Raw genomic sequence first — 72,089 nt, 5'->3', positions numbered from 1 at the left:
CTGAGAAAAAATCAAATATAGAAGAAACAGAAAAATCATTGACCTCTACATTAGATGGACAGATCATAACGAAAAGAGAAATAGTACCAATTACAAAACAGAAAGTAAATGATCCACGTTTAATTACTTCTACGAAACCTGTCAATGACATCTCTGAATACAACACAATGATGGTGAAGGGATCGGAGAAACCCGTTTTCTCAGGTGGTACCAGTTCAATGTGTGCAGAATCTAAAGATGACCAGAAAAGGTACAGCAACAAAGGTGTTGAAATTGTTTCTCATCCGATTGTTGAAAAAATAACCGATAGCGACAATCAATGCCAAACTTCTACTAAGCAAATAACTGGTGCGGAAGAAAAAGAAACTGGAATTAAAGAAAGAAAAATAGAATATACCTCCACGCAAGACAGAATAATACTAACGGAAAAAGATATGGTACAAACAGATGAGAAGAAAGCAAGGGATTCAGGTTTGGTAACCTCTAAGAAGGCTGTCGATAATACTGATCAATATGACACACAAATATTGGATATACCCATTATAAGTGATACCAGTTCACTTCATGAAGATTATAAAGATCCAGATGCAAAAGTTATTCTGTGTGATACTGAAGAACCCAACCAACAAGTCAGCACAGCAAAAGTAAATATCGAACCTCGTTCTTCATCTGGCCAAATAAACGATAGTGACAACCAATTCCAAACTTCTACTGAGCAAATGAATGGTATCAAAGACAGAAAAATACCACAGTCCTTTAAATCAGACAGAGATACATTTACAAAACCAGATATTCTTCACAAAGATGCAAAGAAAGAAAGAAGTGACTCAGAACACAATAAATTCATGGACAATAAATCGAATAGACCTGTTATATCTAGTGATACCAGTCCACTTCACAAAGATAATAAAGATGAAGATGCAAAAGTCATTCTGAGTGATACTGGAGGTGCCAAACAACAAGTCAGCACAACAAAAGTAAATATTGAACCTTGTTCTTCACCTGGCCAAATAAACGATAGTGACAATCAATTACAAACATTGACTGAACAAATAACTAGTATGGAAGAAAAAGAAATGCCACATACCTCCAGTTTAGACAGAGATATATTTCAAAAACCAGATATGGTACAAATAAATGCCAAAACAGCAAGAAAAACCACCCAATACAATAAAATAACAGACAATATATCGGATGAATCCAGTATGTCAAGTGATACCATTTTACTTAATGAAGATTATAAAGATGAAGATGCAAAAGGCATTCCGAGTGTTACTGAACGTGCCAAACAAATATTCAGCGAAAAACATGTAGATATTAAACCTCGTGCTTTTGTTGATAAAATCAACGGAAGCGAAATTCAATCTAAAACAACTTCTGAGCAAAAAACTGACATTAAAGAAGGAGAAAAAGCATATTCATCAACAAAAGACAAAAAGATATTAACGAACAGAGATATCATACTAACGTCTGGAAAGAAATCAAGAGATTCAGGTTTGATAACCTCCAAGCAACCTGTTGATGACACTGATGAATACGATACAATTATAGACAATCTGACGGATATACCTGTTATATCAAGAGATACCAGTTCACTCTTTGCAGAATATAAAGACGAAGATGACAACAACCACGTCAGCGAAGACAATGTTGATTTCAGACCTCATACTATTGCGGAAAAAAGTACCGATAGCGACAACCAACCTCAAACTTCTACTGAACAAATAACTGGTACTCAAGAGAGAGAAATAGCACCAACCTCAACATCAGACAAGGAGATATTATCGAAAAGAGAAAACGTTCCAATCGATGAAAAGAAAGCAAGAGATTCAGGTTTTATAACCTTTAAGCAAGCGGTCGATGACACCGCTGAATTTGACACCAAAATAAACAATCAAGCGGACGAACCCGTTATATCAAGTGATAACAGCTCACTTCTGGAACTTTATAAAACTGAACATGCAACAGTAATTTTGGATGATATTGAAGGTGCAAAACAACTACGGAGCGAAGAAAATGTAGTTAATGAACCTCATACTTTTGCTGACAAAATTACCGAAAGCGAAATACAATCTCAAACTTATACTGAGCAAAAACCTGATATCAAAGAAAGAGAAACAGCCCATTCCTCCACACAAGACAGAAAAATACTAACGAAAAGAGATATGGTATCAAAATATAAAAAGAAATCAAGAGATTCAGTTTTAATAACCTCCGAGCAAGCTGTATATGACACCGCTGAAAACGACACAAAAATTGACAATCTGACAGATCAACCCATTATATCAAGTGATACCAGTCCACTACACGCAGAGTATAAAGATGAAGATTCAAAAGTCAATCTGAGAGATACTGAAAAAGCCAATCAACAATTTAGCAACGAAAATGTAGATATTAAACCTATTACTTTTGCTGATCAAATCACTGAAAGCGAAATTCAATCGCAAACCTCTACTGAGCAAAAAACTAGACTTAAAGTCAAAGCACAGTCCTCAATACAAGACAAAAAGGTTCTATCGAAAAAAGAAATCATACCAACAGATGAACAGAGATCAAGAGATCCAGGTTTAAGAACCTACAAGCAAGCTGTCGATAACACTAATGAATACGACCCAATAATGGACCATATATCGGATGAACCTGTTAAATCAAGTGCTACCAGTTCACTTCATGAAAATTGTAAACCTGAGGATGCAACAGTCATTCTTAGTGATACTGTAGGTGCCAACCAACAATTCAGCGAAAAAAAACCTCATACTTTTGCTGAGAAAATTACAGAAAGCGACAACCAATCGCAAACTTCTTCTGAGCAAATATCTAGTACTCAAGAAAGAAATATAACACAAACGTCAAAATCAGACAGAGAGATATTATCCAAAAGAGGTCAAGTTCCAAACGATGAAAAGAAAGCAAGATACTCAGATTTGATAACCTCCCAACAAGCTGTCGATGAAACTGATAAACACGACACAATAATGCAAAGTATATCAGATATATCTGTTATATCAAGTGATACCAGTCCACTTCATGACGTTTATAAAGATGAAGATTCAACAATTATTCTGAGTGATAAAGCAGTTGCCAACCAACAAGTCAGCGAAAACAACGAAGAGTTTGAACCTCATACTTTTGCTGACAAAATTATTGAAAGCGAAGTTCAATCTCAATCCTCTACTGAGCAAAAAACTGGAACTGAAGGAAAAGAAAGAGCCCATTCCTCCACACAAGACAGAACAGCGATAACGAAAAGAGATATCATACCAATAGATCAACAGAAATTAAGAGATCACAGTTCATTAATCTCCAAGCAAGCTGTCGATGACAAATACGACACAATAACAGACAATATATCAGATACACCTGTTATATCAAGAGATTCCGGTTCACTTCATGAAGAGTTAACATACGTAGATACAAAAGTCATTCTGAGTGATACTGAACGTGACAACAAACCATTCAGGGAGGAACATGTAGATATTACATCTCATTCTACTGCTGACAAAATCACTGAAAGCGAAATTCAATCTCAAACTTCGGCTGAGCAAAAAACTAGTCTTAAAGAAAGGAAAAGACCACATTCCTTCGCAAAAGACAGTAAAACGCCAACGAAAAGTAATATTTTACCAATAAATGAACAGAATTCAAGAGATCAAGTTTTAATAACCTCCAATCAAGCTTTCGATGACACCACTGAATACGACACAAAAATAGACAATCTGACGGATGAACCTGTTATATCAAAAGATGCCAGTTCACTTCATGAATATTATCAAGGTGAAGATACAAAAGTCATTCTTTGTGATCCTGAAGGTGCCAACAAACCATTTTGCGAGGAAAATGTAGATATTGAACCTCATAGTTTAGCTGATAAAATTACTGAAGGCGAAATTCAATCTCAAATTTATACTGAGCAAAAAACTGGTACTCAACAGAATAAAATAACACATACCTCAACTTCAGACAGAGAGATATTGTCGAAAACAGGTATAGTACCTATAGAAGAAAGTAAAGCAAGCGATTCAGGTGTGATAACCTCCAAGCTAGCTGTCGATGAAACCGCTGAATACCACACAAAAATAGACAATATGACGGATCAACCTGTTTTATCAAGTGATACCAGTCCACCACAAGAAGAGTATAAAGATAAAGATTCAAAAGTCATTCTGAGTGATAATGAAGTTGTCAACAAACAAGTCAGCGAAAAAAACCTAGATATTGAACCTCATACTTTTGCTGACAAAATCGTTGAAAACGACATTCAATCTCAAAATTTTACTGAGCAAAAAACTGGTACTGAAGAAAAAGAAGGAGCACATTCCTCCACACAAGACAGAAAGCCGATAGCGAAAAGATATAGCATACCAATAGATGAAAAGAAACCGAAAGATCCAGGTTTAATAACTTCTCAGCAGATTGTCAAAGACACTGATGAATACGACACAAAAATACACAATATATCAAATACACCTGTTATATCAAGAGATACCAGTTCACTTCATGAAGAGTTTACAGACGTAGATACAAAATTCATTCTGAGTGATACTGAACGTGACAACAAACATTTCAGCGAGGAAAATCTAGCAATAAAACCTCATACTTTTGCTGAAAAAACTACAGATAGCGACAACCTACCAAAAACTTCTCTTGAGCAAATATCTAGTACTCGAGAAAGTAAAATAACACAATCCTCAAAATTAGATAGAGAAATATTATCCAAAAGAGATCAAGTTCCAAACGAAGAAAAGAAAGCAAGATACTCAGGTTTGATAACCTCCCAGCAAGCTGTCGATGAAACTGATAAACACGACACAATAATGCAAAGTATATCAGATATACCTGTTATATCAAGTGATACCAGCCCACTTCATGAAGTTTATAAAGATGAAGATTCAAATGTTATTCTGAGCGATACTGAAGTTGTCAAACAACAATTTAGAGACGAAAATGTAGATATTAAACCAATTGCTTTTGCTGATCCAGTGACTGAAAGCGAAATTCAATCTCAAACGTCCACTGAACAAAAAACTGGTACTGAAGGGAAAAAAAGAGCCCATTCCGCCACACAAGACAGAAAAGCGATACCGAAAAGAGATATCATATCAATAGATGAACAGAAAGCAAGAGATCAAGGTTTAAGAACCTCCAAGCAAGATGTCATTGACACTGACGAAAACTACACAAAAATAGACAAAATATCAGATACACCTGTTATATCAAGAGATACTAGTTCACTTCATGAAGAGTTTACAGACGTAGATACAAAATTCATTCTGAGTGATACTGAACGTGACAACAAACATTTCAGCGAGGAAAATCTAGCAATAAAACCTCATACTTTTGCTGAAAAAACTACAGATAGCGACAACCTACCAAAAACTTCTCTTGAACAAATATCTAGTACTCGAGAAAGTAAAATAACACAATCCTCAAAATTAGATAGAGAAATATTATCCAAAAGAGATCAAGTTCCAAACGAAGAAAAGAAAGCAAGATACTCAGGTTTGATAACCTCCCAGCAAGCTGTCGATGAAACTGATAAACACGACACAATAATGCAAAGTATATCAGATATACCTGTTATATCAAGTGATACCAGCCCACTTCATGAAGTTTATAAAGATGAAGATTCAAATGTTATTCTGAGTGATACTGAAGTTGTCAAACAACAATTTAGAGACGAAAATGTAGATATTAAACCAATTGCTTTTGCTGATCCAGTGACTGAAAGCGAAATTCAATCTCAAACGTCCACTGAACAAAAAACTGGTACTGAAGGGAAAAAAAGAGCCCATTCCGCCACACAAGACAGAAAAGCGATACCGAAAAGAGATATCATATCAATAGATGAACAGAAAGCAAGAGATCAAGGTTTAAGAACCTCCAAGCAAGATGTCATTGACACTGACGAAAACTACACAAAAATAGACAATATATCAGATACACCTGTTATATCAAGAGATACTAGTTCACTTCATGAAGAGTTTACAGACGTAGATACAAAATTCATTCTGAGGGATACTGAAAGTGCAAACAAACAATTCAGTGAGGAACATGTAGATATTACATCTCATACTTTTTCTGACAAATTCATTGAAAGCGAAATTCAATCTCAAACTGCTAATGAACAAGAAACTGATGATAAAGCAGGAGAAAGATCACATTCCTTCTCACAAGACAGAAAGACACTAAAGAAAAGAGATACCATACCAATAGATAAACAGAAATCAAGAGATCACAGTTTAATAACCTTTCAGCAAGCTGTCGATGACACTGACAAATACGACGTATCAATAAACAATATATCAGATACGCCTGTTTTATCAAGAGATACTAGTTCACTTCAAGAAGAGTTTACAGACGTAGATACAAAAGTCATTCTGAGTGATACTGAAAGTGCCAACAAACAATTCAGAGAGGAACATGAAGATATTACATCTCATAGTTTTGCTGACAAAATCACTGAAAGCGAAATTCAATCTCAAACTTCGGCTGAGCAAAAAACTAGTCTTCAAGAAAGGAAAAGACCACATTCCTTCGAAAAAGACAGTAAAACGCCAACGAAAAGTGATATTTTACCAATGGATGAACAGAAATCAAGAGATCCAGGTATGATAACATCCAAGCAAGCTATCGATGACACCACTGAATACGACATTAAAAAAGACAATCTGACGGATGAACCTGTTATATCAAAAGATGCCAGTTCACTTCATGCATATTATGAAGGTGAAGATACAAAATTCGTTCTGAGTGATCATGAAGGTGCCAATAAGCCATTTTGCGAGGAAAATGTAGAACATATTGAACATCGTACTTTAGCTGACAAAATTACTGAAGGCGAAATTCATTCTCAAGTTTGTACTGAGCAAAAGACTGGTACTCAACAGAAAGAAATAACTCATACCTCAACTTTAGACAGAGAGATACTATCGAAAACAGATATAGTACCTAGAGAAGAAAATAAAGCAGGCGATTCAAGTTTGATAACCTCCACACAAGCTGTCGATGGCACTGCTGAATACGATACAACAAAAGACAATCTGACGGATCAACCTGTTATATCCAGTGATACCAGTCCACTACAAGAAGAGTATAAAGATGAAGAAGCAAAAGTAATTCTGAGAGATACTGAAGTTGTCAACCAACAAGTCAGGGAAGACAACGTAGATATTGAACCTCATACTTTTGCTGACAAAATTATTGAAAGCGAAATTCAATCTCAATCCTCTACTGAGCAAACAAATGTTAAAGAAGAAAAAGAAAGAGTCCATTCTTCCACACAAGACAGAAATACGATAACGAAAAGAGATATCATACCAAAAGATAAACAGAAAGCAAGAGGTCCAGGTTTATTAACCTCCAATCAAGATGTCATTGGCACTGACAAATACGACACAAAAATAGACAATATATTAGATACACCTCTTACATCAAGAGATACAAGTTCACTTCTTGAATATTTTCAAGTTGTAGATACAAAAGTCATTCTGAGTGATAATGAAGTTGTCAACCAACAAGTCATCGAAGAAAACGTAGATATTGAACCTCATACATTTGCTGACAAAATTACTGAAAGCAAAATACAATCTCAAACTTCGGCTGAGCAAAAAACTGGTACTCAACAAAAAGAAATAACTCATACCTCATCTACAGACAGAGAGATGTTATCGCAAATAGATATAGTACATGTAGAAGAAAATAAAACAAGTGATCCAGGTTTGATAACCGTCAAGCAAGCTGTCGATGACACTGCTGAATACGACACAAAAATAGACAATCTGGCAGATCAACCTGTTTTATCAAGTGATACCAGTCCACTTCATAAAGAGTATCAAGATGAAGATGCAAATATCACTCTGAGTGAAATTGAAGGCATCAATCAACAATTCAACGAAGAAAAATTCAAAATTGAACCTCGTACTTCTTACTGCACAAGAGACGATAGCGACTACCAACCTCAATTTTCCCCTAAGCAAAAAACTTGTTCTCAACCAAAAGAAATAACACATACCTCAACTTCGGACAAAGAGTTGAAATTGAAAATTGATACGGTACAAATGCATGAAATAAAAACAAAAGATTCACGTTTGATAACATCCAGGCAAGCTGTCGATGACACTGCTGAATACGACACAAAATTGGACCATCTGTCGATTCAACCCGTTATCGCAAATGATACCAGTTCATTGTGTGACCACTATCAAGCTGACCAAAACATATGCAGCCAAGAAAACATAAATATTGTACCTCTTAATATTTCTTATCAAATCTCTGAAGGCGACAAACAATCTGAAACTTACACTGAGCATGTGTCAGGAATAAAAGAAAGAACAAAAACACATACCGCCACAAAAGACAGAGAGGTGTTAAAGAAAAGAGAAATAGTAGCAATCGAGGAGAAAAGAAGAAGAGATGATCGTTTGATAACCTCTAAGCATACTGTCGACGACACCGCTGAATACGACTCTATAACGGACAATCTGTCTGATCAAACTGATATAGCAAGGGACACCAGTTCATTGCATGAAACCTATCAAGTTGAAATGAACATAAACAGCCAAGAAAATATTATTCTTGACCAAATCACCGATAAGGACACCCAATATGAAACGTCCACTGAGCATGTGTCAAGCATTAAAGAAAGAGAAAAAGAACACATCGCTAAAAAAGACAAAATAATTTTTAGGAAAAGTGATATGGTTTCAACAGATGTAAAAAGAGCAAAAGATTCAGGTTTGATTTCCTTAAAGCAAGCCTTCGATGACACCGCTCAATATGACCCAAGAATGGAATATCAGACGGATCAACCTGTTTTATCACTTGATACCAGTTCAAGCCATGAAGAGTATGAAGATAAAGATACAAAAACCATTTTAAGCGATACTCAAGATGTCCACCAACAATTCAACAAAGAAAATGAAACTATTGAGCCACATTTATCTGCTGGTCAAATAACCGATAGCGAAAATCTTTCCCGAACTGCTACTGAGCAAATAACAAGTATCAAAGACAAAGAAGAAATTGATATTACAACCTCAGAAAGTATGTCGTCATTGAAAAGATATGTGCAATCGATTGACGATATCCGGGCAAGGACTGAACGTTTGATGACCCCTACTCATTCACTAGATACTACCACGGAATACAAAACTACAACAGTCATTGTTTCGGATGAACCCGTTAAATCAAGTTATTCCAGTTTATTTGAATTCGATTTAAACGCTGGTATTCAAAAGTTCGTTCTAACCGATTCTAAGGATGACATGCACATGGACAGGGATGAAAATATAGCCATAAAACCGCAAACCATTGTCGATAAAATTTCCGGAAGCGGCAACCAGTCTCAAACTTCTACTGCAAAAAGAACAAGTACAGGAGAAAAAGATCAAGCTCATTCTTCCAAAACAGACAGAAAGATATTAATGAAAAGTGATACGGTACCAAGAGATGAAAAGAAAGCTAGAGATTCAGGATTGATAACCTCCAGCCAAGCTGTCGATGACACTGCTGAAACAGAGACGAGAGTTGACCATCTGTCGGTTAAACCCGTTATAGCAAGTGAAACCAGTTCATTGCATGAACACTATCAAGTTGACCAGAACATTTACAGCCAAGAAAATATGAATGTTGTACTTCTTAATATTTCTGAAGATATCATTGAAAGCGGCAAACAAACGGATACTTCCTCTGAGCCTGTGTCAAGGAGAAAAGAAAGAGAAAGAACACATACCGCCACACGAGACAGAGAGGTTCTAAAGAAAAGAGAAATAGTAGCAACTGATGAGAAAAGAACACGAGATGATCCTTTGATAATCTCTAAGCATACTGTCGACGACACCGCTGAGTACGACTATAAAACGGACAATCTGTCGAATCAGACTGCTATAGCAAGGAATGCAAGTTCATTGCATGAAACCTATCATGTTGACAAGAACATATACAGCCAAGCAAATATTATTCCTGACCAAATCACCGAGAAGCACACCCAGTCTGAAACGACCACTGAGCATGTGTCAAGTATTAAAGAAAGAGAAAAGGGACACATCGCTAAAAAAGACGAAAGAATGTTTAGAAAAACCGATATGATTTCAACAGATGTTAAAGGTAAAAGAGCTGGAGACTCAGGTTTGATTTCCTCAAAGCAAGCTTTCGAGGACACAGCTCAATATGACCCAAAATTGGAATATCAGACGGATCATCCTGTTGTATCACGTGATACCAGTTCACGTCATGGAGAGTACGAAGAGAAAGATGCAAAAATCATTTTAAGCGATACTCAAGATGTCAACCAACCATTCAACAAAGAAAATGAAACTTTTGAGCCTCATTTTTCATCTGGACAAATAACCGATAGCGAAAATCTTTCCCGAACTGCTCCTGAGAAAATAACAAGTATCAAAGACAAAGAAGAAACTGATATTACGACCTCAGATAGTATCACTTCATTGAAAAGATATGTGCAATCGATTGACGAGATCCTGGCAAGGACTGAACGTTTGATGACCCCTACGCGATCTGTAGATACTACCACAGAATGCCAATCTACAACAGTCAATGTGTCAGATGAACCCATTAAATCAAGTTATTCCAGTTTATTTGATTTCGATTTAAACGCTGGTATTCAAAAGTTCGTTTTAAGTGATACTAAAAATGACATGGAAATGGACAGGGATAAAAATATAACCGTTACACCTCATACCATTGCCGATAAAATAACCGAAAGCGGCAAGCAGTCTCAAACTTCTACTGCGAAAAGAAAAGGCACAGGAGCAAAAGATCAAGAACATTCTACCAAAACAGACAGAAAGATATCAATAAAAAGTGATATGGTACCAAGAGATGAAGAGAAAGCTAGAGATTCAGGTTTAATAACCTCCAGGCAAGTTGTCCATGACATTGCCGAAACCGACACAAAAGTGGACCATCTGTCGGTTCAACCCGTTATAGCAAGTGAAACCAATTCATTGCATGAACACTATCAAGCTGACCAAACCATATACAGCCAAGAAAATATAAATATTGTTCCTCTGAATAATTCTGACCAAATCACTGAAAGCGACAAACAATCTGAAACTTCCACTGAACATGTGTCAAGGAGAAAAGAAAGAGAAAGTACACATACCGTCACAAAAGATAGAGAGGTATTAAGGAAAAGAGAAATAGTGGCAACTGATGAGAAAAAAACAAGAGATGATCGTTTGATAACCTCTAAGTATGCTGTCGACGAAATAGCTGAATACGACTCTAAAACGGATAATATGTCGGTTCAAACTGCTATAGCTAGGGATACTAGTTCATTGCATGAAACCTATCAAGTTGACCAGAACATATACAGCCAAGAAAATATTATTTCTGACCAAATCACCGAAAAGGACAGCCAATCTGAAAAGACAACTGAGCATGTGTCAAGTATTAAAGAAAGAGAAAAGGAACACATCGCTAAAAAAGACGAAAGAATATTTACAAAAAGTGATGTGGTTTCAACAGATGTAATAGGTAAAAGAGCTGGAGACTCAGGTTTGATTTCCTCAAAGCAAGCATTCGAGGACACAGCTCAATATGACCCAAAATTGGAATATCAGACGGATCAACCTGTTGTATCACGTGATACCAGTTCACGTTATGGAGAGTATGAAGATAAAGATACAAAAACCATTTTAAGCGATACTCAAGATCTCCACCAACAATTCAACAAAGAAAATGAAACTATTGAGCCTCATTTATCTGCTGGTCAAATAACCGATAGCGAAAATCTTTCCCGAACTGCTACTGAGCAAATAACAAGTATCAAAGACAAAGAAGAAATTGATATTACGACCTCAGAAAGTATGTCGTCATTGAAAAGATATGTGCAATCGATTGACGATATCCGGGCAAGGACTGAACGTTTGATGACCCCTACGCATTCACTAGAGACTACCACGGAATATAAAACTACAACAGTCAGTGTTTCGGATGAACCCGTTAAATCAAGTTATTCCAGTTTATTTGATTTCGATTTAAACGCTGGTATTCAAAAGTTCGTTCTAACCGATTCTAAGGATGACATGCACATGGACAGGGATGAAAATATAGCCATAAAACCGCAAACCATTATTGATAAAATTTCCGGAAGCGGCAACCAATCTCAAACTTCTACTGCGAAAAGAACAAGTACAGGAGAAAAAGATCAAGCTCATTCTTCCAAAACAGACAGAAAGATATTAATGAAAAGTGATACGGTACCAAGAGATGAAAAGAAAGCTCGAGATTCAGGTTTGATAACCTCCAGCCAAGCTGTCGATGACACTGCTGAAACAGAGACGAGAGTTGACCATCTGTCGGTTAAACCCGTTATAGCAAGTGAAACCAGTTCATTGCATGAACACTATCAAGTTGACCAGAACATATACAGCCAAGAAAATATGAATGTTGTACCTCTTAATATTTCTGAAGAAATCACTGAAAGCGGCAAACAAACGGAAACTTCCACTGAGCCTGTGTCAAGGAGAAAAGAAAGAGAAAGAACACATACCGCCACAAGAGACAGAGAGGTTCTAAAGAAAGGAGAAATAGTAGCAACTGATGAGAAAAGAACAAGAGATGATCCTTTGATGATCTCTAAGCATACTGTCGACGACACCGCTGAATACGACTATAAAACGGACAATCTGTCGAATCAGACTGCTATAGCAAGGAATGCAAGTTCATTGCATGAAACCTATCATGTTGACAAGAACATATACAGCCAAGCAAATATTATTCCTGACCAAATCACCGATAAGGACACCCAGTCTGAAACGACCACTGAGCATGTGTCAAGTATTGAAGAAAGAGAAAAGGAACACATCGCTAAAAAAGACGAAAGAATGTTTAGAAAAACCGATATGATTTCAACAGATGTAATAGGTAAAAGAGCTGGAGACTCAGGTTTGATTTCCTCAAAGCAAGCATTCGAGGACACAGCTCAATATGACCCAAAATTGGAATATCAGACGGATCAACCTGTTGTATCACGTGATACCAGTTCACGTTATGGAGAGTATGAAGATAAAGATACAAAAACCATTTTAAGCGATACTCAAGATCTCCACCAACAATTCAACAAAGAAAATGAAACTATTGAGCCTCATTTATCTGCTGGTCAAATAATCGATAGCGAAAATCTTTCCCGAACTGCTACTGAGCAAATAACAAGTATCAAAGACAAAGAAGAAATTGATATTACGACCTCAGAAAGTATGTCTTCATTGAAAAGATATGTGCAATCGATTGACGATATCCGGGCAAGGACTGAACGTTTGATGACCCCTACGCATTCACTAGATACTACCACGGAATATAAAACTACAACAGTCAGTGTTTCGGATGAACCCGTTAAATCAAGTTATTCCAGTTTATTTGATTTTGATTTAAACGCTGGTATTCAAAAGTTCGTTCTAACCGATTCTAAGGATGACATGCACATGGACAGGGATGAAAATATAGCCATAAAACCGCAAACCATTGTTGATAAAATTTCCGGAAGCGGCAACCAATCTCAAACTTCTACTGCGAAAAGAACAAGTACAGGAGAAAAAGATCAAGCTCATTCTTCCAAAACAGACAGAAAGATATTAATGAAAACTGATACGGTACCAAGAGATGAAAAGAAAGCTAGAGATTCAGGTTTGATAACCTCCAGCCAAGCTGTCGATGACACTGCTGAAACAGAGACGAGAGTTGACCATCTGTCGGTTAAACCCGTTATAGCAAGTGAAACCAATTCATTGCATGAACACTATCAAGTTGACCAGAACATATACAGCCAAGAAAATATGAATGTTGTACCTCTTAATATTTCTGAAGAAATCACTGAAAGCGGCAAACAAACGGAAACTTCCACTGAGCCTGTGTCAAGGAGAAAAGAAAGAGAAAGAACACATACCGCCACAAGAGACAGAGAGGTTCTAAAGAAAAGAGAAATAGTAGCAACTGATGAGAAAAGAACAAGAGATGATCCTTTGATGATCTCTAAGCATACTGATGACACCGCTGAATACGACTATAAAACGGACAATCTGTCGAATCAGACTGCTATAGCAAGGAATGCAAGTTCATTGCATGAAACCTATCATGTTGACAAGAACATATACAGCCAAGCAAATATTATTCCTGACCAAATCACCGATAAGGACACCCAGTCTGAAACGACCACTGAGCATGTGTCAAGTATTGAAGAAAGAGAAAAGGAACACATCGCTAAAAAAGACGAAAGAATGTTTAGAAAAACCGATATGATTTCAACAGATGTTAAAGGTAAAAGAGCTGGAGACTCAGGTTTGATTTCCTCAAAGCAAGCCTTCGAGGACACAGCTCAATATGACCCAAAATTGGAATATCAGACAGATCAACCTGTTTTATCACGTGATACCAGTTCACGTTATGGAGAGTATGAAGATAAAGATACAAAAACCATTTTAAGCGATACTCAAGATGTCCACCAACAATTCAACAAAGAAAATGAAACTATTGAGCCTCATTTATCTGCTGGTCAAATAACCGATAGCGAAAATCTTTCCCGAACTGCTACTGAGCAAATAACAAGTATCAAAGACAAAGAAGAAATTGATATTACGACCTCAGAAAGTATGTCGTCATTGAAAAGATATGTGCAATCGATTGACGATATCCGGGCAAGGACTGAACGTTTGATGACCCCTACGCATTCACTAGATACTACCACGGAATACAAAACTACAACAGTCAGTGTTTCGGATGAACCCGTTAAATCAAGTTATTCCAGTTTATTTGATTTCGATTTAAACGCTGGTATTCAAAAGTTCGTTCTAACCGATTCTAAGGATGACATGCACATGGACAGGGATGAAAATATAGCCATAAAACCGCAAACCATTGTCGATAAAATTTCCGGAAGCGGCAACCAATCTCAAACTTCTACTGCGAAAAGAACAAGTACAGGAGAAAAAGATCAAGCTCATTCTTCCAAAACAGACAGAAAGATATTAATGAAAACGGATACGGTACCAAGAGATGAAAAGATAGCTCGAGATTCAGGATTGATAACCTCCAGCCAAGCTGTCGATGACACTGCTGAAACAGAGACGAGAGTTGACCATCTGTCGGTTAAACCCGTTATAGCAAGTGAAACCAGTTCATTGCATGAACACTATCAAGTTGACCAGAACATATACAGCCAAGAAAATATGAATGTTTTACCTCTTAATATTTCTGAAGAAATCACTGAAAGCGGCAAACAAACGGAAACTTCCACTGAGCCTGTGTCAAGGAGAAAAGAAAGAGAAAGAACACATACCGCCACACGAGACAGAGATGTTCTAAAGAAAAGAGAAGTAGTAGCAACTGATGAGAAAAGAACAAGAGATGATCCTTTGATGATCTCTAAGCATACTATCGACGACACCGCTGAATACGACTATAAAACGGACAATCTGTCGAATCAGACTGCTATAGCAAGGAATGAAAGTTCATTGCATGAAACCTATCATGTTGACCAGAACATATACAGCCAAGCAAATATCATTTCTGACCAAATCACCGAGAAGGACACCCATGTGTCAAGTATTAAAGAAAGAGAAAAGGAACACACCGCTAATAAAGACGAAAGAATATTTACAAAAAGTGATATAGTTTCAACAGATGTTAAAAGTGAAAGAGCTGGAGATTCAGGTTTGATTTCCTCAAAGCAAGCCTTCGAGGACAAAGCTCAATATGACCCAAAATTGGAATATCAGACGGATCAACCTGTTGTATCACGTGATACCAGTTCACGTCATGACCACTATGAAGAGAAAGATGCAAAAATCATTTTAAGCGTTACTCAAGATGTCAACCAACAATTCAACAAAGAAAATGAAACTATTGAGCCTCATTTTTCTGCTGGACAAATAACCGATAGCGAAAATCTGTCACGAACTCCTACTGAGAAAATAACAAGTATCAAGCACAAAGAAGAAACTGATATGACCCCTACGCGATCTGTAGATACTACCACAGAATGCCAATCTACAACAGTCAATGTGTCAGATGAACCCATTAAATCAAGTTATTCCAGTCTATTTGATTTCGATTTAAACGCTGGTATTCAAAAGTTCGTTTTAAGTGATACTAAAAATGACATGAAAATGGACAGGGATAAAAATATAACCATTACACCTCATACCATTGCCGATAACATAACCGAAAGCGGCAAGCAGTCTCAAACTTCTACTGCGAAAAGAAAAGGCACAAGAGCAAAAGATCAAGAACATTCTTCCAAAACAGTCAGAAAGATATCAATAAAAAGTGATATGGTACCAAGAGATAAAGAGAAAGCTAGAGATTCAGGTTTAATAACCTCCAGGCAAGTTGTCCATGACACTGCTGAATCCGACACAAAAGCGGACCATCTGTCGGTTCAACCCGTTATAGCAAGTGAAACCAATTCATTGCATGAACACTATCAAGCTGACCGAACCATTTACAGCCAAGAAAATACAAATATTGTTCCTCTGGATAATTCTGACGAAATCACTGAAAGCGACAAACAATCTGAAACTTCCACTGAACATGTGTCAAGGAGAAAAGAAAGAGAAAGAACACATACCGTCACAAAAGATAGAGCGGTATTAAGGAAAAGAGAAATAGTGGCAACTGATGAGAAAAAAACAAGAGATGATCGTTTGATAACCTCTAAGCATGCTGTCGACGAAACAGCTGATTACGACTCTAAAACGGATAATATGTCGGATCAAACTGCTTTAGCTAGCAATACTAGTTCATTGCATGAAACCTATCAAGTTGACCAGGACATATACAGCCAAGACAATATTATTTCTGACCAAATCACCGAAAAGGACAGCCAATCTGAAAAGACAACTGAGCATGTGTCAAGTATTAAAGAAAGAGAAAAGGAACACACCGCTAATAAAGACGAAAGAATATTTACAAAAAGTGATATAGTTTCAACAGATGTTAAAAGTGAAAGAGCAAGAGATTCGGGTTTGATCACCTCAAAGCAAGCCTTTGGGGACACAGCTCAATATGACCCAAAATTGGAATATCAGACGGATCAACCTGTTGTATCACGTGATACCAGTTCACGTCATGCAGAGTATGAAGATAAAGATGCAAAAATCATTTTAAGTGATACTCAAGATGTCAACCAACAATTCAACAAAGAAAATGAAACTATTGAGTCTCATTTTTCTGCTGGACAAATAACCGATAGCGAAAATCTGTCACGAACTCCTACTGAGCAAATAAAAAGTATCAAACACAAAGAAGAAACTGATATTACGATCTCAGATAGTATCACTTCAATGAAAAGATATGTGCAATCGATTGACGAGATCCGGGCAAGGACTGAACGTTTGATGACCCCTACGCATTTAGTAGATACTACCAAGGAATACAAAACTACAACAGTCAGTGTGTTGGATGAACCCGTTAAATCAAGTTATTCCAGTTTATTTGATTTTGATTTAAATGCTGGTATTCAAAATGTCATTCTAAGTGATTCCAAAGATGACCTAAAAATAGACAGGGATAGAAATATGAATATTCAACCTCATACGATTGCCGTTAACATTACCGGAAGTGGCAAGCAATCTCAACCTTCTACTGCGAAAAGAACAAGTACAGGAGAAAATGATCAAGCACATTCTTCCAAAACAGACAAAAAGATATTAATTAAAAGTGATATGGTACCAAGAAATGAAAAGAAAGCTAAAGATTCTGGTTTGATAACCTCCAGACAAGCTGTTCATGACACTGCTGAATCCGACACAAAAGCGGACAATCTGTCAGTTCAACCCGTAATCGCAAGCGATACCAGTTCATTGGATGACAAATATCAAGTTGACCAGAACATATTCAACCAAGAATATATAAATAGTGTACCTCTTGATATTTCTGACGAAATCATTGAAAGCGACAAACAATCTGAAACTTCCACTGCTCATATGTCAAGAAGAAAAGAAAGAGAAAGGACATATATCGCCACAAGAGACCGTGAGAAATTAAGGAAAAGAGATATAGTATCAACCGATCAGAAAAGAACAAGAGATGATCGTTTGATAACCTCTAAGCATACTGTCGACGACATCGCTGAATACGACTCTAAACTTGACAATTTGTCGGATCAAACTGCTATAGCAAGGGATACCAGTTCATTGTATGAACACTATCAAGTTGACCAGAACATATACAGCCAAGAAAATATTATTTCTGACCAAATCACCGTAAATGACACCCAGTCTGAAACGTCCACTGAGCATGTGTCAAGTATTAAAGAACGAGAAAAGGAATACACCGCTACAAAACACAAAGGACTATCTAGGAAAAGAGATATGGTTACAAGAGATGTGAAAAGAGCAAAAGATTCAGGTTTGGTGACCTCAAAGCAAGCCTTTGAGGACACCACTCAATATGACGCAAAGATGGAATATCAGAAAGATCAACCTTTTGCATCACATGATACCAGTTCACATCATGAAGGGTATGAATATAAAGATGCAAAATTCATTTTAAGTGATACTCAAGATGTCCACCAACAATTCAACAACAAAAATAAAACTATTGAGTCTCATTTCTCTACTGGACAAATACCCGATAGCGAAGATCTGTCACGAACTCCTACTGAGAAAATAAAAAGTATCAAAGACAAAGAAGAAACTGATATTACGACCTCAGATAGTATCACTTCAATGAAAAGATATGTGCAATCGATTGACGAGATCCGGGCAAGGACTGAACGTTTGATGACCCCTACGCATTCACTAGATACGACCAAGCAATACGAAACTACAACAGTTAGTGTGTCGGATGAACCCGTTAAATCAAGTTATTCCAGTCTATTTGATTTCGATTTAAATGCTGGTATTCAAAAGGTCATTGTAAGAGATTCTAAAGATGATCTGAAAATGGACAGGGATACAAATTTAACTATTAAACCTCATACTATTGCCGATAACATTACCGGAAGTGGCAAGCAATCTCAACCTTCTACTGCGAAAAGAACAAGTACAGGAGAAAATGATCAAGCACATTGTCCCAAAACAGACAAAAAGATATTAATTAAAAGTGATTTGGTACCAAGAAATGAAAAGAAAGCTAAAGAATCTGGTTTGATATCCTCCCGGCAAGCTGTGCATGACACTGCTGAAACCAACACAAAATCGGACCATCTGTCGGTTCAACCCGTTATAGCAAGTGATACCAGTTCATTGGATGACCACTATCAAGTTGACCAAAACATATTCAACCAAGAAAATATATATAGTGTACCTCTTAGTATTTCTGACGAAATCATTGAAAGCGACAAACAATCTGAAACTTCCACTGATCATATGTCAAGAAGAAAAGAAAGAGAAAGGACACATATCGCCACAAGAGACCGTGAGAAATTAAGGAAAAGAGATATGGTATCAACCGTTCAGAAAAAAACAAGAGATGATCGCTTGATAACCTCTAAACATACTGTCGACGACATCGCTGAATACGACTCTAAAATTGACAATTTGTCGGATCAAACTACTACAGCAAGGGATACCAGTTCATTGCATGAACACTATCAAGTTGACCAGAACATATACAGCCAAGTAAATAGTATTTCTGATCAAATCACCGAACATGACACCCAGTCTGAAACGTCCACTGAGCATGTGTCAAGTATTAAAGAACGAGAAAAGGAATACACCGCTACAAAACATAAAGGACTATCTAGGAAAAGGGAAATTGTAACAACAGATGTGAAAAGTGCAAGAGATTCAGGTTTGGTTACCTCAAAGCAAGCCTTTGAGGACACCACTAAATATGACACAAAGATGGAATATCAGACAGAGCAACCTTTTGCATCACATGATACCAGTTCACATCATGAAGGGTATGAAGATAAAGATGCGAAATTCATTTTAAGTGATACTCAAGATGTCCACCAACAATTCAACAACAAAAATGAAACTTTTGAGCCTCATTTATCTGCTGGACAAATAACCGATAGCGAAAATCTGTCACGAACTCCTACTGAGCAAATAAAAAGTATCAAACACAAAGAAGAAACTGATATTACGACCTCAGATAGTATCACTTCAATGAAAAGATATGTGCAATCGATTGACGAGATCCGGGCAAGGACTGAACGTTTGATTACCCCTACGCATTCACTAGATACGACCAAGCAATACGAAACTACAACAGTTAGTGTGTCGGATGAACCCGTTAAATCAAGTTATTCCAGTCTATTTGATTTCGATTTAAATGCTGGTATTCAAAAGGTCATTGTAAGAGATTCTAAAGATGATCTGAAAATGGACAGGGATAAAAATTTAACTATTAAACCTCATACTATTGCCGATAACATTACCGGAAGTGGCAAGCAATCTCAACCTTCTACTGCGAAAAGAACAAGTACAGGAGAAAATGACCAAGCACATTCTTCCAAAACAGACAAAAAGATATTAAATAAAAGTGATATGGTACCAAGAAATGAAAAGAAAGCTAAAGATTCTGGTTTGATAACCTCCAGGCAAGCTGTTCATGACACTGCTGAAACCAACACAAAAGCGGACCATCTGTCGGTTCAACCCGTTATAGCAAGTGATACCAGTTCATTGGATGACCACTATCAAATTGACCAAAACATATTCAACCAAGAAAATATAAATAGTGTACCTCTTAATATTTCTAAAGAAATCATTGAAAGCGACAAACAATCTGAAACTTCCACTGATCATATGTCAAGAAGAAAAGAAAGAGAAAGGACACTTATCGCCACAAGAGACCGTGAGAAATTAAGGAAAAGAGATATAGTATCAACCGATCAGAAAAAAACAAGAGATGATCGTTTGATAACCTCTAAGCATACTGTCCACGACATCGCTGAATACGACTCTAAAATTGACAATTTGTCGGATCAAACTGCTACAGCAAGGGATACCAGTTCATTGTATGAACACTATCAAGTTGACCAGAACATATACAGCCAAGTAAATATTAATTCTGACCAAATCACCGTAAATGACACCCAGTCTGAAACGTCCACTGAGCATGTGTCAAGTATTAAAAAACGAGAAAAGGAATACACCGCTACAAAACACAAAGGACTATCTAGGAAAAGGGATGTGGTTACAACAGATGTGAAAAGTGCAAGAGATTCAGGTTTGGTTACCTCTAAGCAAGCCTTTGAGGACACCACTCAATATGACACAAAGAGGGAATATCAGACAGAGCAACCTTTTGTATCACATGATACCAGTTTACGTCATGAAGAGTATAAAGATAAAGATGCAAAATTCATTTTAAGTGATACTCAAGATGTCCATAAACCATTAAACAAAGAAAATGAAACTAATGAACCTCATTTTTCTGCTGGACCAATAACCGATAGCGAAGATCTGTCACGAACTCTTACTGAGCAAATAAAAAGTATCAAACACAAAGAAGAAACTGATATTACGACCTCAGATAGTATCACTTCAATGAAAAGATATGTGCAATCGATTGACGAGATCCGGGCAAGAACTGAACGTTTGATGACCCCTACGCATTCACTAGATAAGACCAAGCAATACAAAACTACAACAGTCAGTGTGTCGGATGAACCCGTAAAATCAAGTTATTCCAGTTTATTTGATTTCGATTTAAATGCTGGTATCCAAAAGGTCATTCTAAATGATTCCAAAGATGACCTGAAAATGGACAGGGATATCAATATGACCATTAAACGTCATACGATTGCCGATAACATTACCGGAAGTGGCAAGCAATCTCAACCTTCTACTGCGAAAAGAACAAGTACAGGAGAAAATGATCAAGCACATTCTTCCAAAACAGACAAAAAGATATTAATAAAAAGTGATATGGTACCAAGAAATGAAAAGAAAGCTAAAGATTCTGGTTTGATAACCTCCAGACAAGCTGTTCATGACACTGCTGAATCCTACATAAAAGCGGACTATCTGTCGGTCCAACCCGCAATCGCAAGCGATACCAGTTCATTGGATGACCAATATCAAGTTGACCAGAACATATTCAACCAAGAATATATAAATAGTGTACCTCTTGATATTTCTGACGAAATCATTGAAAGCGACAAACAATCTGAAACTTCCACTGATCATATGTCAAGAAGAAAAGAAATAGAAAGGACACATATCGCCACAAGAGACCGTGAGAAATTAAGGAAAAGAGATATAGTATCAACCAATCAGAAAAGAACAAGAGATGATCGTTTGATAACCTCTAAGCATACTGTCGACGACATCGCTGAATACGACTCTAAAATTTACAATTTGTCGGATCAAACTGCTATAGAAAGGGATACCAGTTCATTGTATGAACACTATCAAGTTGACCAGAACATATACAGTCAAGAAAATATTATTTCTGGCCAAATCACCGTAAATGACACCCAATCTGAAACGTCCACTGAGCATGTGTCAAGTATTAAAGAACGAGAAAAGGAATACACCGCTACAAAACACAAAGGACTATCTAGGAAAAGGGATATGGTTACAAGAGATGTGAAAGGAGCAACAGATTCAGGTTTGGTTACCTTAAAGCAAGCCTTTGAGGACACAGCCCAATATGACGCAAAGATGGAATATCAGACAGAGCAACCTTTTGCATCACATGATACCAGTTCACATCATGATAGGTATGAAGATAAAGATGCAAAATTCATTTTAAGTGATACTCAAGATGTCCACCAACAATTCAACAACAAAAATAAAACTATTGAGTCTCATTTCTCTGCTAGACAAATACCCGATAGCGAAGATCTGTCACGAACTCCTACTGAGCAAATAAAAAGTATCAAACACAAAGAAGAAACTGATATTACGACCTCAGATAGTATCACTTCAATGAAAAGATATGTGCAATCGATTGACGAGATCCGGGCAAGGACTGAACGTTTGATTACCGCTACGCATTCACTAGATACGACCAAGCAATACGAAACTACACCAGTTAGTGTGTCGGATGAACCCGTTAAATCAAGTTATTCCAGTCTATTTGATTTTGATTTAAATGCTGGTATTCAAAAGGTCATTGAAAGAGATTCTAAAGATGATCTGAAAATGGACAGGGATAAAAATATAACTATTAAACTTCATACTATTGCCGATAACATTACCGGAAATGGCAAGCAATCTCAACCTTCTACTGCGAAAAGAACAAGTACAGGAGAAAATGATCAAGCACATTCTTCCAAAACAGACAAAAAGATATTAATTAAAAGTGATATGGTACCAAGAAATGAAAAGAAAGCTAAAGATTCTGGTTTGATAACCTCCAGGCAAGCTGTTCATGACACTGCTGAAACCAACACAAAAGCGGACCATATGTCGGTTCAACCCGTTATAGCAAGTGATACCAGTTCATTGGATGACCACTATCAAGTTGACCAAAACATATTCAACCAAGAAAATATAAATAGTGTACCTCTTAATATTTCTGACGAAATCATTGAAAGCGACAAACAATCTGAAACTCCCACTGATCATATGTCAAGAAGAAAAGAAAGAGAAAGGACACATATCGCCACAAGAGACCGTGACAAATTAAGGAAAAGAGATATAGTATCAACCGATCAGAAAAGAACAAGAGATGATCGTTTGATAACCTCTAAGCATACTGTCGACGATACTACTGAATACGATTTTAAAATTGACTATCTGTCGGATCAAACTGCTATAGCAAGGAATACCAGAATATTGCATGAAACCTCTGAAGTTGACCAGAACATATACAGCCAAGAAAATATAAATAATGAACCTCATACTATTCCTTACGAAATCACAGAAAGCGACATCAAATCTGAAACTTCCACTGAGCATGTGTCAAGTAGACAAGAAAGAGAAAGAGCACATCCCGCCACAAAAGACAGGAATATATCAAGGAAAAGAGATATGGTTTCAACAGATGAGGAAGGAGCAATAGATCCAGGTTTGATAACATCCAAGCATGCTGTCGACGACACCGCTGAATACCACAATAAAATGGAAAATCTGTCGGATCAACCCGTAATATCAAGTGATACTAGTTCATTTAATGAACATTATGAAATTGACCAGCAAAAAAATAGCAAAGAACATATAGACATTGATTATCATTGTATTCCTGACAAAATCACAAACAACGACATTCAATCTAAAACTTCCTCTGAGCATGTTTCAAGTCAACAAGAAAGAAAAAAGGCACATACCGCCACAAAAGACAAAAACATATTGAAGAAAAAAGTTATGGTATCAACAGATGAAAAAGGAAGAAGATATACAAGTCGTGTAACCTCCAAGCAAGAAGAAGATAAAACCCGTAAATATGACACAAACATTGACAATCTGACTGTATCAAGTGATACCAGTTCAATTCATTTAGAGTATGAAGATGAAGATGCAAAAATTATTTTGAGTGATACTCAAGATGTCCAACAACAATTCAGCAGAGAAAATGTAACTATTGAACCTCATTTTTCAGCTGGACAAATAACCGATAGCGAAAATCAATCCCGAACTGCTACTGAGCAAATAACAAGTATCAAAGACAAAGAAGAAACTGATATTACAACCTCAGACAGTATGACCTCAATAAAAAAATATATGCTATCGATGGACGACAGGATAGCAATAGCTGAACGTTCGATGACCCAATCTTCTACTGCGAAAAACACAAGTAAGGGAGAAAGGGAAGATACACGTTCTTCCAAAATAGACAGAAAGTTATGGATGAAAAACGATTTGGTACCAAACGATGAAAAGAAAACACGAAACATGTTATCAACAGATGAAAAAAGAGCAAGATATTCAGGTTTGATAACATCCAAACCAGCTGTCGATGATACCGCTGAATACGACACAAAAATGAACAATCTGTCGAATCAGCCCGTGATGTCAAGTTCAATTTACGGAGATTATAAAGATGAATTCGCAAAGGTAATTTCAAGTGACACTAAAGATGTCCACCAAAAAGTCAGTGAGAAAAATGTAAATACTGAACATCATACTGTTGATGGCCAAATTTCCGATACCGACAATCAATCTCAAATTTCTACAGAGCAAGTTTCAAGTATTGCAGAAAGAGACAAAGCATATACGTCCATAATCAACAGAAAAATATTACCGAAACGAGATAATGAACCAATAGATAAAAGAAAGGCTAGATATTCAGTTATGGTAACCTCTAATCAAGCTGTCGATGACAAGGCTGAACTCAATACAATATTGGACAATATTTCAGATGAAGACGTTATATTAGGTGATGCCAGTTCATTACATGAAGATAATAAAGATGACATGAAAATATACAGTGAAGAAAATCGAAAGATTGCATCAAGCACTAAATTAAATGCTGACAAAATTGCCAATAGTGACAATCAATTTCAAACTTCTACTAAGCAAATGAAAAGTGTTGAAGAAAACCAAATAGCACATGCCTCAACAATACACAGTAATACATTAAAGAAAAGAGATATGGTGCAATTATATGAAAAGCAAGCAAAAGATTCAGGTTCGATAACCTCTATGCAAGCTGAAGCTGACATTGCTGAACACAAGACTATAATGAACAAGATATTGGATGAACCCCTTATATCAGGTGATTCCAGTTTAGTTGATCAAGAATATGAAGAAGACCAGAAAACGTATAGCAAAGAAAAGGTAAATATTGAGCAGCATTCAATTACTGGCAAAATTTCCGATACCGACAATCATTTTCATAGTTTTCCTGAGAAAATATCAAGTCAAAAAGAAAGTGAAATGAAACAAACCGCCACTTCAGACAGAAAGATATTAACGAAGAGCGATGGGTTATCAAAAGATAAAAAGAAACCAAAATATTCCGATTTGATAATCTCTAAGCAAGCTGTCGACGACACTTCTGAATATAACAAAAGAATTGACAATTCATCGAATGAATCCGTTATATCAGGTGATACCAGTTCACGGCATAAGGATTATGACCAAAAAAGTTCCTACGAAAACAGTGTGAATATTGAACCTCATACTATTGCTGGACAAATGTCCGATAGCCACAATCAATTACAAGCTACCACTGAGCATACAAGTATTAAAGAAAAGGGGAAAACACAGATCTCCATAAAAGACAGAAAGATATTAACAAAAAAAGAAATGATACCAAATGATGAAAATAAAGCAAGATATTCAACATATAAACAAGATGTGGTTGACACTGCTCAATACAACACTATAGTGGACAATGTATCGGGTGAACCAGTTACAACAAGTGATAACAGTTCACTTCATGAATATTATAAAGAAGATCAGGAAAGGTTCAGCGATGAAAATGTAAATATTGAACGTCAAACTATTGCTGGGAAAATTCTCGATACCGACGATCGATCTCAAACTTCTACTGAGCAAATATCAGATATAAAAGAAAGAGAAATGCCACAATACTTTACCACAGATATCGAGAAAATCACGAAAAGAGATATGGTACCGATAGATGAAAGGAAAAGAAGAGATTCAGGTTTGACAACGTCCAAGCTAGCTGTCGACGAAACCGCTGAGTACAACAAAATAAGGAACATTTCATCGGATGAACCCACTATATCAAGTGTTATCAGTTCACTTAAGCAGGAGTATGAACATGATAATGAAAGGAACATCAAAGCAAATGAGAATATTGAAACTCATACTATTGCAGTCCACATTTCCGAACGCGAGAATCAATCTCAGCTTTCTCCTGATCAAACAACAAGTATTCAGAAGAGAAAAATAATGCATACCTCCACAAATGACAGGAAGATATTAACGAAAAGGGATATGGTACCAAAAGATGTGAAGAAAGCGAGAGATCCAGGTTTGGTAACTTCAAAGCAAGATTTGGATGACACTGCTGAGTTCAACACAATAATGGACAAAGGTACGAATGAACCCGTTATATCAAGTGCCACTTTGCCTAATGTGCAATATAAAGTTGACCACAAAAGGTACAGCGATGAAAAAAGAGATATAAATGAAAAGGAATCAAAAGATTCACGCTTGATTACAACAACGAAAACTGTTGATAACATCAATGAACACAAAATCATACTGATCAATAAGTCGGATCAACCCGTGTTACAAGGCGATTATAAAGGCAAAAATGATGAAGTCAACGTAAGTGATACTAGAGCTGACCATAAAAGGCACACCGTAGTAAATGCCAATTATCAATACCATACTTCAGCTGGCCAAATAACTGATACTGATAGCGACAGTCAATCCCACGCTTTCAATGAGCAAAAGATAAATATTAAAGAAAGACAAAAAACATATACCTCCACTGTAGACATGCAGATATCAACGAAAGGAAATAAAGTATCAATAGACGAAATGAATGCAAGATCTCCTAGTTTGATTACACGCAGAGAAGATGTAGATAAAACTGATGACTATAGTGCAACAATGGTCAATATATCCGAGAAACCAGTTTTATCTACGGATAAGAGCTCACTCCGTGCAAAGTTTACAGGTAAAAATGCCGATGTCATTGTGGCAAGTGATACTAAAAGTGTCCAACAATATAACACCGAAAATAATATCATTTCTAAATCTCACACGTCTGCTGGCTATGTAACCGATACTGGCTATCAATCTCAAATTTCCGCTGGGAGAATAACAAGCATTAAAGAAAGAATTAAAGCTTTTACCTCCACTGCAGACATACGGACATTATCGAAAAGAGATAGTGTAGACGAAAACAAAACAAAAACTCCAGAGCAACCTGACGATAACACCACTAAATACAGTACTGCAATAGTCAATATATCTGATGAACCATTGATACTGAGTGATAATAGTTCAATCTATGAAAACTTTAAAGATGCAAATGCAAAAGTACTAGTAGAAGATACTAAAAATGACCGAAAATACTACAACGAAGGAAGCGTCAATCTTGAAACACTTACTTTTGCCAATGAAATTACCGATAGCGACAATCAATCGCAAAAGAGTACTGGCCAATTAACAAGCATTAAAGAAAGAATAAAAGCTCTTAATTCAACTGCAGACAGAAAGTCTGTAATCAAAAAAGATATGGTCATCTTAGACAAAAAGACGGCAAAACCTCTCAATTGGATGATAGGAAAGCAAGTTGTAAACAAGGAATACAAAAGTGCAATGGTCAACATATCAGATAAACCCGTTACCTCAAGTGATAACAAGTCATTTCATGACGATTTTAAAATTGAAAATATATACGACATTGTAGATGATAATAAAGGTGACAAGGAATACCATAGTAAAGATAATACAAATGCTGAACCTCATTCTTCTTATTTTCAAATTACCGATAGCGACGATCAATCTCAGCCTTTTACTGAAAGAAGTACTAGCACAGGAGACAGAAATAAGGCTCGAACATCAGCTGAAGATCAATCTCAACCTATTACCGAAAGAATTACTAGCACAGAAGAAAGAAATAAGGCTCGAACATCAGCTGAAGATATAAGCACATTAACGAAAAGGGATGTGTTATCAATAGATGGAATGAAGACAGCAGCTCCACGTGTGATGACCTTAAAGCAGCCAATCGATGATATCAATGAGTACAACACTAAAATGGTCAATAAACCTGCTGAACAAATCATAGCAAATGATGAAGGTTTCCTCAATATAAAGTTAAAACAAGTAAGGCTGCCAGAGTATGTCACGCACTCTCCTAGAGATATAAACAAAAGAAATTTTAAAACGTGCTTGAAGTCCACAGTAGCAATTGAAGGACCGGAGCAAAAACGAGTATCTTTTGTTAACGTTCCAAACGTTCACATAACGGAGGGAGATAAAGTGTTTTGTAGTGATGGTGTACAAATATCTAACGGTAAATCGGAACTTAATTCAAAATACAAAAACGCACGGGAGGCAATGAAACGAGACGAAGAATCATTCATGAATTTGGAAAAGGACATTACATCTTTACATAACCGTTTTACATCTGGTACTGATAAGGGTATGATCAAAGCACACAGAAGTGCGGTTGGTGAAAAAAGATATGACACCGTGGTTAATAAGAACGTACCAAGTGAAACGCCTGGAAAAACTGGAAATAAATATGAACGATGTCTGAAACCAGAAACAGATAACATTGTTTCAGCTAAAATCGCGTCAAAATTTCTAGGTATGAACGTTCAAACGGATTCTGAGAAATGTGAAATTAATAAAGAAAACGATAATGATGTGGCCCCAAAAGAAATTTTGGAATTGAATTTAGGAAAAGATAATGATTCGTCGTATGAAAAGTTAAATGAAAAACCTTTTACAAAAATTGGCACCAGTAATTTTGAAAACGACATTGAAACTGGTAAAATCGATTCTGTGACCTCGACCTACAAAGGAAAAACGAAAGCAACCAACCAGATGTCTAAAAATAACGATGATGTTGCAAACGACCCTGTGCCCTTTAACCAGGTGTTCAAACCACTTACGAGAGCCAAGAAAACAGACGAACCTGCAGTCAATGATGTTACTAATACAGGGATAAAGTCTAATACAAGAAATAGACATGAGTTGGTTGAGGACGACTCGTTTCACAATCTTGCCGTGAAGCTTGGTTTTAGATCAGAATCAAACTATCATTCAAGAGGTCAATTACAGGACGATCCCTCGTTTGAACAGCTTGTTCGAAATATAGAAACATACTGGGACAAATATGGGGTTCCAGTGGAACCGGTCAATAGAGCAAAAGATTCTCTTCACAAAAGCGATTCTCATGAAGCTTTGATTGATACAATTGTTACCGATTTTCAAAATCTGGTATCTAATACACATGAAATTTGTAGTGACCGATCGTTTGAAAAACTTGTAGAAAATGTCGACGACAAAGCAGTCATTAGTGATAGATCATTCGATAGACTAGTTCCGAAGGCACAAGTTCCAACAGAAACATTAAAAAGAACAATGAAATTTAAGAAACCTACTTTTTTGTGTGATTTGAATGAAGATAATAAATATCCATTTCAATTCATCGACAGAAGAAGAGAACCTGCCTATATTCATAAATTTCGCGCTTCTTTGGAAAACATTTTGCCTCTAGTGAATAGACTGGCAGCATTGAATGCTACACAGATTCAATCAAAGAAATTAAACAAGCCGTCTTATGATAAACTACAAACAACAGTTGATAATCTAGCTAAGAGATTTGCAGAGTATACTGAAAAAGAGACAGAAAGTATACAGATTCAACCAAAGAAATTAAACAAGCCATCTTATGATAAACTACAAACAACAGTTGATAATCTAGCTAAGAGATTTGCAGAGTATACTGAAAAAGAGACAGAAAGTATACAGATTCAACCAAAGAAATTAAACAAGCCATCTTATGATAAACTACAAACAACAGTTGATAATCTAGCTAAGAGATTTACAGAGTATACTGAAAAAGAGACAGACAGTACACAGATTCAATCAAAGAAATTAAACAAGCCATCATATGATAAACTTCAAACAACAGTTGATAATCTGGCAAAGAAATTTGCAGAGTTTACTGAAAAAGAGACAGACAGTACACAGATTCAATCAAAGAAATTATACAAGCCATCTTATGATAAACTTCAAACAACAGTTGAAAATCTGTCAAAGAGATATTCAGAGTATACTGAAAAAGAGACGGAGGATACACAGATGCAATCAAAGAAATTATACAAGCCATCTTATGATAAACTTCAAACAACAGTTAATGGGTCAAAGAAATTTCCAGGGTATACTGAAAAAGAGACGGAGAGTACACAGAAGAAATCCTACCAGTGTTTAGATGTCAATGTTGAATCTTTATCCAACCGATTTAAAGAAAAGGACGACAATACTGGATACCTTTCAAACTATCAAAGGCAACAATACCTAATCACAAAACAGAAGAACCCGGTGGTAAGTCCAAAACATGTAAACCTTAACTTGGAAAGCCCACAAAGGAATGAAAATGATAAGGATTTAAATCTGCTATCAGAAACAGAAAGAAGAAAACCAAGTCACTTGGTCAAAAGAAATATACCAATTAAAAGGAGCAATGTGAACCAAGAAGCTGGTTTGAATCCAAATGAATATTTTGAACTGAATGTTGTAGATCGTGCCCGAAATTTTGAAACTGGTAAATTCATTTCATCTGCCGTAAATGATCAAGAAAATCTGCAAAAATCTTTTGAACATATCGATATTAAAGTTGATTCCATAGCGAAAGCTTTCACACAGGAGAATAATGAGTTAGCCGACAAACCACTGAAAATTATTCATAGCTTGAAAGATTTGGAGATTGGAGTGCCTGCGTTGGTAGAGACATACGATGCCAATAAGGATGAGACTGTGAAAATTCTGCCAGATCCCTATCATAAGGATACCAGATTGAAGAACATTATTACAAGCCCTAGAGGTTTTTCCGCTTAATCATGTAGTAATTTTATGTAAATATTATTGAATAAAAATATATTTAACTGCATCAGATGTAATTGTAATACATGTATAAAGGCCCCAATAAATTAATGATTATTTTATTCTTGTTTGAAAATGAAATGTGGACAAATCAAAATCCCAAGTAAAAGACGCGATGAAATGTAGTCCAATATTATCATTTTCTTTCAATAGTGTAGCCCAAAATAACTCATTTTGTTTCAAGAGGACACGGAGCTACAGGCTTCCGATAAATGACAAATTCAAGTATTTCTTATTTCTATGCTTATTTCACTTCAATTTATTTACATCGAGATGAATATTGTTCGCCCTACTATAACTCGGTAGTTGATTATATAGAATTTTATTTATTAAGATAGCTTTCTTACTTTACTGGCATTCAAACTCGTTCCACAAAAGTACCAAGAACGAGCGACCGCCTATTAACTTACACCCAGTTATCTTTTATCTACAAAAAAAACCCAACAGAATTCACGAAAATAAACATTCAGAGGTCACTATACGGTTATTGTTATGGTCAAGCAGCCACACCATATATATGTTCTATCGTCCAAATTTATACAATTTGGGAACAAATACTATTGATTCATTTATAAATTTACATGGGTACTAATTGTCGTAGATGAAGGAAAATTGTATTTTCGTAGATATCAGATTTCATGGTTTTGCCAAAGGCTGAATATAAGCCTATATATATAAGGTGTAGTTCGTTGAAAATTTGTTGTTGTTGAAATATATCCACAGTATCCACACAAAATTGGTATCTTACGAATAATGAATCTTCATTAACAGAGACAATAAATATGTTTGATATGTTCAATTATTGAAAAGAAGGTTTTGAAGTTGAATACAATATGTATTTTGCTAAAACTTGTGTGTACTTAATCGTCCCGTTAGTAGAAGCATTGGTGGAACAAAAAACAAAACAATCTGAAAATTTGAATACTATTTTTTTGGAAGATATGGCATATGTGAATGTCAATAAGACTACCAGAGTCAATTGAAGTGGATATAAGCAGTTAAAGGGTAATGTACGATTTTTTGTTTTTGAGAAAACAGCATAACGAAAAATCGGTTCAGTATAAAAAGGCTCCGACGTAAAAAAAATAATTGGAAGAAGTTCAAACCAGAAAACCAACTGCCTAATTTATAAAAAAAAGAGCAAGTGTTTCAAAATGAATATGGCAGACATGAACAAAATGACTTGGGGCTGAACTTCCTGACTTGGGACAGACACATAACGTATGTGACGGAATAAATATGATTTAATACCGCACGACCTTCCTTCTAATATGGGACAATGGTGTAACAGTACAAACTGTAAAACATTGTTTTTTCCGTTTCAATAGTTTCACACTAGATATTTTGAGTCCCTTTATAGCTTGCTGTTCGGTGTGAGCCAATGTTCCGGGTTGAAGAATGTACGTTGACCTATAATGGTTTACTTTTACAAATTGTGACTTGGATGAAGAGTTGTCTCATAGGGACTCATACCACATCTTCTTGTATATATAATCTTGTGATTTTTTTGATTTTTTTTTGCTGTTTTTTTTTTGTTGCTGGTTTTTTTTTTTGTTATTGCCTTTGTTAGTCTTGTAAGTTTTTTTTATAACTTTAGTTCATTTATATGTTTCGGCGTTTGAAATCCATTTTTAATAAACTAAATTAACATTTTGTTGGGGGGCCAGCTGATGCCCTCTTCCGGATGTAGAATTTCCTGGCTGTGTTGAAGACCCACGGTTTTGTTCTGCTCTTTGATCTAGTGGTTGTTATTTGACACATTCCCCCGTTGCCTTGTCTAGTCTTGTCTTGTGTTATGATCCTGCCTTTCAAAAACACACCTCTGATTACATAAAATGAATGTTGTATGTAAAACCCACTAAAAGTTTATTACACTTTTAAAATCTAAAACAAATTAAATTAAAGATAATTCAGATTTTTAATATTCTTGCCTTTGATGCCTTTGACTGAGTAGTTGCAAGAAATCCTTTCTTTTTTATCCACCAGTAATGTTAATAATATTGTATTACATCTAAATGTACAAAGCAAAGCAGGGTTTTCTTCTGATGAATTCTCAATACAAGATTAAGAAAGACTGAACATCCACATTTACAATGACAGTAGCAGAGTAAGGCACTGGCTTCCAATATTAGATGTTAACTGGTTTCTAGTTTTTCTGATGTTCTACATTTTCATTTTCAATTTTATAAAAATAATGAAAGGCAAAACTTTCACAAAAAAAATCTACAAAATTTGTCAAGTTATCGCTTATAAGAGTAAGATGGTTATAGAAATAAGATAGATGTACAATGAGGAATTACATTTCTATTGGTTTGTGATTTTTGTCGATCCTGCAACTTCTGTTGCAGAAAGTTCGACATATGAATATTGATCCGGCAGCGGCGTTAGCTTATTACTTAAAAGCTTAATATTTCAGCATGTAGAAGACCTGGGTCCTTCATACTTAGTATATAGATGCCTTATGTTATGCCTATTCCGTCTGTCATATGCGATTGTCCTTTGTCTCATTTTCATGGTTCAGTGACTACTTGAAAAAAAAAGTAAAGGTTTTGAGTATTCTTAATTTCTCTTTTATTATGACTAAAAGGATACCTATATTTGGTATATATGCGTACCTTGCAAGGTCCTCATGCATGTCAGACAGTTTTCCCTTGACCTCAAGCTCATTTCATGGATCAGCGAACATGGTTAAGTTTTCGTGGTCAAGTTCATATATCACATACTATAAGCAATAGGTCTACTATACTTGGTGTATTGAATGATTGTAATGTGTACATGTCCAGGTGGCAGGTGTCATCTTACCTTGACTACATTTCCAGGTATTAAGTTTTTATGTCAGTCTGGCAATTATCATCTGACCATGACCTCATTTTCATGGTTTGATGGTCAATCATAAATTTTCCAGGTTTAGTTTGTTCGTTGAATATTTTTCTCTATTTGAATTCTTTGATTTATAGTTATTCTATAAATATCACATACCCAATATAAAAATTATTTACATGAGTGAATATAAAGAATAGCCATAGTCTAAGGAGCTTGGAATTCTTTTTCAAAGCCACATGTATTCTGAGAACACTAGCAATCTGATTATTCTCCAAATAAGTGTGTTTTCTTCACCCAAGTCATGATATTTCTTTTAAAGTGTTTGAATTAGCTTGGTCAAAACATACTGATACATATATTTTCAATAATTGATGCTCAAGTTATATCACCTTCAAATAAACTTGACTGAAAAAGAGTAATTTGCATTTACTGAGTGCATTACTTTGTTTGTAATGCCTGTAGATATTGAGTTGATTTTCTGGTTATCAGATGTAAAAATGCTGATTTACAAATCTAATTTGTGCTCCCCTCCAATGACATAATTTTCATGGAATTATAGATTTCTTCATGAAAATAATACTTGTCCAGGTCTCTTTTTTTTTTTATTTCTGATTTATTTGAACTAATTGTTGTTTATGTCAGTGTATAGTGTAAGATAGAATTACAAATAAAGTTTATATTTCACTCCAGATGAACCATTTTTCACTATTATGGACTCCTTCCGTTATTCAGCAGAAATGAATTACCATGTCATTAATCACATTTCATTTGAATTTGCAATTAATAAAACACTGACAAAAATAACATAAAAATTATGTTAATAAATAACATTACAAAATGCATGTTTTATTGGAAAAAATACACGGTATTTTCATGATTAACGAAAGAGGCATAAATATAATGTTATAATGGATTGTCACTTATAGTGAAACCTTTAATTGTGATGACAGTATATGTTACATAACTGAAAAGGCTACATCTTAATTGCATAGGAAAAAAGGTATATAATGCCCTTCTGTTAGAATCTATGACAAAAAACAAAGGTGATAAGCTCATAGTAGATATAGGAAGATGTGGTATGTTTTTAAATTGATATTTGAAAGGGTTGACATGTTTTCCTGCAAATTGTTTCTTGAGCTATTATATTGAAAAGCAAACACAGCATGTAAGTCTATTCACATTATCATAACATTATTCACTGGGTGCAATGAAATACCATAATTTTGCGGTAAAATAAAAGCTTTTTTTTTCACATTGTAAATAAATTCTGCATTTTCATTCCTATAGGTGTTGTAAAGATGTAAACAAACTTTCAACCAAACAAGATAAGAGTTGTAGAAAAAGATATATAAGTCGTTGCATTTTTCAATATAACATTAAGAGACAATATAATAAATAGAAAAACTGATTGAAGAATTCAAATGGTAAAATAATGCAATGAGTGATAGAACAACACTGGTATTTATATTCTGATTTAATGTGTTGTTCTGTCACTTGATGTTTTTTTTTCAACATTTGAAATCATGGATTAATTATTCTATAAATGTTCTCCCTCATATGTTCTAAAAAAAAATTCTACTTTCCATCTTTTCACATTATCTCAGCCACACTTTTAAAATGGTAAGAATATACTCATATAATGCTAGAAGTGGAAGACCATTATCAATTTTGAGGTTAAAAGTCAATCCTTGCAAATGTTAATGAACTCTATCCAATAGAAAAGGTTTTATTGTGGAGAAGGATTAAAGTATGTTTAATTTTTCTAATTTTTCTATGCTAAATCCAAAAAAAAACCACAAAATTCACAAAAACAAACACCTCTTAACAATAAAAGAAATCATATTTCAATAATTGGTAAGGCAATTTTCCTTAAATAATACAGGCACAATAACATCATATTGTAAAATAACACTCCACAGTTTCAGTGTACTTGTTAATGAGATTTTGTGGATGAAAAAAAAATGATTAAACAAATATGACAAAACACAGGTTTTCTAAAGAGATGAACTTGAAAAGTATCATTCAAATGAAAAATTAATTAGAAAGTGGATAATTTAATAAGGTTTTAAAGGAAAGATAATTATTTTATAGTATTTTTTTTTGACTGGTTATGGAGAAATTGCAGATGTAAAATGTCTACTCAAGTATGTACAAATGCAATTTAAAAGTCATTGATTAACTTGAGAAAAAAAATCAACAAAAATCAAATATATGTATATATGAAAGTCATAATGCCAATATTGTGTGAAATTCCCTGAAAATCTCAATTAAAAACAGGCTAAGCATATTGGTCTAGTACATCACATATTCAACTTTGTATTAAGTAGCTAGTTGTCATCCTGTATACATTTGAAATCAGTCTATAAAGACTTGTTTAAAATAAGCTCTAACCTCATGTTATCTATAAAATTTTCAATATTCCCTTCTTTTTAGAATTATGCCTTTGACGTGTTTACATAATTTGCATAATTTAGTTAGCAGATATCAGTAAACTCAAGAACCTGTATGGCTCACCTAGAGTAATGCCTTTTTTTTTAAAGTCACTCTTAAACCCAATTAACCTGTTCAGTTACCTCAGTCCTATACATGGTTCTCATACAAATTTTCAGTGCATTTCAAAATAAATCTAGAATTTAGAATTGTTGATCATGATGGAGTTGCCATGCTTTTCAGCTGACTTGAATCTTTTAAAAGGTACTTTCGATAATTTTTGTTTCATCATTTGTCAAGTCTTAACAAGAACATGCCCCACTCACACTATCATTTTCTATGTTCAGTGGACCTTGAAATTGGGGTCAAAAGTCTAATAGTACATTAAAATTAGAAATGTCATTTCATAGGAAACATGTGTATGAAGTTTCAAGTTCATTGAACTTAAATTTCATCCAAAACTACCTTCACCAAAAACTTTAAACTTAAGCGGGACAGACCGACTGATAGATAAATAAACAAATGGACAGACTCACAGACTGAAACATAAAATGCCCTTATATGGGCCATAAAAATATAACGAGCACCAGACAATGGACACCAAGTTTTGGCAAATGCTCAAATTGCCCTTTTGGTCCACCATAATTAATAAAATTGACACACAGCCATAATTATGATTCTGTGTACCATTCCCTACTCCTTTGTACTGCACGTTCCCACTGACTAAATGTATGTTTATATTTTGGCCATGTCTCTTCATTTGGTTCAAAAATTCTCTCTGATTGTCTAATATCATATAATTCATCTTTACTTTTCCATACACCTGAAATAAACAAATCTTTAAGATATAGAAATTGTGTTAGGAAAACATTCCCTCTGGTTTTATATTTTACAAACATATATTTGTTATAAGTTTAAATGAAGTTATTTTCATATAATAAACTAAATAAGAATGTGTCCATATTACACGGATGCCCCACTCGCACTATAATTTTCTATGTTTAGTGGACTGTGAAATTGGGGTCAAAACTTTAATTTGGAATTAAAATTAGACATATCATATCATAGGGAACATGTGTACTAAGTTTCAAGTTGATGTAACTTTAACTTCATCAAAAACTAGCTTGACCAAAAACTTTAACCTGAATTTCGCACTATTATTTTCTATGTTCAGTGGACCATGAAATTGGGGTCAAAACTATAATTTTGCATTAAAATTAGAAAGATCTTATCATGGGGAACATGTGTACTAAGTTTCAAGTTGATTGCACTACAACTTCATCAAAAACTACCTTGACCAAAAACTTTAACCTGAAGCAAACGGACGCACAGACGGACGCACAGACGGGCGAACGAACGGAGGCACAGACCAGAAAACATTATGCCCCTCTACTATTGTAGGTGGGGCATAAAAAGAGGAAATTGTTTTGGACCTTAATACTGGGTACTTTAAAACCATATTTGAAATAAGCATACTCTAGACAAACTGAAAATGTGTTAAAAAATGCCTTTAAAAAGAAAAAGGCATTTTTAATAACACATTTTCACTTTTTTACTATGCTATATTGCTTTCATTGTTCTTAGTTAGTTTTCTTGTTTGAATTATATTTTTTTTCATGTCAGGGACTTTTATAGATGACTATACAGAATGTTTTTTTCTCATTGTTGGGTAGAGAAGTGGCCTATGATTGCTTACATCCATTTCATTTGAAATCTGACAGTTAATTTTCTCATTGGCAATAATATCACATCTCCTTATTTTTGATTAGTCTTGCAATGTCCTCTTTGTATATGCCTCAATGTTTCATATTCCATCCTAAATAAATTCTACAAGAAAGACATTAGGTTCCTAGATTTGCAATGTCTGGAGTTCGTAATTTGGAATATACTTCTAGGAATACTGTATCAAAAATTGATATTTCAGTTATTTCAAGGTGTTTTATTTGACATATGGCTAACTCTTCTTGGAATATGTTACCTATACTTGACATTTCAGATATTTGTGTGTTTCATTTTACCTTTGACTAATCCTTCTTGGAAAACTGTACCAACATAACGTTTCTTAATACTGGTTAATGCATCCCCCCCCCCCCCCCCCAATAAAATTAAAAAAGTTCTGTAAATTACTAGTTCACCTGTTTTTATACAGAATAATGTCTCCAGTGTGTTCTTACCTATTGCTAAGCCTGCTAAGAAAGCTGTTCCTAGACTTGTCATGTCACCTCTTTGTTTGGCACGGTCTATAGGTTGGTGGGTTAGATCAGACATTAGCTGCATCAGAAAGTCATTATTACATACACCTCCATCAGCTCTGAATAACAAACAAATGTGTATGAGTATATTGAAGTGTTCTGAAGATGTTTGGCATCATATCTATTAACATAAATTAATTGGGATTTACTCATTTCCCTTGCAGCTGAACTTGTATATATTGAGAGATAACAGTTAATAGAATAACTTAAAACAAAAAAAGTATATATAAGTTCTTAAATTCACATCATGTTAACCAACTTATTTTCACAAATACTTCATTTTGCGTTTAGTCATATCTAGCCCATCTTGTGGCGATTTAACTTCATGATTCTCATTTTTACTTGATTAAGTAAGGAAAACTCCAAGTCTAAAATATTCCCAACGATTTATATTGGTGATTTTTTCCTACTTGCAAAAATCATGAAAAATAAACTGCTAGCAAAAATGAGTTGGTTTACAGTATAATAACATCTGAATGCACTATAGTCTGTATCGTATCTGTTCTATTAACTGGATACAGGACTGTAAAATCTTTTGATATAATGTACAAATAGAACTGTTTGTGAAAAAAAATTGGCCCATTGATTCTTTGATGGAGAACTGTTACTTCTTTTACTTACCTAATATAAGATAATGGTATCCTGGTTTCTGTGAGAATTGTTTCATACAAAATTTTAAACCTAAAAGCTAATGATTCTAGAACTGATCGCACTATATGAGCTTTTGTTGTGGATGGTTTCATCCCCATCAGCAATGATGATGCTTTATCATCATTTATTGGAGCCTACAATTAAAATGGTAAATATTTATTCTTGTAGTTTTTTTTCTTTGATTTATCATTTCTTCACTCCATATTTGCCTGTTTAACTATAATTTAAATTACCGGTAAATGAAAATCTAATGTCAAAACAAATGTCAAGCCTTATCTCACTAAATATCAAGCCTGAATATAAATATTATTCTTTCAAATTAGCAAATTTTTAATGAATGACACCAACATGCATGGTCACCATTTCCATAGCTGTAAATTAATGGATTAAAAAACTACTTTAAACACTTAAGGACTCTTGAGGGTATAAAAATTTCGAAAAAAAATACAAATTCTATTTATCACTTTATTAGTTATTACTTCATCATATGGTACAAAAATCATTTAAATAAATCAATTCATTTTGGCCAAAGCTGACTTTTAAAATGTATGCATCATTGAAAAAGCTCCAAATTATCTCCCTTTGGTGTAAAAATGCCATTTTTTTACATTTACAATCAAATATCTTTTTGAAATCATTGGTGACCTATATCTTTTATTATTGTTTTCCAATAAGCTGTACCTAAACTAAACTATTATAAAATTTTAGCAATTTCTGTAATTCACTTCTTTTCTTATTTCCATATTACCTCTTTTTCTCCTATTAGTTCAACAGAAAAAAAGATACTTTCACAAAAACGTATGCTTCTTTCAAAGGCAGATTGTGAGTGTAAATGAACGGTGAGCCCATTTTTTTTATTTCATTTTTCTATTAGGTATAAGATAAAGTTCGTATATAGAAAAAATATAGCGAAATACTATATTAAGAAAAAAAATTGGTTTAGACTCGCAAGCCCCCTTAATGCATGAAATTAAAAATGATTAATATTCTGGTGATATATAACCACTGTAACTCCTTATAATAGTAAAACAATCCTATTCCATTGGAAGTAAGAAACATGTAAGATTATTTTTCTTTTTATTGAACAGCAATGAAAAACCATTCTTTCCAACAGCAATCACTTAATTCATTACAGTAAAGGAATTAGGTTTTTGATAAGTGTTCAGTTTATTTTCGTGATGAAAAACTTACTTGCAGACCACTGAATGCAGAAACAAAGTAAACACCATCACTACCTGTATAAAGAAAATAATAGGTATATTTAATGGCATTTAATATAGGCTACATATCTATAATAATATAATACTAGTTTCATATTGATGACTGAAGTTTTACCTATACAAGTGTCAATATCAAGTTTTATATAGTTTGTTCTTTTTTCCCTATTGGTATCAAAAAACTGTTTCCACAGTTGAAATTCATTGATTCACCTTTTTCATCCTTAGTTGAACTGCTGTAGAAATGTGTTCATATCTTGGCCATAAAAAAATGCATGACAGTCTTTGGTAAAAAATGCATAATTCATAATGTAGGTGGGGAAATCAACTGCCATAAGCAAGATTCTGATTTTCAGTTTTTAAAGTTCTGATCATTTTCCACAGCTTAAAAGTCAGATCATGGTTCATGATCAGTCTAAAGGTCAAACTGATACATAGTTTCAAACAGTCAATCAAAACCTCTAGTTTGACTCTAATATAAGATACAACAGCTAGACGACTTATCACTTGTTTCATACTAAACTATAGTCATTTATAACAAACTTTATGTAAATAATTAAAGTATTACTTGGTACTGATTCTGCTATTTTGTGTGTCTCTGATACATCTTCATATAAATCTAAAAAAAAAATTAATTCATTAACATATTTACATATTTTCAAACTGTATACATGTACTTAAAAAAAACATCAATTTGGTGTGTTATTGTATTATTTTATGTATAGGGGTGTGCTTTTAATTTACTACAAACTTTTAAAATCCATCAGATCAGAGACTTGGCAGTTGCTTTCTGCTATATACAAAAATTCCAAGTATCAATAGTCTCATCATTATATTAATCATTATTCAAAATCTCACCAAAATCAGAAAATATATGAAGTATATATATATTCTACGATCACTAATGATTGTAAGAGATTCAAGGCTTACATGTGTACCACATTCACACTTTTCTAGGTGTATTAAAATCCAGGTTGGAACCAAACAACTTAATAGAGATAATATAGGAAGTGTAAATGTTGCTGCTTCACTTCTTGCATTTATAAAATTACTCTTATTTAATGGGAAATTAATATCTTTATTTGTAATATAAGTAACATTATACGTGTGACATAATATTAATAAAGAATGAATCTTGTTCAATTAACTAATTCTCTATGTATGATCCATGAAGTATGAAAGGTTACTGCTAGTGTTACTGGAGGATTGCAGTTGTCACTATTAAACTCAGAGAAGCAAAAATAAAACCTGCTGTATACTGATATAATTCAATGGAGTTGAAGCCTCATATTTTGATTGAACGTGTAATGCTGGGATGCTAATTAGAAAAAAAACCAGTTCCATGACTTTACCAATAAATGTTATTTTTAACATACTTAGAGATTTACACCATTCCATAACTGTTCCAGTATCACCAATTAAACCTTCAGCTACATAAACTAATTCATTCTTTATCTTCCAGCCAATTATTGGATATAAGCCTGAAACATAAAAATCACCATCTATAAACATCTTTATAGTAGAATATTACATAATAGGAGAAAATTGTGACAAAAAAAGTTCATTCAACATATGGAAAAATTCAAATATCAGCAAATAATTTAATTTTGGATGTAACGTGTCTTCTGATTGGCTGACCCTTATTTTGTTATGAGCCCATAGACATAATTTAGTCATGTGACCCTGACGTCATCAACGTTTTTTCTTGGTTTTCTATGGAATTTAGAATTAAATTATAAGAAATGACTGTAATATTTTTTCTGTCTATTCGAAATAGCATAAAAAAATGGCGCACACTTTTAAATAACCCGCTACATGCGTCTATCAGTGTGCACCAAAATTTTTATGTTATATCTCAAAGACAGAAAAAATATTACAGTCATTCCTTAAATAATAAATAGATGAACTTAATGACCCAATAAATATGGCTTTGCCGCAGATTTCATTTTTGAAGAAAAAAAACATTACTGTAAATTATGGTAACTGAATTTTTTCATAACATTGTGACAGCCTGCTTGATGATGGAAACTTGTCTTACACCTTTAAAGAAGTTGTCATTCAAAGTATTTATAAATATAACAAACCTGCTATTGAAGCATGTGGAGTACTTCCTGTATTCAGATCTACAAATGTTCCAGTTCCCATGGTGCATTTGATGTCACCAACATCAAAACAACATTCACCAAACATGGCTCCTGTTTGGTCTGATACCTTTAAATAAAATTAATCATAGAATTATTCCTCTCATTCTAATATAATGTGCTTCTTTCACCTTATAAACATAAACAAAAAATTATTGATAACGCAGACTAAAAAGATATACATAATAACTAATGTCACAATATAACTCCCACGTAAATCCACATGTATCAAAACCGATTTGCTATTTGCAAATGCTATGATTATAACAAAGAGAATTAATGCTCAAGAGCTTAGAGAAATTTTAAAACTCATATTAAAATAAAACTCTGTGAAATTCCATTAATGCTTTTGGCACATTAAGGTGGAACCTAACACTACAGGGAGATAACTCTTTAAAATCAGCTAAACTTTTTGATTACGTTGTGTTGTTAAGGGAATATTTAGCTTCCCAATGATCAAAATTAGTGTTTGTCAAAATGCTATATAACCAGTGTAAATTTTCTGAAAAAATGGTTGGTTGAAATTTTTTGAAATTTTTATACTTTTGTCAAATGGTCAAAGTAAATATTTTGTCGAAATTTTATGAAAATTAAAAGAGCCAAATTATTTTTTGTAAAGGTGTTGGGTACCACCTTAAGTCATTTCAAAATATGATGTCATACAAAACGTGATTCTCACAGACAAAAAATATTTAACAGAGATGAATTCAACAAATTTGTAATTAAGAACCCATGTTCCAGTAGCTTTATTGTAACACAAATCATAGATCCTGATAGGAATTACAAGCTTTGAGCTCTGGGTATTCATATCAATTGAGAGTTTAAACACTTTCTTCCTGCTTTGTCTTACATACATAAAAACATGGCTTATTGACAAATTCAAATCAAGAATTTAGATCAAAACTTTATCAAACTTACCACAGAAGTAATTGGAATAGATTCTCCAAATATACATGGATCTGTGTCACCAAAAAAGCCACTAAAAATGGAAATTAATATCATTTTTCATTCAAAGCTATTTTATATTTGCAATAATTTGATTCACACATATTGAATATAACTGATTACTAAGAAAATCTAGATTTAACTTCAGTTACATTTTTTGAAACGTTTCATGAGTTAGAGCATAGACACAACTGGAAAAATTATTTTTCAATTTTTGAAGAACCATAACTCATGAATGGTGAAAGTGAAAATCCTCCCATCCTCCCAACTTACATTTCCAGATCAATGACTATTTTTTCTTTGGGAAATCCAGATAAAACATATATAAAATTCTTTTTTTTTGTAGAACAATTTTTCTATTTTCTCATTCTAATAGAATTTGACACGTTTGATTAGCTAAATGTCTGTGGACTCAATTTCATTTTAAGATGTGAAATATTTAGAAACCAACGCATTGGTATTAGTGGTACATTTAGCCATATGTAAGCAATATTTATTTCATTTCTATATAAGAATTCAATATTTGACTTCATTGGTAGAATTGCATGGTATGGTTAACTAAGCATACACTTGTAAAGTAATAAACCTGCCTTGTATCCTTTACTGTTGGAAATATAGACATTGGAATGTTCAGTAGATTACACACTATTGTACTCCATTCTACCTGTAAAATAATAATATAGACATTGGAATGTTCAGTAGATTACACACTATTGTACTCCATTCTACCTGTAAAATAACAATATAGACATTGGAATGTTCAGTAGATTACACACTATTGTACTCCATTCTACCTGTAAAATAACAATATAGACATTGGAATGTTCAGTAGATTACACACTATTGTACTCCATTCTACCTGTAAAATAACAATATAGACATTGGAATGTTCAGTAGATTACACACTATTGTACTCCATTCTACCTGTAAAATAATAATATAGACATTGGAATGTTCAGTAGATTACACACTATTGTACTCCATTCTACCTGTAAAATAACAATATAGACATTGGAATGTTCAGTAGATTACACACTATTGTACTCCATTCTACCTGTAAAATAACAATATAGACATTGGAATGTTCAGTAGATTACACACTATTGTACTCCATTCTACCTGTAAAATAACAATATAGACATTGGAATGTTCAGTAGATTACACACTATTGTACTCCATTCTACCTGTAAAATAACAATATAGACATTGGAATGTTCAGTAGATTACACACTATTGTACTCCATTCTACCTGTAAAATAACAATATAGACATTGGAATGTTCAGCAGATTACACACTATTGTACTCCATTCTACCTGTAAAATAACAATTTAGACATTGGAATGTTCAGTAGATTACACACTATTGTACTCCATTCTACCTGTAAAATAACAATATAGACATTGGAATGTTCAGCAGATTACACACTATTGTACTCCATTCTACCTGTAAAATAACAATATAGACATTGGAATGTTCAGTAGATTACACACTATTGTACTCCATTCTACCTGTAAAATAACAATATAGACATTGGAATGTTCAGTAGATTACACACTATTGTACTCCATTCTACCTGTAAAATAACAATATAGACATTGGAATGTTCAGCAGATTACACACTATTGTACTCCATTCTACCTGTAAAATAACAATATAGACATTGGAATGTTCAGTAGATTACACACTATTGTACTCCATTCTACCTGTAAAATAGCAATTTAGACATTGGAATGTTCAGTAGATTACACACTATTGTACTCCATTCTACCTGTAAAATAACAATTTAGACATTGGAATGTTCAGTAGATTACACACTATTGTACTCCATTCTACCTGTAAAATAACAATATAGACATTGGAATGTTCAGCAGATTACACACTATTGTACTCCATTCTACCTGTAAAATAACAATATAGACATTGGAATGTTCAGTAGATTACACACTATTGTACTCCATTCTACCTGTAAAATAACAATATAGACATTGGAATGTTCAGTAGATTACACACTATTGTACTCCATTCTACCTGTAAAATAACAATATAGACATTGGAATGTTCAGCAGATTACACACTATTGTACTCCATTCTACCTGTAAAATAACAATATAGACATTGGAATGTTCAGTAGATTACACACTATTGTACTCCATTCTACCTGTAAAATAGCAATTTAGACATTGGAATGTTCAGTAGATTACACACTATTGTACTCCATTCTACCTGTAAAATAACAATTTAGACATTGGAATGTTCAGTAGATTACACACTATTGTACTCCATTCTACCTGTAAAATAACAATATAGACATTGGAATGTTCAGCAGATTACACACTATTGTACTCCATTCTACCTGTAAAATAACAATATAGACATTGGAATGTTCAATAGATTACACACTATTGTACTCCATTCTACCTGTAAAATAACAATATAGACATTGGAATGTTCAGTAGATTACACACTTTTGTACTCCATTCTACCTGTAAAATAACAATATAGACATTGGAATGTTCAGCAGATTACACACTATTGTACTCCATTCTACCTGTAAAATAACAATATAGACATTGGAATGTTCAGTAGATTACACACTATTGTACTCCATTCTACCTGTAAAATAACAATTTAGACATTGGAATGTTCAGCAGATTACACACTATTGTACTCCATTCTACCTGTAAAATAATAATAGTACTGAATATACCTCATAAAATCAATCCTAATCCAGTTAAATTGGCATGTTCATTACTGATACCTTTTCATGCAGAGGTTTATACAGCATTTCAATCCATTGGTCAATACAAACAAATAATGTATTGGTCCAATTCAGAATATATATGTCACAACTTGTTGCATCTATTACATGCTTCAACAAACTTTTGATGTAGTTTGATTCATTTGATAGAATCACACAATAAAATTTTATTACATGTATGTCTCCTTAAGCCTCGGTTACAACAGATCATACTATTTTTTGTCATGGAAGATCTGCAAATAGTTGTTGTGACACTGTCGTGCAAAATGTCAAAAAAATATTTCAAGTGGTCACATCAGATACGACATGTCCACTATGATTGCATGATGAGTACACAACATAATTTTTTTTTAATTGAACTGTCAATGGTTTTTCGCAAGTCGGTCGTGAGACAGTCATACGACAATCGTGAGTTGTATGGTGCTATTTTTGCAAGTTCCATGCCATGGGATGTGCACGTTCTTTTTGTGTCACTGTTGTACGACTGCCCCAAAACAGTTGTGGGTCACTAGCAGATTTGACTTACAATCATATGCGGGTTTGTCTTACAATCATCGTGCGACTGTCGTACAAAAAACACATTGTCGTGGGTATCAATATAATGCATTTTAATCAAACAATCATCGCATGGCTGTCATACAACAATCTCAGGACTGTTGCAAGACACTGATGATACAGTCACACGATTGTCTCAAGAATAACAAATTTTGTACGATGATCACACAACATTGATTGTCTGTCGTACAACAGTGGTAAGTTTGTCATGCAATATAATTTCATTGTATTTAGAAGAGCACAAAGTTGGAGGGAATGAATGTTTGGAAAATCATACTGTCTATCATTTAAACATGACGGCAATTATGTGTGGCCCGGCTGAATAGGTGCCTTGGCAGACTACAACAAGAGAAATATATGGTCCTGTTCGAGTTGATTCGAGCACGTGATCATTATAGGAACCAGGGAAAAGCATGCATTGGTGGGTTAGGCCATGGATCGAACATTGCCTGATGTTTGGGCAGTATAGTACACTGATGTAAGAGTTGGAGCGGGGAGCTGCCAGTGATTTCGTTGGATTCATGCATATATAGCCTTGCATGTTTCAAGAGCTTTTGTTGTGAGTCGCATCACAGTGGCACCACAGTTGTACTACAGTGGCATGATAGAGATACAACAGTGAAATATTGAAAACAACAAGTTATTAATTTCTTGCGTCCAAAGCACTTTTCTGGATTTACCATCATCAGGAATGCTCAAAGCCAAATATTTGAAATCCAAAGATATATCAAATGTACCAAAACTGTAGAGCTACCGGTATATGTCAAAAATACCTAAAATAAATAGCCAAATTCATCGAAAGCCAACTTTGCCTAAGGAAGTTGAAACCTTAGTAACCCGCACAGCCTATGACATGAAAACCTGAAAAATAGCCTAAACCAACTTACGATTATCTTATGTACAACTGTCACATGACCTACTTGTGACACACACAGGACAGTACAATAACAATTTTTCTGTTCTGTTTTGTCCCCATCGTGGACATGTCGTAGCTGAATTTTTTTGACATTTTGCATGACAACGCCATGACAACTATTTTATAGATCTTCCATGACAAAAAATCGTAGGATCTGTTGTGACTGTGGCTTTAGGATTTGTAACAGAATGTTATATAACAGTTATTTGGCATGGCTTAATTTACTTAGGCACAGACAGTTACTTTCATATCAAACAATAACTTAATTTTTCACAAAAAATGTTCAAATGTACATAAAACTCACCTGGAACGGATCAAAAAGCCCTGTTCCACTAGCACAAGAATAGTCTGTGGCATGAACTTTGCCCCCAGTAAGTTTCCATAACAACCATGTTTCTATACAGCCAAACATCACTTGATTATCAACCACTCTAGCCTTTAACTAAAACATTCTAAAAGTTATAAGAAGGTCATCTTCAAGGACAAGTTTGTCCATTTTAAAAAATATTGAATATAAATAAATTTCAATGTCCCCATCCATGATATACATATAAGTGACAATCACATAAGATGGAAAAGAAATCACTAAATCCACACAATTAAAAAGCACAGAGTTAATACATTTTTAAAATGCCTTTATTTTTAAAGCTGAAAAAGGAGATATAAAAAAAATCACATCTCCATAACGCAGGCAATGTACAACTCTATGAAAATATGATTTAAGTTTTAAAATATATGTTAATATAACAATAGGCATGGTAGATAGAGATTTTATTAAAATGAATCCTAAAACATCAAGTATAAAGTGTTTATAAGACAATTTTCTAAATAACTGTAATTTCTAAGCACAGTACCCCTTGAAGATTTTCAATTGCCTGCCATTTTTTAAGATCCATTTAATAAGCCAAACTTTCTCATTATTCAGTAGATATGTCTTACCTTTTCAACATGTTCTAAACACCATAACAATCGCATGGTTACCTAAAATAAACCACATTAATTAGCACAATATACCCAGCAAACACAAAATAAAATGATATAAAACAAAACACTTACATAATGTACTTAAAAGCTGAGTAATGCAGTTCATTTATTGTAAGGCAATAGAGATAGCAAGTATTACACATTCAGTTTTCACAGCTATTATTCTGCTACCAGTGAAAAGTGAGGTGATTTTACAACTTTGTCCTTAAAATATACAACACAGCATGGTTCTACCTGTAATATGGACTTCAGCTATCACTACACATACATAATGTAATTCCCATTATATAGAACTATGAGCATTCTAGATCTGCTCTTTGTATATTTAAAGTCTGGATGCAGGATGACCACTAAAATAAACTTGAAAATAAAAGGATGCACAAAATTTGGAAGACTGGACACAATGAGCAAACGCTGCATTCAAAAATCAGAAAAAATACTAAGCAGGTTTCATTAAGTTACTTCTCAAAATTTAATTGAATTTGCCAGTTAATAGTTCAAATTGTTAGATCATTGAAAGTGATAACCTATTTAACAGTAATAGAAAAAAAGGATAACTCTGTAAATCTATAAAAGTAAAAGAAAGGCAAAAAATACCGAACGGTTATTTAAACTCAAGCCCAAAATAAACTGACAACGCCATGGCAAAAATAAGATTTCACTTAATCAAGTCAGTTGCACATATTTTAGCACATCATATACATGTTGTAAAATCTTCCAATCATAGGATGCTGATGGAGGAAGATCATTATCTGGAAAAAGGAAGCATGTGTTGGTAAAGTTAGAATCAACTTTTCTATTGCATATCTTAGTATCAGTTTTGTCATTTGGTACCAATACAAAGTTCTATACGTATCTAAAACTGGCAATATTGACGGCATTCTTCATAACATGATCAAACATTAACACTAAGTATACATGTACACCTGTCCTAAGTCAGATACCTGATGTTCAGTGGTTATTGTTTGTTGATGTGGTTCATAAATGTTTCTTGTTTTTTATATAATTTAGACTGTTGGTTTTCCTGTTTGAATGGTTTTATGCTAGTCATTTTTTAGTGGTCTTTATAGCTTGCTGTTTGGTGTGAGCCAAGGCTCTGTGTCGAAGACCATACTTCGACCTATAATGGTTTACTTTTACAAGTTGTGACTTGGATGGAGAGATGTCTCATTGGCATTCATACCACATCTTCTTATATCTATGTTTCTTTTTTAAGTGAATATTAATTAAAACATACCTGAGGAGACATAAATTTTAAAACACTGGCAGCTAAGAATCTTTTCTGTCTTGTAAATGTGTGAAGTATTGATGACCCACTATTTAGAAACTGAAACCAGGCGATGATTTATTAGTTATATATTATATATAGTAAGATCAAAATGAATCATGTCAATATATATATATCATTTAAAGGTAAATATCCTACATCACAAAACAGCACATTTAAATCAATTTTACTTTTTTAAAATATCAAATTCTTTTATATAAACAGCTGTTAAAGGGGTAAGCAAACTATTTCTTATCGTCATACAAAAAAAGATGATGTTTTTTCTGACATTGACTTTAAACGTCATATGCATGTTTTCTTTAAAATTATCATCTATTGTCCAATTTGAATGATATACCTTCATCTTGTATGATCTATTCCAATTTTTGACTGTATCCCTTGCCCGTAGATCTTGCCAGGTTAAAAAATTGTGAAAATATTCTCCAGTTTCCCTACAAAAGAAAAAACCTTTACTATAAAAAGTTCTAATAAAATAAGTTACTGTGAAAGTACTTTTATTTGTTGGGAATCAATTTTCGTGGTTTTCGTGGATGATTTTATCCATGAATTTAAGTGTCCAACGAAATAAAACAACCATTGTCCAAATCAAGACATGGAAAGATCCCCATCAATAGGTTTGACTACTGATATGATCTAGAGAATATATTGAATATCACCAAATCTGAGAATACTTAAAAAAAAGTCACAGAACTACAACTGCATGCAGGTTATACCCATTTAATTTTTAATAACTTAAACTTTTGAATCTTTTAATTCTCATAAAAAATATTTTTGATCAATGAAAGTCAGATTTCTGGTATTGATATGCTAGTATGATAAAGTGTTCATTGCATATCCTCATAGTTCTGGTACATATAGGATATAATAATTTTATGCTGGGCTTGATTTTGATAAGAATTATTTGACAATTCAAGATACGTTTATAGCATTTGTTTACGTTACTGTTTTCTTTGGGTGACATTTTTATGGCCTAATTAACACCTTTGATAGTCTTTAATCTGTTGATCACTTTATCATGGGTTAATTAGTGTTATCACTACGATTTACACGGGTGAATGTTTACTATGCAATTTCCTTCAATCCAGACAATAAGTAACCTTCGTTTCTAAGGCTTCAATTTTTCATTTTTTTTTTAAATTATGAAAACAAAAATCCACAAATTTAAACCACGAAAATTGACACCCACAAATTAAAGTACTTTCACAGTATAAATTATTTACAGAAAAAGACTCAGTCATTTCAAAATGTATGTTATCATGCTTGATATTAAGTTAATAATTAACAAATGTTGATGTACAATCATTTTAATCTTTACTGTTTACATAATATAAAGTACAATTTCTGTTATATTACTATTGTCACAATAAAAAATTCTAATTATAGGTTAGTTTGAGTGATGTCTAAATCTAAAGATAAAATCAAAGACTTTTACAGGCCTTGGTGAGTTTTTTTCCTTAGAAAGAAGCTGAGCTGTCTGAAAACTGTGAATTTTGACAGTGGTTAATATTCTACAAACATATATGGGTTTTATTCTTTATTCAAAATTGAATAAGGTAATTTGTTTTAAATTCTAATTCTATCAAATGGAAGTTTCACCATTCAGGTCTACATAAAAAAACAGTACTTTTTAGCTTTCATTTCAACAATATGATAAAAAAAAATCTTCTATGTACATGTTACATACTCTACTTGCTTGAAATACTAAATATTACTGAAATACAGGTGTTTGTGGTTACATTTATCATCCTAATCAGATGTTATGGACAAGCAAATTTAGACTTTGTCACATTGCATAGACACTTTAGTGTGTGGCCTGTTGATGTCTCAGAAATCATTGTTTTATTGTTGTGATGCTGTCTCATTGATGTATAAGCTTCACCTCATATTAATCAAAGCCGTATAGTAATATCTCTATGACATGGTTGTGGGGTATGTATAACATAAGAAAGTAACGATTTCTACCTGTCCCATGTAATAAATGTATTTCGTTGTGTTGTGATTCCCATACATGTAACTTGGTTAACTTTAATACTGGCAGCTGAAATAAATAAAATTATGGGGAATTAATAAAAAGAATAACAACTTACAAAGGGGTTAAAATGCTTTCATTACATTTAAGAAATTAATTTATTCATCAAAGTAATACTTAAATTGTGAACAGTTGATAATGCCTGTTGTCATTTTGGTCACTTGTGGACAGTTGTCTCATTGGCAATCATACCATATCTTCTTTTTTATATGTAATGATAAATGATGATACACCAGGCCAAAAGTATCTTGACGTTCAGTCATTCAAATAATACAGTTTATAATTACTGACAACTGCTAAAAAAGTCGAAATATTTTAAAGATGTTTTGGAAAGTTTTTAAAATAATGTCATTATTCAGAAGAGGAAGTTACTTTTTTTCCATAATCTATTATTAAGATGAAATGAAGAGATATGCTCATATGCTTATATTTATTTGATTTAAGAATTAGTTGTTTAAATCATCCTTTTACCTATTTACCATATAGAGATCAGGACATTTGAAAATACATATATGCACAGTAGAAATTGCTAAGATGTTTCAGTCAAATTCTTTACCACTTGCATATTACACACCATAAAAATAACTAAAGGATATATAATGTACTGTGAAATTCATTTTATTTGTGAATATCTATTTTCATGGTTTGAGCAAAAGTTATATGTTTGTGAGTTTATGTGTTTTTTAAATAGGCCAAAAATTTACAAATTTCACATAGACATAGTTGTAATATTACTGTTAACACAAAATAACTTCATTTAGGTAGATCATATTTAAAATGTTGAAGTTTTGACCCTTTAAAAGTATGCACTATTTGTGTTGTAATGTCAGTTTTGGTCAAATTTTCAATAATTCTTAACAGTTTTTTGCATAATTTACTTTGCGTGCCACCCATGGTCCAGAAAGTGCTTGTATCTAGGGATTCGATTTAATCATTGGTAACTTTTGATTACAGAACATTTTGGTTCCTAATTTGAGGCCAAGGAATTCCTCAAGCTGTTAGGTAGGAAAAATGCATGAAATCGTTGTATTTTGACAATCTCTATAAATTGTGGTGATTCTGAAGCCAAGAATGAACTATTATTGAGAGATTTATTTTTTGAAAACCAAGTAAACTTTTGAAAAAGGTATATTTAAGAACCAAATTATACCAGTTCTGAAATTTTAAAGTTGAATTTAAGGCCATATTTGGTCTAAAGTGAGCCTTGTCCTTTGTTTGAAGAAAAAATGACAAGTGAAAAATTTGAAACCATCAAAAATGAAAATTCTTGAAAATAATCATATGTTGTGTTTTACAATAATTTGTGGGGCATTGCAAAGTATAGCCACTGGTGTTCATTTTCACTTTCTTGTTTACTTTAGTCTTTCATTTCTACCAGTATTCATCAATTATTTTTTTTATAAATTTATTGGTTCCAGAAATGAGCTGATTTATCTATGCTTAGAAAACTTAAGAATTTTTGAAATACTAAGGATTTTCTACCTCAGGAATAGATTACTTAAGCTGTATTTGGCAAAACTTTTAGGAATTTTGGTCCTCAGTGCTCTTCAACTTCGTACTTTATTTGGCCTTCATGACTCATTCGAGCATCACTGATGAGTCTTTTGCAGATGAACAGCGGCTCTGGCGTAAATACAAAATTTAATCCTGGTATCTATGATGAGTTAACTTACTATAATCTGGATTATATGTTGAAGACTTTTTTACACTTGTTCCTTATCAATTTTTTCAAATTGTCATTGATTATAAAACTGAACTATTAAAATCACAATTAAATACATATAACATTAATACTAATCTAAATCAAGCATTAGGATAAATATTTAATATCTTTGATCATTATTTCTATGAATCGCTTTGATCATTATTTCTATGAAGTTACAATAAAAAAAGCTTTGAAGCATACATGATCAGCACCAGCGTGGGTAACTTGATTTTTTTTATTTTTCTGGACATAAAATAAGTGCATATATTGATTGAAATATTATACAAGGTTATACTAGTCCACAAACACTTTCATGAACAGTAATCTGAACATGTTCTGTAAAACCATGTGACCTACTGAACACAAAACTAATCTATTCAATTAAATACCTTTCATTGACTCTGTTATACATGAAACAACTTGTTTATATAAAACGTCAGGAACCATTTCTGACCAACCAGGTTTTGGATGTAGTAATTCAATCTGAAAAGTTACAAACAATTGCCATGATGTAATTTTGATAGTTAATATAAATGTGGAATTTAAAACAGCAATCTTTAACTTGAAAAATATTGAAAATAAAAGAGGGGTGGGACAATACAATTCCCATAGTAATAAGATTTGCAAATTAATATTAAAATCCATACCAATTATAGTATCTAGTTGGTTCATCTTACACTTCCATCATCAAAAACTTTAACCATGCAAAAGTTTCATGAAGGGAAAAAACAACCACATCCCAAATGTCATTGAGCTACCACTAGTGGGTCCCCATTAAACTGACCTAGTCACAAACTAATACATTATTGAATCAGCCGCTGCTGACTACCAGACCACAGTAGGCCAAAGTCTTGCAACAAAAAAGACTAGATAATACATCTGAACAATTTTTTCTAGCTCTCCCAAGTCATGAACCATGTCTTTAACATACTACTTGACTTTTTTGTTTATATCAAATATCTAAATGTAAAACACTACAATGAGTCATCACAAAATACTATGTTGAATACCTATGAAATAATGACTCATTACAAAATACTAACTCCATGATGGTCAAAAGTATATGATGACAAAACAGCTTCAATGTGGATGTGATATTCGTGAATATCAATTTTAGTAGATTGCTGAAAACTTGCATATTCATGGATATTTGATTTCGTGGTTTTGCAAATCTCTGCATACAAAACCTATTAAAAATATGGTATTCGTTGAACATTTGAATTCTTGGTTCACCTGTTCCCAAGAAACCCACAAAAATTGGTATCCAATTTACAATAATGAATCCACAGTAATCACATCAGTTTGCACTAAATCTATTAAAAGACTGATAGTGGTTTGGAGTGTTTGGATGTAAAATATTTTAAAAGACTTAAGTTGAGAATTAGACTGAAGTTTGACTATCAAAGTCAGAGCTTCATGACCCCACATAATCACCCTGACAACTAGCCTGTTTATCTATAGTAACTTACTCTTTTACTACTAGACCCTCTTATACATCCATTTTTATCATAAATGTGGCTTCTTAAGCTAGTTGTTCCTATATCAAGGGAGATAATATAAGGGTTTTCTATTGTTTTTTCCTGTTTTACGTTATCTGATTGTGCACCAGGAGAAGTCCTATCCTGAAGGAAAGAGTCTTTCGACACATTCACATAGTTTTCCTCCTCATCATGAACCTTTTCATCGTCTTTTATTCCAAAACTTTCATTTGATTTTTGAATATCTTCTTGGCCTTTCCCTGTAGAGATATCTTTTGCAGACTCCATTGGTAAAATTTTCTGGAAAAAAAGATACATTGATTTTAACTGTGAATTTGTTCAATCTGTATGATACTTTACTACACAAATTCATTGACAATTACTTTGAAATTTGGAAGATGGAGAACAAAAACAAATTGAATCAATTAAGAACTGGTTAAAAGCTATAAAAAGGTTATACACAAAATTTTCGTCTCGAGAATTTCACAAATTTTTTTTTATTTCAAAATCAAATGTTTTATAGTTGTTGTGTTGTTATTGCTGCATTTTTTTGGAAGGAAGCCAGTGAGTGGTCTTGTGGAAGCATAATGGCATAAAGTGCTGGATGTTGACTGTTGAGTATTCAAACACCTGTAAGGTAAAACAAAAACCTAGGAATTGTCATTAGCTGCCTGTTTATGTGCAAAATTTTGTCATATTTAAGTCAGAAAAATGCTTCTTAGCTAGGGTGATATGCCATTTTACAGTCTAACAATTTGAAACTAGCAAAGGAGAAGGTATGATAAGGGTACCCTTTTTGCTCTTTGAACCAAAAAATGAAAAAGATATAATAATAAAATTCAAACAAATAAAATCTGTCAGATGTTTAAAGACATCAGTTGCTCAGACAGCCAAGGTCATCAGTAACTACAAAGAAGGGTTTATATATTCATATCTGTATCACATCAATATATTCTAGTTATTCTCATATGTATGTTATAATTAATACTTCAATCCATCCATCCATCAAAAAATGATAACATAATTCATTGACATCATTTTTTTTGGTTTGATTGACATATTTTTCAAATACCATGCAATGGCTTTATTTTGGAGACCATCGGAAAAACCATAATTTTTAGAAATCTGAATTGAGATGCTTTTTTCACATTGAGCCTCGACCTAGAAAATGTATCCATGAAAATGAAGAATATAAAATATAGTTTAGAAATGATAATTCATGTTGACCACAAACACTAGTTTGATAAGGGGAATTTTCTATTCTATTTTAATCCTTGTAAACATTTCTATTCCATTTTTAATCATTTCTTGTAAACAGAGTTTATATGAACAATTCTAAAGTGAAACTGAAAATAACAAAATTTTAAATAAAAATCTGGGAAGTGAATAAATCTACAAAGCAACGAGATACATTCTTATACATGTTTAATTCCATTTTTATTTGTATGGATACAATTTTTAAACTGCAATCTATCCCATCCCTGTGGCATTTTAAATCTAGGGAATTGGCTATCCTTGTCAATACAATTTGTACATTTTAATAATAATAATAATAATAAAATTCTTTATTTAACGAAGGTAACACATTTAACAATTACATGTTAATCTTCCATGAGGCCTTCAAAAACTATTAATACAAATAGAAAACGGACAAAAATACATACAAAATAAAATACATAATACAGTTAAATATAGCAGCTAAGATATTGAATAAGCACATACATGAATTCAGTAGAAGAAAAAATATGCATTAGTTTCCTGCATCTTTATTCTGTTCAGTTAGAAAATAGTTTGAACAGTTGGTCTTAAATGTATCTAAATTATCTATTTCTTTAATATTATTTGGTAAATTATTCCAGGTAATAAGACCAGAATATTTAAATGTTCTTTTTAAAAAATCAGAATTTGGTCTTGGTACATGAAGAAGTCCTGATGTTGTTGATCTCAGACAATAATTATAAAGATCATCACAAGCAGTAAATTTAATAGATAGATAGTCAGGTGCTAGACCATTCATACACTTAAACATTAACACAGCTTGAAAATAGTGTATCCTTGTAAATATAGTCATCCATGCAAGTTTTTTAAACATTACTGTTGATGGAAAATCAAAAGAAACAGATAAAACTAATCTTGCAGCACGTTTTTGGAGCTTATGTATCCTCTCCAGATTAATGTGTGTGGTAAGACCCCATACTGTACAACAGTAGTCAATAACGGGTAATATATAGCTATTGTAAAAAAGATTAAGACCCTTTAATGGTAAATAAAGTTTCAACCTTTTTAACAAATATATTCTGGTTGAAATAGTTTCGCATATTTTATCAATTTGAATTGACCATGATAGGTTTTTATCAATATGAATTCCGAGAAGTTTTTCAACTTCAACATTATCTAAAGCAATATTATCTTGTGATAATACACATAAACATTCATTACAGTTTACCAGTTTTCTGTCTGATCCAACAAACATACATTTTGATTTCTTGCTATTTATTGTCATATCATTTTCTTTACACCATTTATAACATTGTCTAAGTCTTTATTCAAACACATATTTAAATTTACAATAGATTTAGATGACAAATGTAAAGTTGTATCATCAGCATATAGATCAGATTCTGTATATTCTAAGGTTAATGGTAAGTCATTTATATAAATGAGGAACAATAAAGGTCCAAGTATAGAACCTTGAGGAACTCCAAAAGTCACAGTTTGATATTCTGATTCAGTGGTTCCTAACTTAACTTTTTGCATTCTCTGAGAGAAGTACAATGAAAACCATTTTACAGAGTGGTCATCACATTTGTATAATTTGAGTTTTGATAAAAGTATATTGTGATTTACCGTATCAAAAGCCTTCTTAAAATCTAAAAAGAGAATGGCGGTAAAATTTCCATTGTCCAATTCTTCTAACCATTTATCAATTATTTTAATGAGTGCTGTATGGCAAGAATGTTTTTCTCTAAATCCAGACTGCTGTTGTATTAATAATTTGTGTGTGGTTAAGAATAGATATTGTTGTTTAAAGACAGTCTTTTCAAATAACTTGGACACAGTGGGTAAAATCGAAATGGATCGAAAATTGTTTGGGTCTGTTTTATCCCCTCCTTTAAATATGGGAGCAACTTTAGCAGATTTTAATATGTTAGAAAATAATCCTGTACATAAACTAAGGTTTATTATGTGAGCAAGAGGGCTTGCTACAATCGACCTTGATAGTTTTAAAATTCTTGGTCCAACTCCATCAGTTCCAGTTGATTTAGTTGTGTCTAGATTTTTGAGACCTTGTAGAACCTCGTCATTTGTTACAGTATATAATGAGAATTTAGTATCATCAATTAATTTTGAATTGACATAGTTATTAATTTTCTCAGATTTAAAACTTTGGTGAGGATTTGAAATAAGCTTCTCTTACATTCATTTTATTGTGTGTAAACTTGTAATCCTGTTATGTTTCTAGAAAAAATATATCTTTCAACTTTTATGAGATTTGAGATACATTCATGTGTACGGTATATGATCCATAGGCATGATAGGGAAGCCAACCATGTACTAACAAACTATTTATCTTTCTGTTAGACTAATTGAGTGGAGTCAATATGGTTATGTTGTTCATAAATAAACTAATGTTTTCTCAATCATATAAAAATTGTACATTTGCATCAGTAAAACATACTGTCCCTATATATATATATTCTATACATATAACTATAGCTAGATTTAACTTTCAACATACCTTTAAAATCTTCAATTTATGATAAGATTTGTTTTGAGGAAATATTTCACTTATCAACAATTTACAAATTTAAATTCCATAAAATTTATAAAAAAATAAAAAATGTCCTTATAGCTGTGATAGACATAATACATTATGAAATAAACTTTAACAAATGTATCTTTATTAAGCTAATAATAATAACATCCTGTCAAAAATGAAAACATATTTTTAGAAAAAATCAACATTATCATTAAATGAACAGGTAAAGAAATGTGGGATATATAAAATGTATGCAAATGAGACAGCAAACTTATGATAAAAAAATATTCAACAAGTAAATACCCATACTGTATATATGTCAAGCTATAAATTTTTCTTAGTCTAACAGCATACTTACAAGGAAAATTGGATGTACTCTTTTCCTCAATTTTGCTGAAATTGTTTTTCTTAAAGACATTATTCCAGGTATTCTTAAATGATTGAAACTTATAAATAATATCTACTTTAATAAATTCTTCTTTTCAGCAATGTCATAGGCCATCAGTAACATTTTTTCGTAAATTGATGTTATTTGAAAATCATTTTCATCAATCAACTTAAATCATTTGTGTTATCTATAATCTAAAAAATACATAATTTTTAATATATATTTAGCTTGATATCTGGTATTTAATATAAAACATTAATCCTACTTTTAATACATTTCTGTAATTCCTATATACATGTATGTAACAGTAAGTGACAACAGTGTATAAAAACCTAGTTAATTAAATGTGTATGGCCTTTTAATCTAATGATCAATATCCTTATGCATAAAACCACTTAAATTAAAATAGTTGAGGTATTGTTTTCCTCTCTGTTATATAATTATTATTTACTTTTTATCATTGTAAAAATAATTACTTGTAAATATTATAATTTATGTATATTGTATTATGTATGTTAATTTATGTTGGAAGTAAATAAGCCTGGATTATCCATTGACTGATGATGTACATGACTAAGTTATTACTTATCTATCAGTTGAATGATTCTCATAATTGTCTCAAACACCAAAACAATGTCCTTGATAAGAGAAAAGATAGTCAGAGACCAGATTGTTATAGAGATGTATAATACCATACAAGAGAAAGGCATTACTGAACATATCCAGGGGTCCTGAGAAACAGACCATAAGACGAAAATATTGAATTCAAGCATGACCAATGTAGGTTAAATGTATACGAACAATATAACACAAAACTGACACATAACCCCTACTAAGAAACCCTATGATTACAGACATTTTTGAATCAGGATTGTAATATAAAGACTGCTGCTTAAAAAAAAGCTCTTTTAATTTCAAAAATTAAGGTGCTAAAAAGTCAAAAAAAAATTGATGAAATCATTGCTACTTGCTGACATCTAGAATTTTGCTGTTAGAGTTTAAATTACCATCAGGAATTCACATCTTGTCTTTACTAATTGAAATATATCTGTGTTATCACAATTGCCAGGGATTGTTAACTGGTTAACCAATTATGGTTAATTATATAGACTTTTTCCATGTCTAAATCCAAATGTATGCTGGTTTTGGAGCCCCTCTTTTTCAACAGCCTGGATTCACCCCTAAGTATGGCCTTCAAGTTAGTTGGTAATGTTCTATACCAGAGTGACTTTCAATTTATGTGAAAACTAGTTCTCCAAAGAGAAACCTTCACATTTTGTGGTAGCTGGTCATCTACCAGACTGACCTTCAAGTTTATTGGTAACTATTTCCCTACTAGTGTGACCTTCAAGTTCAGTGAAAATTATTTCTCTACCACTGTGACCTTAAAGTTTCATGGTAACTGGTTCTCCTCTAGTGTGACCTATTAAATTTGTGGTAACTGGTTTCCACCAGAGTGACCTTCATGTCAGATGGTTACTGGTTATCTACCAGTGTGGTCTTTGAATTAAGTGGTAACATGTTTTCTGCCAGAATACATGTAGTCTTCAAATTGCATAGTAACAGACACATTTTTCTCCACCACAATGGTCCACAAGTTAAGTGATACTAGTTATTGGTTATCTGCTAGTGTGACTTTCAAGTTAGTTTGTAAAATGGTTTGCTACCAGAATGAGATTGACCTTCAAGTTTGTTGGTACCTGTTTCTCTACCAGAGTGGCCTTCAAGTTTGGTGGTAAGTGTTTCTCGACTAATATTGCCTTCAAGTTTCATAATAACTGATGCTTTACCAGTGTGACCTTCAAGTAAGGTAGTAGCTGGGTTCTACTAATATGACCTTCAAGTTAAGTGGTTTGTTTTCTCCACCAGAATAACCTTCACGTTTTGTGATAATTGTTTGTCCTCAAGAGTGACCTTCAAGTTTGATGGTAACTGGTTCTCCCCAAGAGTGCTCTTCAATTAGGTGGTTACTGGTTATCAACCTGTGTGAACTGGTTTTCCACCAGATGACCTTCAAGTTTGGTGCTAAGTGGTTCTCCACCAGTGTGACCTTCAATTTTAAAGGAAACTACTGTAGATTCATTTATATTCGTGGGTATCAATTTTCGTTGATTGCTGAAAACTTGCATATCCGTGGATAAATGATTTCGTGGTTTTGTCATTCTCTGTATACAAAGCCTATTGAAAATATGATATTCGTGGAACATTTGAATTTGTGGTTTACCTGTACCCACGAAAACCACGAAAATTGGTATCTAACAAATAATAATGAATCCACAGTAAATCTCTACCAGAATGACCTTCAAGTTTAGTGCTGATTGGTTCTCTACCAGTATGGCCTTCAATTTAGATGGTTACTGATTCTTTGACAGTTTAATACAATGTTACTTCTCGTTTGAAATTCTAAACCCTACTGCACTATCATGAAACAATTTAACAGGAATAAATGAACTAAAAATTACTGTGGATTCATTGATTTTCATATCATGATTTCAAATTTTTGGGGATTGAGGAAAACTTGCATTTTCATGGCTATTAGATATTTTGGTTTAGCCAATTCTGCTTTAATTCATAAAGAAAATTTGTAATTCATTATATATTGGAATTTGTGGTTCCTGGATTTACCTTTAAATCCACAAAAATAGGTAACCAATGAATAGCAATGAATCCACAGTACATAAAAAAGTTATAAATAAAAATAAATAAAAATCTAGCAAGACTAGAAAGACTAACAAGCATTCCAATGACTTTTATTTATAATTCCAGTTTTAGGTTATTGAACACTTAAACCTGGTATTCAACATGTTGAATGTAAAAACATCTTTAATCAAACATTGAAAATTGTAGTTACTTTCACTAAAATTGAACAGACATAAGGGAAGACAATTCTAACAAAAACAATATTTACATGTAAGACAAAGGTACTTTGGGTTCTCATTTCTAGCATAGAATACGATTTAGGTATAATTGCATATTGTGCATACAATTTTTGCAAGTTTCAATTGTGTTTTAAAAAGGATAAAGAAAACCTTCAACTTACTTTTTCTTGAGTTTTTATATCTATATAAGGATACAAAATGTCCACTGCTACCAATAAAAGATGATTTCATATAAAAACTTAAATAAATTTTATCAAAATAAAGGTATGTAATAAATTTGTAATTTCAGTTCCAACTAAGACACATATTTTGTAAGCTATATTACAGTTTAAATTTAATTTTTATTTTAACAAGTCAATTGTATTCATAAGGAGTACAAAAATAGCACTGTTTCAACAAGAGAAAGTAGATCATGTAAATGTATATGTATTTGATTTTTACTGGTTGAGATAACCAATAAAGAGGAGGGTTGGGTACTCAAAAACTAAAAGCAAATTTATTCCTCTTATAATATGTATAAATTTAACAACTTGTCTAAAAACAAGATGATTTAAAGCTTGAGATGTGTCTATAAATATTAAGATTGTTTGTTTAAAGTCAAATGTATATTTGTTTATTCTGTTTTGAAATATCTACATTCATTATAATCTGATTTTCAAACAATGGGAAACTTGAAGTTACTGAAGCATGAACACAATTAACATAATGCATGGGGTTTACTTTTATTTCTCTTCAATTTTAACCTTATTGCAAGCTATGCATGAAAACCAATGTCAATTTCTGGTAAAAAATATTGACAAGAATCTGGTTTTTCAGATACATTTTAACAGTTATTTATGTAAAGTACAAACATTGGCAATCATACCACATCTTTTTTTTTATATAAACATGATCAACATACATGTAATTACCACAAACATGATCAACATACATGTATTTACCACAAACATGATCAACGTACATGTATTTACCACAAACATGATCAACGTACATGTATTTACCACAAACATGATCAACATACATGTATTTACCACAAACATGATCAACATACATGTATTTACCACAAACATGATCAACGTACATGTATTTACCACAAACATGATCAACGTACATGTATTTACCACAAACATGATCAACATACATGTATTCACCACAAACATGGTCAACGTACATGTATTTACCACAAACATGATCAACATACATGTATTTACCACAAACATGATCAAGGTACATGTATTCACCACAAACATGGTCAACGTACATGTATTTACCACAAACATGATCAACGTACATGTATTTACCACAAACATGATCAACGTACATGTAATTACCACAAACATAATCAACGTACATGTATTTACCACAAACATGATCAACATACATGTATTTACCACAAACATGGTCAAGGTACATGTATTCACCACAAACATGGTCAACATACATGTATTTACCACAAACATGATTAACGTACATGTATTTACCACAAATATGATCAACACACATGTGTATTTATCACATACATGATCAACATACATGTATTTACCACAAACATGATCAACGTACATGTATTTACCACAAACATGATCAAGGTACATGTATTTACTGCAAACATTTCACTTTTGTGTAGACACACATGTGAATCTGAATAAGTTTTAAGGAATATCCTGATCTAGATAAATAAAATTTAAATGCAATTTAAGTGTCATTTTAAGTTTTAGAATATTAAACAACTTAACTCGATTTTAATGAAAGTCATTATGCATTTTTTTCCTTTCCAGAAGAAGGTTCCAAATTAATATAAAGTGCATGTAAGTGAGGAAAAATGTAAGAGAAGTTCATTTAGTAGTAGTGAACTGTATTGATTGACATGGACAATGGATATCTGCAGAACAATATGTGATCTTAAGTTCTTAACTGCATAACTGAGTGAAATGTATCACCCGAAACATATCAAGAAAAACTCAGGTGATTTATTTTGCTATCTTCTGCAACTAGTTAAACATTATGTTAACATGATTAAAATGCCCATCAAAACAATGATAAATTTTTAATTATCTAACATTGTCTAAACATAAAATGTATATACTTTAAAATTACTTTTATAGATCTAGGTCCAGTCATGCTTTGAAACTTTCCTACATGCACCAGCATAGATTTTGTGGTGTAAACATAGAGCATCTTTTTACCTCAGAACAACCAAAATTTACAAAAGAACTACAAACAAATACTATCAAACTAAGATATACCACATAACATTAAAACTCCTCTACAATAAGTCTTCAATAAGGAAGGTATGAAATTTAGATATATTTGGTATAAAATTGAGAATGGACAAATGATGGAAATGGGGTAGAACATATTTAAATTATATATGTCATGCATGACTATGTCAAAGAGAGATGGTATGCAAATTTTTAGAAATAAATCACTACGTTTCAAAACTGTATCATTCATGTTTATGTTCATACCTGGTTTGAGAAGGTTGAACAGTCTTTAAATGTTGAATTGACTTTTATGCACACTTATTTATTGGACTGCAATTCTATGAATTAGTTTAAAGTAACTTCACTTATTACACATCAAGTTCCTGGATTTCACTGTACCCTTGCAGCTCTCAAAGGGTTCTTGGGATATCAGAGGAATTTACCAGTACATGTACATACATAAATACATACTTCTGTGACAGGTGTCTGCTCTATGGTCGGGTTGTTGTTGCTTTGACACATTCCCCTTTTCCTTTCTCAATTTTATAGTGTATGCATGCATGGTAATATAATCTTTTTCCAAATCAACAATTGCAAGCTGGTTTGGTAAATATGTTGAATTTGTTAGAATCAGATTTACACAATTGTTAAATATATATTACTAGATTTGAAATATGATAGGCTTATTATTCATTGTGTGAGAATTTTAAAATAAAAACACTCAAGTCGAGCTACTGGAATACATGGTTAACATTTCACAAAGAAAAATAACAAAAATAACACTGAAATCGCTTAAGACAACGATATACCCTATCATTAGTAATCTAATTTTTTGCTTATTCAAAAATGTTCGCCTCTTTGCAGATGACACTATTGTGTATCTAACAATCTCATCATTAGATGACTGTCACACCCTTCAATCAGACCTACATAAACTGGAACAATGGGAGCAAGAATGGCTTATGTCCTTTAACCCAGACAAATGTGAAATCATCCACATAACAAGAAAACATAAACCAATCATCTATAAATACACATTACATAATCATATTTTAAAATCAACAAACAAAGCAAAATATCTTGGCGTTTCCATCACAAACGATCTGACATGGAATTCTCATATAAATGACATCACGAACAAAGCAAATGCATCACTGAGATTTATAAAAAGAAACGTCAAAACTAACAGCATAAAAACAAAAGAACTGGCTTACAAAACATACGTAAGACCAAAAATTGAATATTGCAGTGTCGTCTGGGACCCCTGGCAGAAACAACAATACATAAAATTGAAATGGTACAGAGAAGAGCTGCCAGGTATACACTCAACCAATACAGCTATCAAAGCAGTGTAACAGCCATGCTTGAACATCTAAGATAGCCAACATTACAACAAAGAAGAAATCTTGCATCCGTCACCATGCTATACAAAATTCAACACCAATTAGTCTCCATCCCAGTAAATACATACCTAATACCATCCAAAGAACATAAATTTATTCAGCCATTCTCTCCCACAAACTATCATTTGTATTCATTTTTTCCTAGAACAATAAGGTTGTGGAATACCCTACCATACCAAGTAGCCTGTAGCCCAGACTTAGAAGCTTTTAAGTCTGGTGCAAAACCACATATGTATTGCTAAATCAAACCATGTTTTTAACTATATACAAAAATAAAAAAAAATAAAAAATGTTTTTTCCTGCAATTATTGTAAATATGTTTAGTTTTAATTTGTTTCCCTAGCATGTGCCTTCTTGTAATCTTCAACATATTGAAGTTAAGAAGTATTATGTAGATGTAGATGTAGATGTATTTTCAGAGGTTGAATGAAATAAGTTAGAAATTACTTGATAGTACTTCAATCTTGTTTTGTCTACCATTTTGTCCAATGTACGAATGTCACATGACAATATAGTTTTGGTAACGTATGCGGAGAAAGATGAAAGGTTTACGGGTTTCTCATCAAACGTTAAAATATTATTTTTACCAACACAAGATACTTGAAGTAAAGATATAGCCAGTCACCGTACGTTTTTTTCGGCTAAAGTTTAAAAAAGCAAAATTTCATTTAAATTCCTTCAGAAAATGCAGTATTTAAGAATACTGACAATTAGACAATTAGTCAATATTTATTACTGCGGCACAAATAGCCTGACACATTTACATTAATAATTAAATGGTTATGGCCAGAGACATATAATACAATTATGTATTATATGTCTCTGTTATGGCATACAAATTTAAGAATAGTTAAATTGATTATAAATTTTTTAGAGTGACAGTGATATTCACAGGAAAGAAAAAAAGACTATAAATATCGACAGTTTTAACACATTATTAATGTTCATGAACAATTAAAAAAAGAACACAAATAAAAATTAGGTTGCGCGTGATACTGTTTAAAATAAATACACAAAAAAATAACCGACTAATACGGGAGAGGGACGCCGACCAAAACGGCAATGTCCGTCAAAAAACAGTGAAAAGGGGGGTTCAAGACAGACACCCCTCCCCTGGAGTTCGTCCCTGGCAACTGAGAATTCTTATCGATCACGGGAAAATATCACCGTACATATAAAGCGCTCTGAGTGTATATAATGAAAACTTGCTGGGAATACTGACTAAATGTACTTTTATTTATATAAAGGACTGTAAAAAGCTCTCATTGGGTGGGAACCGGCAAGGAGGGCAATTATTTATGTATTGATGTGCATGCAAATTTATTACTCCCCGATTCCCAAAGGAACATAAGTCCAAATTACCCCCCCCCCCCTTTTGAAAATTCCTGGCTACGGGCCCGTATTCCAAGATCGAAAAAATACACCGTGCCATATTAAGTATTCATTTGCCAACTGATTTTCGAAAGTACTTTGTTTTAAAAATAATTCCATGTTTGACCAAATTAATATAGAGCAAATTTTGATATCGAAATTTCCGTAGAATTTGGAATTTAAAACAAAACCAACAAACACAGTGTATGTTGGTTTAATCAATCATGCATTGCTTACACATATATTTTTTGTAGTATTTCCAACAAATACAAGAAAAGTTACAATTTTCCTTAAATTAATTTTACACCATATCAATTTTGAAAAAAGACTTTCAATTTTTCTAAAAATCATTGTATCAAAGCATCGTACAAATTGCTCAAACTACAATTCTGATGTGTTATGGCTGCATTGTATATAAACGACAGATAAGAATTATTTCAATAAGGGTAACGATTGGTTGTTCTTCGATCTAAAATTAAAATAAAAACATGCATTGTTTTGTAATTTTGTGCAAAAATTGCCCCCAGGTTGTCATGAATTTTTGTATGTAAAATGAATTAAAAAATGAAACCTATTTTATTTGCTCGAAGCAAAACAGGATCACACACAAGTAAAACATACTTGTATATAAAGTCTTATCCACAATGCAATCTATATATATAACAATACAAGTTGAACCCGTGCATACATCATATAGTATAAATAACAGAAATATTGCTAAATTATACTGAAAGAGGAGAGGGAATGTGGAAAGAACGACAGAGATTAGGATGATGATGATAATGATGATGTGCGTTTTACCTATGTTGATATCATAGTACGAGGAATCGTTTTGATCTCGTTATAAAATTGAATATTTGTTTAACAATTTGCACATAGGACTGAGTTTCTTTTCCACTGTGAAAAACAATAGTTCATGTCCAAATCGAAGTCTTCGGGAAGCCAGTTGAGACTATTAAACAGAATATCCCTTTATTTAGATAGAAAGGACAATTAAAGAAAAATGGTGCATGTCCTCAATATCCAAACAACATATGCTGGATCAGATATAATGTTAGCGCTTAAAAAGTCCCAATTCAAGAAGGATACCGAACATCTAAATTGGGTTAATATTATATTCAATTTTATTGGACCATATAAATAATGTTGAGATCGATTCTCATTTAGAATGTCTTGTTTTTTTAATTCAACTTTTAATAATAAAAAAAAAAATATCTTTCAGTATATGAGGGGGGGGGGCAAAGGGGGTCCCAATAACAGCAAAACAACAAATTGATTTGGCTCATAACAGATAACAAGGAATTAAAATGGACAAAAACAGTTAACAGTAAATTAAATATTAAAATAATTCGGTCTTTGACAAATCAGTATTTCTTATTATGGATATGATCCTTTGTAATGCATTCCATTTCTATGACTATGTTTTTAGTATTAATTTAGGTATCTAGAATGTGTTTAAATTACTACTCAACATATTAAGATATTTTTTTATAAGCTCGTTTACGGAACGTATTACGGTATACTGTTGTCTGTCTGTTGTCAACATGTCAGACATTAACTCAAAAACTCTTTAACCAATTTGAATTAAACTTTAAACTTTGGGAAATTATTTATATCTTTTGACGTGAGCTCCCTTTTGGTTTTTTTTTATATCAATTTTAGATTTTAAGTTTCTGGGTAATGGGTTTTTATTCAATAAAATTGGTGTTTTTTTTTCAGTTTTCTGATAATATCTCAAAAATGCTTTCACAAAGCAAGAAATTTTGGTGAATTGTTTATACCTATTAACATGAGGTCACTTTCATTTTTCATAAATTTTAGATTTACGTTTCCTGAGTTAACGGGTTTTATTAATCAAAAAGGGGGAATTTTCCAGTTTTCAGACATTGACACAAAAATGTTTTCAGCAGTTCTCATGAAACTTTGCTGAAATGTTTATATCCATTGTTGTAAACTCCCTTTCGATTTTTATTAATTTTAGATTTTATGTTATTGATTTAAGGGATTTTATTCATTAGAAAAAGGTGGTATTTTTTAGTTTTTCAAAAACAACTCAAAAATGCTTTCAGCAGTTCTCGTGAAACGTTGGTGTATTGTTTATATATATTGACTTTGTTGCTAATAAAAAAAATGACCTGAAAGAGTTTGAATATTCTGACTTTTTCTAAATGACCATTTAATGAGGTGTGTGAATTTTTCTTAATAATACTATGAGGCAAAGTGGTATATACACTGTAAAAACAGCGTTTAGATTTTAAACGGATCTAAAACATGTTTAGGTCTAAACGTGTTTAGGAAAGCGTTTAGGATCTAAACGGATATTTATCTAAACACATAAAACCCTAAACGTGTTTAGAATTTAAACGTGTTGCAGGGTTATTATCACTGAATGTTATCATTAAGCTAAACATTAATTATAGTATAACTAATCGCCGTATTTGAATATCAAAAATAAGACAACGCGTGACCGAACGACGCATGGATTAAACGAGTGCGCAGCACGAGTTTAATCCATAGCGGCGTTCGGTCACAAGTTGTCTTATTTTTGATATTCAAATACTGCGCACTCGTTTAATCCATGCGTCGTTCGGTCACAAGTTGTCTTATTTTTGATATTCAAATACGGCGATTAGTTATACTTTTTATTACATTGTCAAATTGCTTTTTTTTATGAAATTAATGTAGAAAATGTAAGGAACTATATGGTTTTCCTACGCATGTTTTGTTTCGACGTTATCGACGTCTTGACAACGCCTATTGTTGTATGACGTCAGAGAGTGAAATAACCACGTTTATTTCACATGTGAAATTATCGGATTTATCTAACTGGGAAATCAATGTAATTCATTGCAACATATGTAATAAATGGCATCTAAACACTTCAGAAACACTTTCCTAAACACCTAAACACTTTATAATATTTCAGTACTGGTTTCACCTCAAGTTGCGATGTATCTACATATTCAAACATATTCTGTGAAACTATGATATCTTAGATGTCTTGAAACAGAGACTGTCTCTGCTTGAAATTAACATTATTTTCAAACTTCAGTCCAACGTATGCGGAGCTTCTTTATTAATGAGAACAAATCATATCATCTTCCCCAAATGAGTTTCCCTTTTTTGTGTTGTAAGATTATAAAATTACTTTCAATTATTTTCTTATAAGTTAAGCAATTAACTGTTTATACCAGAGACATATTATATAAAATAATCTTTTATAGTATGTGAGTGAATTTCTCTAATTTCCGGAGTCGTTGTCCGAATGTGGTCTTATATTAATTAACGAACAGAGTTATCTATCGTTGTAATTTGATACGGACGCCTTCGGACCCGCCAAAGACAAACAACATTTAAAACAATGGATCATATCTATCAAGCATATATATCTATTGACGATGCAACAGATACAGAACTTCATATTAGAATATTGACGGAATCAAAAGCCATCTTAACAGTTATTGCAGCAGCGGAAGGTAAGCATATCCAGATATCGTAAAAAGGGGGAGGGGCACAAACCATAATTTAACAGACTAATTAAAGGAATATGTGCGTTAAACTGTTAACCTATGATATTTCAAGTCCACTATTGTGGTATGAATCATATAATATACACACATACTCAGTCGCAAGGACCAAGCATAAAATAAGAATGAGCTAGTTCGGAAATTTAAAATGAGATTGAATAGTCTAAACTGTCACTGTACACAGGAACATATATGTTAGATATACTGTTCCCTGCTATACACAATGTCATAAAAGCATAGTTTCAAGTATTCTATCTTTGCAAGGAATAAGTTCCCAATGGCTTATACTGCAACATCCTTTACACAAAGTAACACTGAAACTGAGACTCCAAAGTCAAAAATAAAGTGTCAAGTTGTTCTTTTTTATTTAAACCTATTATAATTATTTGTATGTATGCATTTATAGAACTGTGACACTGAAGTGGGAATGAAATTTTAAGAGCTAGAATAAATCCATACCATAGATAAAATTGAAGAACAGATTAGGAAGAGAGAAAAGGATGACTTAATTTCAAGAGCAGATGTAAGTAAAAATATTAAAAGTATATTATTAAGTTGCCAACAGAACTATAATATGATTGAAATAGTTATCAAAGGTACCAGGATTATAATTTTGTTTTGAAAAATGGAGGTTAAATCATTCTCTAATATTTATCCTGTTGAATAGGTAAAAAATGGTAAATTTAAAACAAAAATATTCATAATATTACTATTAGGATAGAATAGGAAAAACAGGCTGTAGTTCTCAGAAATCAAGGATTTTGTTTTATAATATAAAAAAAACTTGCATGCTTGTTTGCTCTATATAGTGTTCCCTTTGATTTATTTGTCTTTTGATGTATACATTTGTACAAGGTGAAAAGTATTGTCTTTTTAACTACAATTTGTATTTTTCTTTTGTAAGAATCTTTTTCAAGAAGCTTGTTTAATGTTTTTTAATAAACATGATCTAAGAATAAGTGACTGTTGCATACAATTGTA

At 33.0% G+C, this 72,089-nt stretch overlaps 1 protein-coding gene across 5 annotated transcripts; it reads right to left on the bottom strand.

The window, feature by feature from the left end:
• Positions 1-35,799: 35,799 nt before the first annotated feature.
• On the bottom strand, positions 35,800-66,726 carry LOC134712509 (putative glycerol kinase 5). Of its 5 annotated transcripts, none has more exons than XM_063574130.1 (18): positions 66,658-66,701; positions 59,695-59,729; positions 55,568-55,876; positions 54,488-54,581; positions 52,327-52,402; positions 50,702-50,795; positions 50,314-50,403; positions 49,032-49,073; positions 48,397-48,534; positions 44,453-44,526; positions 43,836-43,896; positions 42,861-42,987; positions 42,153-42,257; positions 41,345-41,395; positions 40,751-40,794; positions 39,530-39,693; positions 38,831-38,967; positions 35,800-37,479 (listed from the first exon to the last, which is right to left on the bottom strand). In XM_063574130.1, the coding sequence occupies exons 3-18, from the start codon at positions 55,862-55,864 to the stop codon at positions 37,328-37,330; spliced, it is 1,746 nt and encodes a 581-aa protein (XP_063430200.1). In that variant the 5' UTR covers positions 55,865-55,876; positions 59,695-59,729; positions 66,658-66,701; the 3' UTR covers positions 35,800-37,327. The 5 variants fall into 5 exon arrangements, with proteins under 5 accessions (XP_063430200.1, XP_063430201.1, XP_063430199.1 ...); XM_063574131.1 differs by lacking the exon at positions 59,695-59,729 and adding an exon at positions 62,765-62,811 and having other exon boundaries at positions 66,658-66,699; XM_063574129.1 differs by lacking the exon at positions 59,695-59,729 and having other exon boundaries at positions 66,658-66,726.
• Between the last annotated feature and the right edge of the window lie 5,363 nt (positions 66,727-72,089).

The sequence above is a fragment of the Mytilus trossulus genome, chromosome 3 (genome assembly GCF_036588685.1).
Source record: "Mytilus trossulus isolate FHL-02 chromosome 3, PNRI_Mtr1.1.1.hap1, whole genome shotgun sequence".
Taxonomy (NCBI): domain Eukaryota; kingdom Metazoa; phylum Mollusca; class Bivalvia; order Mytilida; family Mytilidae; genus Mytilus; species Mytilus trossulus.
The sequence above is the reverse complement of the archived record's forward strand: the minus strand, read 5'-3'. Positions and strand labels throughout refer to the sequence as shown.

Coding starts and splice junctions, on each gene's coding strand:
- LOC134712509 (XM_063574128.1), bottom strand. CDS start 59,754: ATGTCTTTAAGAAAAACAATTTCAGCAAAATTGAGGAAAAGAGTACAT. Junction 48,535..49,031: donor GTTTAGAACATGTTGAAAAG/GTAAGACATATC, acceptor AGAATGTTTTAG/TTAAAGGCTAGAGTGGTTGA. Junction 41,396..42,152: donor GGAATGGTGTAAATCTCTAA/GTATGTTAAAAA, acceptor TTTTTTTTTTAG/ATTTATATGAAGATGTATCA.